This window comes from Halichoeres trimaculatus, unplaced genomic scaffold, assembly GCF_033239565.1.
Source record: "Halichoeres trimaculatus isolate MK-OKI-2021-1 unplaced genomic scaffold, fHalTri1.1 fHalTri1_scaffold_9, whole genome shotgun sequence".
In the NCBI taxonomy this organism is placed as follows: Eukaryota; Metazoa; Chordata; class Actinopteri; order Labriformes; family Labridae; genus Halichoeres; species Halichoeres trimaculatus.
This window is the reverse complement of record NW_027437188.1, coordinates 5844966-5917054: the sequence shown is the minus strand read 5'-3', so window position 1 is coordinate 5917054 and position 72089 is coordinate 5844966. Positions and strand designations below refer to the sequence as shown.

General features: G+C 41.3%; 1 long non-coding RNA gene across 3 annotated transcripts; it reads left to right on the top strand.

Moving 5' to 3' along the window:
- The first annotated feature begins 29212 nt into the window (after positions 1-29212).
- On the top strand, positions 29213-50869 carry LOC141797494 (uncharacterized). Of its 3 annotated transcripts, XR_012599083.1 has the most exons (9): positions 29213-31512; positions 34185-34244; positions 34463-34538; positions 36229-36403; positions 44781-44858; positions 46045-46125; positions 49408-49454; positions 49977-50096; positions 50510-50869. It is a non-coding gene; the product is annotated as an uncharacterized LOC141797494 (long non-coding RNA). The 3 variants fall into 3 exon arrangements; XR_012599084.1 differs by lacking the exon at positions 44781-44858; XR_012599082.1 differs by lacking the exons at positions 36229-36403; positions 44781-44858.
- Positions 50870-72089: the final 21220 nt, after the last annotated feature.

Below are 72089 nucleotides of genomic sequence, written 5' to 3'. Positions count from 1 at the left end.
GCCTCTCCTGGGCTTTTCTCTTCTCCACATTTCCCCCATAGTATTTATTCAGGAAAAAAACATTTTCTCTTTAGATGCCGAGCCTTTGGTGAATAAATGAACACGTTCTGAATCAATGTTGATCCAATCAGCTGTTTTTACTCTCTCTTTCTCTCTGGTCAGTCAGCTCTTCTTTCATTAAGTCGTTGTTTTCTTCTCTGAGAGATAAGAAAAAAGGATTTAGCTCCAAGGACATCATTTCTCTGAGTAACAATGTCCTCAATCTGATGAGGAGCTAAATAACTCATTACACACAGAGCTTTATTCAGCAGGCATCAGTTTTTCTAACAAAAGGATGAAAATGTTGGTTCCTGTGAGGGGAACAAAATGTTTCACTGTCTCCTCATAAAGTCGCGTTGGCATCCATCCATTTTTCAATCTTAGAGCTGACGCTTGGCCACGAGGAATGTTTCAGATTTCTGAGTATTTTTCAGAGTTTTAAATGAATCATGGTTTGATTCTGTTTTTGTAACGAACAAGTGAGGCAGCTGAAATCCCTTTAATATTGTGTTTCTTGTTCCTGGAACATGAGGTCTTTCTCCCAGTGGGAGACACCAGGCAGCTCTGTCACCCACAATAACTCAGACGGCAGCAGAGACACACACACCTCTCTGTTTTTAACATTTTCACTCTGAGAAATGTCACCAACACCTCACTCCTCAGCTCCCATGTTGGCTTTTTCTCTCCATCAACAACATTCTCCCTTCTCCCAGCTCCTAATCTCTAATCCCTCCTTGGGTCCTGTCACATTTTTACCTCCTTTTACCAACAGCATCTTTCCCCATGTGTCCTCCTTTGTTTCAGACGCTTCAGCCTCTTTTTCTGAAGTGACATTCAGTGTGACCCACCACACACAGGAGCAGATATATGAACATGACGCCAATGATCACAAATGACAATTTTAGTTAGCTTCTCTTTTAGTCAGGAACATTTTCACTATTTACTTTTACATTTCCGTCGTGGCTCACTCCCCCTGAAGGCTGGACCCCTGAGGGACTCACATTTCACTTCTGGGAGTTTTTCCTTCTGAGCTTTTCTCCCCTCACTCTCCTTCCTGTGACTTTGACTCATCTTTCTCTCAAAACTACACTCACCGGCCACTTTATATGGCACACCTGTCCAACTGCTCGTTAACTCACATTTCTAATCAGCCAATCACATGGCAGCAACTCAATGCATTTAGGCATGTAGACATGGTCAAGACCAGTGGTGGGCAATTAATTTTTACCAGGGGCCACATGAGGAACCTGAATTGTGTCAGAGGGCCACCAACTTTCTCCCATCGTAAAATGCTCTAAATTAAATATTTTGAATAGCTGGAACTGATAATCAGAAGAATGAAGCACTCTGTAAATGTTTATACTAGGTTATGTAAAATTGTGGTGTATAGGTCAAGTAGAAAAAAAAAAAAAAAAAAAACAATTATTGAATCCTAAAATGAAAGAGAAAATATCTCAAGTTTTCATCTTTGTCAATATCTGTCATACATTAACTCACTTTTACCAATTGAGAGTGCTGGCAGACTGCCAACACTCCTGAATATGGAGGGAAACTCCCATTTTTTAAAACCTCTCTCCCGCTGTTCTCCTGGCTTGTGATTTCTCCTGAAAGTCTCCAAAATTTAAGTATGCTTCTGTGAGCTCTAATATTTCACTAAGTCAAATCAAGTCCTGTACTTGGGCGTTATATCGAAAACTCAGCAACCATCCACCTCTCTCTTAGTTGGTTTGATCCAGAGATGCTACAGGACACCTCAGAGACAGAGACAGAGACAGATAACGGTGCAGCACTTATTGATGAAGAGTTTATCAGAGCCAAAGCTGTTTCCTTTCTTTCTTTTTTGGAGTTGACATGACATGTCGTGAGTTAAACTAACGTAGCTCTGCTCTAACGTAGCATCCCCTTCAATCAGGAAAGTTTAGAGCATCTCTGAACACACAACACGTCCAACCTTGAGGCAGATGGGCTACAGCAGCAGAAGACCACACCGGGTGACCCTCCTGTCAGCTAAGAACAGGAAACTGAGGCTACAATTCACACAGCAACACCAAAACTGGACAATAGAAGATTGGAAAAACGTTGCCTGGTCTGATGTGTGTGTGGGGGATATTTTCTTGTCTCACTTTGGGCCCCTTAGTACCAACTGAGCATGGTTTAAAGTCCACAGCCTACCTGAGTATTGTTGCTGACCATGTCCATTCCTTTATGGGCACAGTGTACCCATCTTCTGATGGCTACTTCCAGCAGGATAACGCTCCATGTCATAAAGCTGGAATCATCTCAGACTGGTTTCTTCAACATGACGATGAGTTCACTGTACTCAAATGTCCTCCACAGTCCCCAGATCTCAATCCAATAGAGCACCTTTGGGATGTGGTGGAACAAGAGATTCTCATCATGGATGTTCAGCTGACAAATCTGCAGCAACTGTGTGATGCTATCATGTCAATATGGACCAAACTCTCTGAGGAATGTTTCTAGTACCTTGTTGAATCTATGCCACCAAGGATTGAGGCACTTCTGAAGGCAAAAGAGGGTCCAACCCAGTACCAGCAAGGTGTACTAAACAAAGTGGTCCGTGAGGGTATATTAATAACAGACAGAAAGGATGGAAGTGTGAGGGAGAACAGAGTCTATTACATTGTCTCTGGTCATGGAAATGATTCAAAGCATCATCAGAGAAGAAGTTTGTCACTGTAAATCTGAGCAGTGGTGAGTGCAGAGAGAGAAGCAGAGAGGGTTTTAATCCACAGTCACCAACATTTAACAGCTGTGATCTTCTTCAAATGAACAATGGGCTGAAAAAAAGCTTTAATTATAGACAAATAGTTAAACTATCATCAAACAATGATGTTATAACAACCTGTTGGTAGAAAATCTCTCCATAGTGGATCAAACATGCTCTCACTGTAACCACTCCTGTGATGTCATCATGTGGGTTCCTCTAATTAACCAGCTGCTGTGTCTCTGCAGGAGCTCGTTAGGTTAACGGCTCACACCTGGTGGTTCAGGGTGAGTCCAGGTCAAAGTCCAGACTGCAGACTGACATTCAGCTGATAACCAAAGCACATGAACAGAAACAGAACATTACAGCAGTCAAAGGTGATATAATGCTGAGTGAACAGGGCTGGCTTTTCAAACAGACGCTCTTTTTATCAGAGAGCAGCCGTGCAAAGAGACAATCTGTTAGGGAGCTCTTTGAGTTTGATCTCCCAGACTGAGCTTCAGTTCCTCTGCATTCAGTGAAGCTCCCTGCTCCTGAAATAATGACTGTTTGCTCCAAAACCAGCACCTGAAGAGGACACCTGAGATCAGTCTCACCAACAGCAATAAATGTCTATTTCCTGCACACTTTGAATCATTTTACAAATTTGTTTTGGGTTACAGACTGTCTACTATAAATTTTTATCAACAAAATCATGAACCCGATGAAAAAAGAGAGGGAAGAAATACTGATGGAATAACGTTTTTTTTTCTTCTTTTTCACTTAAGTCTACAAAAAAGATTGTATTTTTATTTTTTGATTTGGCAGTAAATGTTCGTTTCAAACCACCAGTCTGCTGTTCTGCTGTCTTCAACACAAACTTCTTCCAAATCACACTCACCATCCACCAATAGGAAACCACCACTCACACAGCTTTCAGGAAATCTGTGAGAGGTTGAAGAAAGATTTGTTGTTGGCAGCCCAAGCTGAAAAATGAACCAAAGAAATCACCAGAAAAACTAAAATTTAAGGAGAAAAAAAAATAGTTGTTTACACCAATGTGCAGTCAGTTAAAAGAGCTCCTCAGTTCCTCTTTATCCATAGTGAACTGTGAAATATAAACAGAAACAGAGAAAGGAAACAAAAGGCAGCTCTCTAAAACATCTTTCCTTCAGACTCCACATCTTTGAAGCTTTTAACTAACTCAGCTGTGATGTCCCTCAGTAGCAGACAGCAGACTCATTGAGTAAAGTGGGCTGAATGAACAAGCTGTATTGATTGTATTGCTGTGGGCTCCAGCTTCTGTACAGACAGTATAAAGGGTTTACTTTGTCCTTTTAACCCCAGAGAGGCAGAGAGACAAATGGATACCTGAGGGGACGGTGATAGACTTTGTTTTTGGTTCATAAAAAACTCCATAAGCTGCTGGAAATGAAAACGTTCCACACTCTGCTTCTCTTAAAGCTATTATTGCTGTTGATCATGGTCTTTACCATCAGACACGTCTGCTTCATCCCTGGAGGGAATGAACAGTCAAACACAAACCTCTGAGATCTCAACTTTTCCTCTGTTTCTAAAACAGAATCAGAGAGTGCTGAAGAAAAAGGGTCAAACTGAGCTGAGCTTCTTTAAATAACCTTTAACAACCTCTGAAACCCTTCATTCATTTAGCCAGCCTGATGATACAGACATGTTCTTCCTCTATCTGAATACTTCTCCTGTGGAGGTCTCACTTTCAACTGGCTGCTGATCTCCAGCAGAGCTGACAGCCATGCTGAGCAGAGAAAGAAAACCATCAGAGCTGTCATGTCAAAGGGAAACAGACTCAGATACAGAATATGTTCTCACAGAAGATGTGGAAAGACTAAATGTGAGTCAAAACAGATCTCTCAGGGAAAACTGAACCAGAAAATAAGCAGGTCCATTGTGTTGATGATGATTTCTCTCTCTCTTTGATACTCCCATGTTGATCTGAGTCTTCAGTTATTCTCTGTGGCTTATTGAGAATTTGTGATTAAAAGAAAAAAATGTCTGAAATAGAGAGTGGCTTCAAATCTGATGTCCTATTGATTAAGGTTTATCTGTCAATAAATAAAGCAGTGTTGTTTTTCTAAGAAGAGCTGGTTTATCACACTGGGGAGATTCAGTTCAAGCAGCTTCCTGCTCCAGAAAACCCTGACACATCTCACACTGACACTGAGCAGAGGATCTGTGAATGATGCTGTGGATCATAACCAGACTGTTAATGTGGAGAAGATGGAGGAGGGATTTATAAAGATGAGGGGAAAGATGTCAACAAGAGAAATGAGACAGAAAGAGCAGAGCTAAAGATCCAGCATTGATGGGATGACTCTCATTTTCTCCTCTCCACATGCTCTGCAACAGTTCAGAGCTTCTTCATGGAGTAATATAACAGTCTGTAAAGGATGGTATGAAAAGAGCTCAGCTCACATCCCAGAATTCAGCAGCAGCAGAGAGCCGTTCAGCTCACACTCAGCAGTCGTCTTCACAGACAGAGATAACCCTGCAGAGAGGTGGGATGACCTCCTGCTGTAGATTAACAGCTTCATCCTCCTTTAGTCTGCTGGGATTATCTCTTCAACTGACAGAGGCTAATAATTTAATCTTTAATTTATGAACAAGGGAAAACCCTCTGTCCTCATGTTTTAAAGTGATAGAGGAGCAGGAAAGCTCTGATGGTTAATTCATTTTAGAGGAGGATGATGTTTGGTTTAAAATTTAAGAGAAAGAAGGAGAAGGAACTGGACATGAACGTGATGATGAAGCGTGACAGATTTAAAGACAAGACTGGAAACAAGGAGGAGAGTCACAATGTGAGGGATGTTATCACTCACAGATTAACAGAACATTTCAATCATTGAACTAAAACAGAAAACCCTCCCATCAGAGAAGCAGATCACAGCTTTAGACGGTGTCAACAGGACACAACAGACTGAGAGAGAGTGAGAAACGTCTGCTCAGGAATGAAGCTCACTCTGTGACACAGACATGAGCAGAAAAGCTTTGTAAATCAGCAAAATAAAACAAAAAGAGAGGAGAAATATTCTTCCAGGGTTGTGTTTCTGAATAACCTGCCAAAGGTTGAACTCTCCAGTTTATCTGAGCGGGATCAGGAGCCACTGAGAGATGTTAAACACAGAGAACAAACCAAAGATCCAAACTCAAGGTTCTGACAATGTTGGAGCTTCATTTTCATCTCAATCCCTTCACATGCGTGCAGTGTAATAAATATTTATCTAAAGTCATCAACAGTCCTCGTAAATCCTTGCTCATCATCAAACTGTGAACAACCACCCCTGGTCAACAGCCTGAGAACAAACAGAGCAAACAGAGCTGAACACATCTTCCAGGCCACAGCGTAACATGATCTTCTGTGTGAGAGTCATTCTCTAAAAAAGCTTTTTTAACCCAGCAGCTTTGATTTCATTCAGACTCTGATGATAAAGTTAGAAACTAGTCAAACAGCTTCAGATGAAAAACATTAGAGCAGAAATCAAACCAAACAGCCGTCAGGAGAGACGTGTGAGAAAGATGAGCAGACAGGAAGTAGTTCTGACTCGCCGTGTGTGTCTTTGTGAGTGTAGACTTTAATCTTTCTTTCAGCTTAAAACTCATTTTGTTTCTCAAACATATTTGAAATTGCCATAGAAGCCAAATTTTCCTCATATCATCAAGTCCATCATCAAATTTGAAAACAAAGTAACACTGCCAAGAGATTTTAGTGACAGTAATTAGACTCAGTTTACATTTTAAAGAACAAAAAAGCCTTTGGCATCATTGGTGTCCATGATTTGTGTGTTTTAACTTGTGCAGCTGAAGCAAACCAGAGCCATACACACATTTGTGTACATGAACCATAAACACCAACATACTGTAGATAAAAGACACAACACTGAAGTCACCTCAAGTTCTCCATTAAACCACCAACAGGAGGTCTGTGGTCTAGCAGTGTTTTGGAAACATCTTGTATATGTGTTTCCAGAGGATTGTTATTCTAAAAAAGGTTGGATCTGTCCTTACACGTGTGTTCTCCCAGGGTTTGACCATGAATTAAGATCTAAAGCGGTCTGTAGTGTGTTCAGCCTTAAAGGATCATCTGCAGCTTTCTGGTCTGGACTCATGTGAACATTGATGATGTCACACTCTGGGCTCACAGGTGTGACCCGTTCACCTTAACGAGCTTCTTCACAGACACAGCAGACAGAGATCACTTTATATTCTGTAATATGAGCATTGATCAGAGAGAATCAAAATGTGTTTTTAACAAATGAAACTAAAACACATTTTAAAAAGTTAAAGCTTATATGTCTAAAAGTTAACTATAAATAGTGAAGTGAAGCTCCTTTATGAAAAGATGTAATTTACAGGCAGTAAATCATTGCTGTGATTTCCACACTGTGAAGAACTGCAGATTGATTGTTCTTCATGCATTATGCATCACAATCTGCTGAGAGCTGGACTCCACTGATCTGTAACTGTCTGAATAAACTACACTACAGGTGGACACAGCATGGGACAGACACACGCTCCCTGTGACACTGTGGACAATATGCTCAGAGCTTTTCTCTCATGGAGCTCACACTGCTGGGTGCTGTCTGCATAATGTGAGAGTTCTTCTGCAACCTCACCAAATATCTGATCCAACCTCATTCAACAACTCATTTCTGTGTTTGGCCTTTTTGGAGCACTTCTCATGGGTGACACTGAATAACCTGATTACAATGACAACGTTTTAATCTGCTCACTCATGTTGATAGTTGGTGGTCAGACCACTTGATGGAAAACAAAATAAAGAAAAAGTAAACTATAACAACCTCTGTTGTGCTCACTGAAACACTCTGGAGCTCAGGACCACAGACAGACTTTCCTTTGCTTCTCCAGATAATGAACCACAGCAGGTTATGACAGGGCCTGATGGCTGCTTCATTACCCTGGACTTGGCTTGGCTCTGCTGGGGGACAACTCTGTTTTACAATGTCTGACACAACCTTCTTTTCCCCTCAGATACCAAGACTCTTTAACTTTAATGTAATCGATCTCAAGTCCAGTTAAGTTGGATATTATTCTAAATGCTTCTGATGTATCCAAAGACCATGAAGTCAGACTTTGAGACTAAAATAAAACTGACAATAATTACAATGTTCCAGGGACACACAGGATTTAAACAGTGTGACAGTGGGCTGCACTAAGGAGGGGACACACTCTCAGTCAGCACACACAGAAACACAGGGTGGTTAAATATGAGCTGTGTGTCAGCTGGTATTTTCTATTCTAGAGGGAAATGAAATGTGACAGACATTACTGCAGAAAACACACTCTGAATAGGAAAACAGCTTCTGCTGCAGCATTCAAGGTTACACAGCACTCATTACACCTGGAAGAGAGAAGCAGGGAGCCTGGCAGGTGAGAAGGTCCTGCTATTAAAGAGTGGATTTCTTCATTATTACATCAGGAAAAGAAAAACAAAGGTGTTTTGGTAAAAGGTGACTTTGTAGTTTGCTCATTTTGAGCTCTAACATGTTGACATGGAGCTGTTTCATACTGAACACTGACAGCAGAGTTTTTGTGGTCTGATTGGAAACAGAACAAGGAAACATAACACTGGGGAACAATTTGAAAAAAAATCTGTTGAGGTAGATTTTTATGCTGATTAAAACTAAAATTGTCATGCAGATTCCAAAATTAGTCTTTTTTTTTTTCTTTTCCACAGCTTACCCTTCAGATAAGCTAAATTCCACTGATTAGCTGTAGTAAGACAAGGTATGGGTACTGAATTAGGTACTTTTATAGGTATTAATCAAATCCCATCTGTAGTACTGAGTACTGGTTCACATAAAATCCAACGGTACCATGTTTAGGTACCTTACACATCCTTGTGACTGTGAGAGAGAGGAAGAGTAGACAGTTTTCCATTCATGAACAGCATTGTAAGGTTCTATATAGAAGAATAAATACGTTAAACTGAAAAACTTTGAGATCTTATTTGTGAACACATTAACATTTATTACCATATAAACACACAACAGTACTAAACATTGGAACCATTGAGCACTGACACCAAATACCAGGCACCGGGCATCAGTACTGTATCATTCAAATGTGAAAGGTTCCCATCCCTAAATAGGTCTTTCCAGCTGATTATGACTGGACTCATCTCCAGCTACATGACAACTTGTTTGTGCAGTCACAACTGAGACAGTGCAGTGAGAGGTGTGTGCAGCTTCCAATAGGTCAGTACGAACAATATCCTTTTTTTTAGTTTTTAAAGCTTGTAACTATTCTATCTCAGTGTTTTATTTACATAGCTATATATTTCTTTTGTTCCAGATCATGTCTGCTCCTGTAGCTCCTCCAGTAGACATATCCTTTGTAAAAACACAATAGTGTTACATACAAATTGCAGTCATGCCTGTTTTCTTTCGTATTTCATTGTTTGTAAATGTTTGAAGATTTTTATAAAACAAGCACATATCTGTTAAGTAAAACATTTTTCACATTTTTCAAGAAAATGGGGATGTATAGTTCAAAAACTTGACGTGTTTGAGAAAAACAGATCAGTTTAGGATTCTGCACCCAATCATTAGTTAAAAACGTCTGTCAGACCTAACTCAACAAAACCTGTGTTCCTCAGTGTAATCACATGTTACTGTCACTATTGAGACCAAAGACTCTCAGTCTGCACTACTAAAGTTTTCAGTCACTGACAAAGACATATTAGCATGCTAACAGAAGCACATTTACAGTGAGCATCAATCAGTCCCTGGTTTAAACCTTTGAAAAGCTGTGTGTGTGTGTGTGTGTGTGTGTGTGTGTGTGTGTGTGTGTGTGTGTGTGTGTGTGTGTGTGTGTGTGTGTGTGTGTGTGTGTGTGTGTGTGTGCAGTATAATAAGCTCTTATGATGAGGACCTGTGGGAGCATTAAATGATCACTGCTGGAGAACACTGAGCCCACGCTCATCACTCACTGCATTTCTGGTTTATTCTTACTTAATTTCCCCCTGACATTAAAGAAGTATTTCTGATTCTGATTCTGATAAAAGCCTCATTTTACACCTGGACTGTGTTTATCACCATCAGCGTAGTTATTATTAAAGAAGCTGTAATTTCTCATAAATCCAGTGATGATAACATAAAGAGTCAATGTGAAACAGGTGTTTGGACTCTTCTTCCTCTTTCTTCATGCTATGTAAGTTCATGACTGTGGACGGAGCAGATCAGAGCCTGTGATTAACCACAGGATGAGACGCCTCATGTTCACTTTGTCCAGGGCTGTCAAATAAACTACAGACGGTGTTTTTGCTCTGCTTCAGTTTTTCAGTGAGGAACTCCATTAAATCATTGTTCAGGGAAGACAAATGAGAGCCTTCCATCAGAGTCTGATGAATGTCTCCTTTAATGAAATGTTGAATGAGCTGTTTGTGTTGTTTGAATCTGTTTGCCCTGAAGTCATGTTCCCTTGACTGTGATGTGTGGTTCTGTTTGTTTCCTAAACAAAAACGATTTGTTCCCTCAGAAAGCAGCTCTCCTTAGAGACGAGGAAAGGACACAAGGAGGCTGAAAGCAGGGAGGATGTTTCCTTTGACAGCTCTGCTGACTCTGATTTGACATTCAGTTCTTGAGAGATACCACACACTGTGGGACTCTCCATCTGAAACATGTTCATACATCTCTGTTATTTCAGACTACCTGACTTAAACTGTGCTCAACACATTAAAACACCAACTCTAATAGAAAATCAACCATGTTTTTTCTGTTGCCATGTTTCATTTTGTGTCTCTTTGTAAGACTTGACGACTGGAACACATAAAGCTGTAAATGTAAAGTTGGTTTCTCGTGATGCCTCATAAAACTTTTGAGAATAAAATCTTTCATTCCATGAAATAATATTTGGTCCGAGCAACAATAAAAACACACTTCTAATGAAACACAGAACACACACTGTGAGCACAGTAAAATGTGTAGCTGTGTTTGTGTGACACTGACTCTAAATAAAAGAGACTTCAGATCTGAGCTCTGCTTTGATGAAAATGAGTTCTCCAGAGCTCACAGCCTCCAGAGAAAACCAATGACTGACACACTCCAGAGAGCAACAAGTCAGTCCCCACGGTGTGAAGTCTGCAGAGGCAGCAGACTGTGGCGTGGGTGTGTGTGTGTGTGTGTGAGTGTGTGTGTGTCAGAAATAATCCTATTAGACTTTGAAGCCAATAGTGGAGAAATGCCCGATTTAATTACTTGACATCCAAACACTGCTCTCACCTTCCAACAGTGAATGTTTTGTGTAAAGACTGAAAACCTGCAGCTAACAGTAATCTGGAAATGTCCGCTGTGATTAAAAATGTCAGTTTAATAAACACGTCACCACAGGACTCAAGCTGCAGGCGCTGAAGAGGAAAGTAAAGTTACCAACAGAAAGAAACGCTGGTTTGTAGATTTTAGCTTTTATCTCATGTTTTAGTCTCCAACCATCAGAGACCTTTGATCACATCACAACATCTAAGCTGCTCTCTCTGCACATCCAAGACAGTTACCCATAATTCCTCTCTCAGCTGCTGTCACCATCAAACTGAGGTCAGGACGATCTGACAGACTGAGGCTCCGTATGCAGACCAGAACTCTGATCTGAGAGGAACCAACGTCTGTTTTTAAGAAATATAAAAGATATCAATCAGAGAGGTCTGAATGTGCTGCCACTTTAAGAGGAAATAAAAGTTTAGACGGAGCGTCAGAGAGATTAATGCTCTCCCCATGCTGCATCTCTGTCTGCCACTGTCTACAGCCAAGAACAACTATCCCCACACACAGAGAAATCATTGATCCTATCATTGGCTCTATGATGATGAGCTGATCATTTTACAGCTAATGTTTTCCTGACGTCTTCATGAGGTAAAACTAAACTGTGACATTAAACATCAAATGAATTCTTGGACAGAAGTCAAACAGCAGACGTAAAACCTGACAGACTGGATGCTGCTTCACTGTCTCTGTGTGTTTTAAAGCTGAGTGCAGGTTTATGAATTCCTGCTTTGACCTGGAGGTCAGATATGAAATCTGTGTCTCTGTCAGGGTCTCTATAAAATGTGAATTTTATCAGATGACTGAGGTCATGACATATTGATCAGATAAATGAAGCAGATTGGTCCTGATGTTGTTTGAATACGTGACTGAATTCAGAGTGATTTTCATCTGACAGCTCTCTGAGAGGAGAGGAGAGGAGAGGAGAGGAGAGGAGAGGAGAGGAGAGGAGAGGAGAGGAGAGGAGAGGAGAGGAGAGGAGAGGAGAGGAGAGGAAAGGAGAGGAGAGGAGGAGGAAGAGTTGGAGGGGAGAGAGAAAGAGTCAGGGGAAGAGAATGAGGACGAATAGGAGGAGGAGGAAGAGAATAGGAACAGAGGAAGTGAAGGAGAAGAAGAAGACAGGAAGAAAAGAGGAGGAGGAAGAAGGAAGAAAAGAATGAGTTAGAGCAGGGAGGGATGGAGGAGGTGGAGGAAGTGGAGGAGAAGAAGGAAGAGAAGAATGAGTTAGAGCAGGGAGGGGTGGAGGAGGTGGAGGAAGTGGAGGAGAAGAAGGAAGAGAAGGAGATTAAGCAAAAGATGGAGGAGAAGAAAAAAGATGAGGAAAGGGAAGAGCAAGAGGAGGACAAGGAAGGGGGAGAGTAAGAAGGGGAGGATTAGGAATTGGAGAAGGAGGAGGATCGAGGATGAAGAGGAAGAGTAGAAGAAGAAAAAAAGGAGGATGGAGGAGGAAGCAAAACAGGAGGAGGAGGGGAGGAGGAGGAGAATGTAGGAGGAGGGGAAGGAAGAGAAGGAGAAAGAGGAGGAGGATGGAGGAGGAAGAGGAGAGGGAAGAGAAGGAGAAAGAGCAGTGACAGGGGAAGGATGAGGAAAAGGAGGAGGATGAAGGGGAGGAGGAGTAGGAGGAGGAGGAGAAGGAAGAGAAGGAGAAAGAGGAGGAGGATGGAGAAGGAATAGGAGAGGGAGGAGAAGGACAAGGAAGAGTTAGAGGGGGAGGATGAAGAAATGGAGGAGGAGGAGGAGGAGGAGAAGTAGAATGAGGAGTAGGAAGAGGTAGAGAAGAGGGAGGAAGAGGAGTTAGAGGGGGAGAATGATGGAGGAACAGGAGGAGGAGGAGAGGGAGGTGAAAGAAATGGAGCAGGAGGAGGAAGAAGGTGAAGAGGAGGGGAGGAGTAGAAAGAAGTGGATGAGAAGAAGGAGGAAGGGGGGAAGGAGAAGCAGGGAGGGAGAGAAGAGGGAGGAAGTGGAGGAGGAGTGAAAGGGGGGGATGAGGAAGTCAAGGAGGAGAAAGGAGGGAGAGAGTAGGAAGGGGGAATAGGAGGAGAAGGAGGAAGAAAAAGACTCAAACCATTTCATGCATCTTTATGTTTACTGAGATCAAACGATTTCGAATTTCAAAAATGAACAAAATACAGACAGAGGTGATCATATGTTTGATTATAGCAGCTAGAATTCATAAAGAGAATGTATCAAAGTTTTTTTTAGCATTAATCTGAGAGTAATGAGCTCAGTTTTGTTGTGAGGCCTCTTTTTAATTAACACTTTTACCAAAAACCTGACTGACAGGAGTTTTACACTGATACTACATGACAGCAGCAGGCAGAATGAATTCATCTTCATTCATTTATAACTAAACACACCGACATGAAAAGCTGCAGACCCTTTGCTCCTTCACATCTGCTGACACACTTGCTGTTTCTTTCTAAGTGACCCTCAAAAACTCATCTCTACCAATTCTCTGTCTAAAACAGTTCATTGAGTCTGAAGGTAAACACAGGATGGAAAACTATTTTCTGTGAGAGGAAAGGAGGAGAAAATGATCCAAACTGGCAATGATTTCATGAATAGATGTGAAAAAGGTCACTGGGTGTGATTTTCTCCTTCAGGCCAACAGCCCAGGATCCTGATGACAAAGTTTCCTGTAGAGACTGAAGCTGTGAGCACACTGTGAACTTATTCACAGAGTGTTTCTTTAACTATGGCACAAACTCTTTGATTCATCTGCAGAAATATGTCCTTCAACACATGAATCCTGTAGGTGTGTGTCATAAATATGGAACAGACTCTGTTTCCATCATGTCACAGAGGAACAGAGTCATTATTCAACAACATAACACTGACTGTTGTTGGCTTCAGGTTTTGCTTCCCTTGTAGAAAGCTCAGATTTGATTCTCAGCCAGATTTCAGCTTTGGATAAAAAACTGAGACAAACAGCCAAGTGCAGTCAGGATGGTGAAGAGGCAGTCAGAGAGCTGGCTGTGACTCTGTTTCTTTCTCTTTTCAAAGTCCATCAGCTCACTTCTGCTGCTCCAACCAGCTCTGAAATATAAACCCAGACTCCATGACACTTCTTCTTACAGTCTACAGGATCCTCTGACTGCCCCAGACTGATCCACCTCTCTCCTTAAATCTCTCTTTACCACTTTGTCAACTGAATAAAAGTCTTCAGAAACATCCGACCTTAAAGAAGCTGCTCAGAGCTTTAGATTTCTGTCTGACTCTCTTTGAGCCCACTCCTCTCTTCCTCCTCCTGGTTTCTGTCTCATGAAGCTCTGATAGATGTCTGACCATGACAGTGAAGATCTAAAGCTCTGCAGCAGAAAGCTTTTAACTCCACTAAACAGTCACTCCTCCACTCTTCATGCAGCTCACAGAGCTTCAGAGGTTAAAACTGAAGGACAGACGACTCAATCTCTGCCTGTCTCCAGGTCTTTCTTAAAGTCACACTTACACCCTCTCCACACACTTCCCCTCAGTTTAGACACTTGTGTAGAAGTTACTTTGAAGAGTTACTGCAGCAGTAGATGTGACAGGTCATATGATGAGTAGATTCTGTCATCAAGAAATGAAAAGATCCCCTTTAAACTAACTTTAGACAATCTCCTCTGCTAACTTTGTTTCAAACTCAAAGGCTGAATGTAGAAAGTGATGATTCAGGGCTGTTAAACTGATCATCAGGCATAATGTGCTGGGGAACTCTCCCCCTCCAGACTGCTCTGTATTCACACAGCAGTCTGTTCTGCATGAGCTCCACTGTTAGGAAGAAAGAAATGGACGGCTCCACCAACATTTAGAAGGTGACAGCAGGTCCAGAGCTGAGCTCCTCTCATGAATAATGACCACCTGCTCCAGAGCTGCTGTCTGTGTCACTGGTGGCTTTAAACCACCATCAGCAGGAAACACAGGAGCTAAACACAAACAGAGACGCTTTCAGCAGCAGGAGAATGAGCTCTGGATGTTCTGGTGGTGATTTCCAACCAACTCATGTGATGTGACAGTTAAAAACACTACAGGCAGCAGAAAAATACATCAGCAACATCTGAATAAAGAGAAAATAACTGTGTCTTATGGAAATCAGCTCCTTTTCTCGAGCCAGCAGAGATGATTTCAGAATCCTTTCTGTGTGAATCAGAGCAACATGCAGAGCCTTCAGGCTGCTGGACGCTGACAATGAGTCTGAAACAATGGTGAGATTTAGTTTCTGTGACACATGAAGCTGTTTCATCTCCTCCCTCCTCTCATCCTTCCTTTGTTCATGTGAACTCTGTCTGCCCTCTGAGGAAACAGCAGCTCTGATCAGCTGATCATATGGTTCAACTGTTTCCTGAGGGACTCACTGAAAACTGATGATCAAATATCTGGAGGCTGATGGTTTTAGTGAGGCTCTGTGGTTCAGAGTGAACTGACCAAGGTCTCCATTAGCCAGGTTAAGGAGCGTGATAGAGCTGATTTAATGCTGCTACATGAACTACAACACTATTTCACCTCAAATCTTCCTCCCTTATGTTGAATAAACTGTTATCAATGACATTTGGATATAATGTCATAAATACTTCCAGAGATCCTCATCCATAAAACTCTCACAGCAATGTTAGAGATTCCTCTCTTGTTGTCCTGAGCTGAGACAAAGTGAGCAGCTGTGTTTGGATAATGAGCTCCTGTCAGTCGTCTGCAGAGGTTCCCTCCATAAATCAGTCTGTACTCATGGTATGAAGAACTCTGTGAGAGCACGGCTCTGCTGCCAGGCCTCAACTCCCAGAGCTCTGCTCCTTCTCAGCAACCAACTGTCCCCCAGCTGTCCCCATCATCTGATGATCATCATGAGGAGAGTTCATCTTCAACACAGCAACTAGTTATTGGAATCAGAGAGTGGGGATCAGGTTTTAGAAAATAATTAAAAATGATCATAACATCTCATTAAAAACTTTGTCTGTGACCATCTTTAATCTCCTCTGTCATTCCTCTCACACACACACACAGGATTAAAGCTCTGTGGAGTTTTCTTCTATAAACCAACTTTCAGGGTTTTGAAGTGAACAGGCGAGACGCTGTGGACAAACTGTCCTTTTCTTCTTTCTCCATTCCAGTTTATTCCTAATGTGTCACTCATTTTTGGACAGCTGAAGCTCCTGACAGATGAAGCTGTGTGAGATGACTGACAGCTCGGAGGCTGCAGGAACAGACGGATGAAAGTTCAGCTAAAGACCAACAGCTCACACAAACCGTCAGATAGGAGAGTAAATCTAGTGGGCTGGACTTTAATGTGCTCCACACTGACACTGAACAGTCTGTGTGTTCATGATGTGACAGTAAATCCATTACTGTGAAACATCATCATCATCACTGAGTTACATCATGTTAGCAAACAGCTGCTCTGACCGTCACTGACTTTGCTCTAATGTTCCTCTGATGATTTCAGTGAGACATGAGATAAACTGAGAGGAATGAGTCATTACTGACGATCAGCAGAGGAAACATCAACATCATCAGAATCAGATCTCCATTAGTTCAGATCTGTTTCTGGTTTGAGAAGAGAAGACTGGAGACTTTACAGAGAGCAAAACTAGAACAGTCTAACACATGATGATGATGATGGTGATGATGATGATGATGATGATGATGATGATGATGATGATGATGATGATGGTGATGATGATGATGATGATGGTGATGATGATGATGATGAAGATGATGATGAAGTTGATGATGAAGATGATGATGATGATGATGATGAGGGGCCTCATGTACAAAGAGTATGTATGCACAAAAACATGGCTTACACTCTTTTTCACGCCAAGTTCATGGCTGACATTTACACGTTTCTACAGCTGTCGATCCTTTGGCGAAACTTTGAGGTGATGCTGGGAAACATTTAACACCGGTGAACGATTAACACACCCCAAGTATACTCAATTACATCAAGTGGATATAAAAGCATGAGCAAAGTGGCATAAAAACAAACAAAAAAAATGGTGTTAAAACATTGACTCCTTTATCAGATTTAGAGGACACTGTAAATGGTGGAAGAAGAAGATAGCGCGTGTTCAGAAACAGAGAGAAGTTTCTGGACCATGATGAAAACTGGTTCATCAGAAACTTTAGGTTCCTGAAGGGAATCCAGACTACAAGCTGGCTCTGAGTGAGATGGGTGGCTTCTTGGTGAGTAAATTTATTCATATTGTAACGGAGGTCCCCTCAGTCTGTTACTAATACAGCAGATAGATGGGGATTGAATCAGCTAATGTTACAAGTGTTTTTCATCACACCGACAGATCACAGCATGCAAATGATGAGTCTGGGGGTGTTTCTGCAAATACAATTTATTCAGATTGAGTTAATGTTGTGAGTGTGTGGATGTGTACATGTGGGGTGTAAACCCTCATGGATGATCGGTACTTCGTCTGGTAGCTGGGTGGAGGATTTGGTCACACCACCCATGAGGAGCACAGAATAAGTTTGCTGAGTGTGGGGCAGATTTGTGTGCTTGTTAAAAGGAGTTAATACTTTAGTTTGAATTAAAAACGAACATGAATTTGCAAAGAGTCCCCAGGGAAACATGCAGCCTCTTTAATGTTTTGGGAAGTTTCCATCGAATAGAGTTGTAATTCGGTATGGGAGGTGATTGGTGCCACATGTAAAATTCATCCAACAGGTTTGGGAGACTGTGACTTGTCTAAAAACAGTAGTCACATAGAGGAGGTATCCTTTGGTAGTTTCTATAGGTATTTTTTAGGGTTATGGTTTTAAATAGGTAATATCACAAATTTTCATGCTTCCAGCACCCCGCATGTGGTAGCACCCAATTGGGGTGAGTACATAAGGAAGCGTGTGTGTGTACAAGGAGTCTGTCAGTTGCACGATGCTATGAACATGTTGTTTGTTGTGGTTTACTGTGAATAAATACCCACCGTGTGGGTTTGAATTTATCTCCTGCCCCTATATATGGTCAAGACCGTATTCAGGGTCATTCTCACACATGCCATTGTTCTAATATTAATCCCTGTGATGCACATTGAACATGTGTGCCCACAAATGCTGTCCCATCTTCACAGCATCGTTAGTCAGTGGTTAAAGTTTGTGACCTGCTGTTTTTCACTGTTTACACTAAAGCTCAACATCTTTCTTTTTTAAACATTTTTTTAAGGATAGAGTGGACAAAGTAGGAAACACAGGAGCAGGAAGTGACATGTGGGACAGAGGCCACAGGTTGGATTTGAACCCAGGAGGCTGCACGTGCAAACTACCAAGATCACTATGACCTAGACCACGAGGCCGTCTGAGCTCCAGCTCATGGTCTGTCCAACAAGTCCCTGATCGTCTCCCTGTGCCAAGTACTCATGTTACCCCTGAGCGTAAAGTGTAAAAAGGCTTTATCGGCCTCACCTTTTCCACAGCTCACTTCTTTCATCTCACTTATTCCTTTTTTTTTATTTTCTAAATGTGCATAGGGAAATCTCAGAAGCAGGGCTACGTTACATATAATTTGCATATTTAAATGGTGGCATGGACAAGGAGGAGTTGAGGACTCCAACATGTTCTCTTAATCCCACGCTAGTTGGGATGAACAAAGGAGCTTGGGTTCATGTTTGTGCACAGATTCAAACATCTGGATATTTTTGTGTGAACATTTTGTGGAGTTCAGCGTACGCCAAGTTTCAGCAGGAAATCCACTCAAGTCTTTGTCCATGAGGCCCCAGCTCTCTGAGTTTCCCTCTAAATGGATCCAAGCAGCAGCTGACAGATACTGTCTGGAACAATAAGCTTCCTCTACTGATGAACAAACCACAGCAGAGCTCTAACAGACTGAGAAGAGACAGAAACATGATGAAGACTGGAGCCAGGACGTAACAAATATAATCAGACTAATAAAGCAGAGAGTCAGACTGATGACAAACACAGGAGCTGACACAGCAGCTTTTATTACACACACACACACACAAAGAGGAGACACATCCACTGCATGGATCTGCTGATGGGAGCTGTGGACTCATCTGTTCTAAAACCACACACACTCTGTCACACACAGAAAACACACAAGGCATGTCTGGAGGAAAGACATTAAACTCCTCCTGCAGGTGAAGCTACGACTGAACAACAGAGCAGACGTCACACACCATCACACACACACATAGAAACAAACACATGCTGCTGAGCCTCTGAGTAAACTCTGACTCTAATGTTTGAGTTGTTTTTATATCAATGGATGTTTTTAGTTTTGGTGTTTCCTCTTTCAGTCTGTCAGGGCTGATCCACGCCTCACTGTAAAACTGTCACAAACACAACATGACGCTTCTCTCTCTGATGTTTTCAGCTCTGTCTGTCAACTTTCATGGAGTCAATATTCCTGCAGACTCTTTCAGAGGGAATAACTCAAAGTTCAAAGGTCACATGACCACACATCCTTCAACACAGAGCAAAAAAACACAGAACCAGAGCTCTCTGTTAACTTCACTGTTCAATGTGGGAAGTGTCAGAGCTCAGGAGAAGAAAAAGCCAGAGACATGGACGCAGAGACAGAAATATAATACATATATAAATGATACAGCTGAATCAGGTTAAAAAAACACATAATGTATAAAAACACCCACATTGTTATAATATAACTGAAGAGAGGTTTTATCATTTTCTGCTCACATCAGCTCATTCAGGAACTTCAACCCACACATGGCTCCAACATCCAGCTCTGAAAACAGAGAGTGTTTTGTATCTGCAGCACTCAGCCACTCAAAGCTCTCCAACAACAGCTGAGACAGAATAGTTCAGCATTAGAGACGTTCCTCTCACCTCGCTCTGGACTCAGATTAGAAGAGATTACGCTCAGTTTGTGATCTGAGCAGAAAGTAAAGGTTCAGGTCAGAACCAGACACAGATTCTGTGTCAGACTGGATGTTGTGTCATCTTGCAGAAAATAATCTATTTTGTTCTCGTTCAAATAAAAAAATATATATTATAAATATGATATATGTTTATGTTTCAAAACTATCTTCTCACACAGTTCAATAAAGAGTGTTTTGTTCAGCTGCAAACAGGGTCAACATCAGAGTCCCTGGAGGTCTGCACAGACCACAAGTTGAAAGAAGCTCTGCAGAGAGACGGACATCACAGCTCCCCTCAGAGGAAACAAAGACTCAGACACAGATTCACCTTTCTACTGTCAGTCATGGACAGAGAGCCATGGGAGAATACTTACATCAAAGACACAAAGAGGAGGAAAAAAAGGAAGGCTGAGGACATGAGAGCCAGGAAATAAGGACAGAACAGACTGTAGGGAGAGTTTAGTGAGAAGCTGGAGATGGAAAAGGAGAATTTATGAGTTTAAAGTCTTAAAATCTCACTGAGAAACGATTTCAAGTGAGAGGCAGGGACAGAACAGTTTAATATGAATCTATTTTTTTTTATCCTTGTAACGTTTCCTCTTTCTACAGGAGCTGCATGACATTTTTAAGGAGTAAGAAAAGTTAGAAAAAGTCTCAGCTTTGCTCTGGTCTTGATGTCTGGATCAGTTCAAGTTTTAAAAAACTTCAGAAAGTCATGATAGAGTCTGTGGAAACTCAACATCTGTCTTGTTTGACCTGTTTGACTCTTCAGAGTGACTTCTGTTCCCCTCATGTTCCTCAGAGTCAGACTGAGCAGCTGATTGGTCGCTGAGCTGCTTCTGTCATCACTTCATCACCATCTGTTCACCATTCATTTAAAAACTGTGAAACTTAAAGTCTAAAAGCATCACCACTGCTGACATTTGAAAACACAGATTAAGAAGTGAGTCTGCTCCTCTGAGCTGTTTACTTCTCCCTGTATCCACATATTTCACACTCCCCCTGGTGTAAACCTCACACATACTCCCCCTGGTGTAAACCTCACACATACTCCCCCTGGTGTAAACCACATACATACTCCTAGGGCTGAACGATTTTGGAAAGTATCTAATTGCGATTTTTTAGACCAATTTTGCGATTGCGATTTAGCATACCATTTTTTTGGGGGGGGACACTTATCTTCGGCGTTATTCACCATACAGAGGCACTAAGTAATTCCATAGCATGACAAACATGATAAAGGATACTGTCAACATAAAAACATTTCTTTCCTGTAATTTTTGATTGAAAAAGAAAAGGGAACACTGTGAAATTTGGCAATCAGTTGTCAGTAATTTATATATATATATATATATATATATATATATATATATATATATATATATATAATAAAATGAACAAAGGATATTAAGGAATAAAATTAGGGCCACTGAAAAAAAAATAAGAACTATAAATATTTTTAGAAAATTCAGAGTTCTGACTTGGAATTCTTACTTTTTTCTCATAAAAATAGTTGTTTTTTGTTTTTTTTTGTTTTTTTTTTCCAAGGGGAAAAAAAACTTTTTGTTTTTTTTTATTTTATTTATTTTTATTTTTTATTTTTTTGCAGTGGCCCTAATCCTCTTCCACAGAATTCTGACTTCAATCTTAGAATTCTTTCTTTTTTCTTCGAAAAATTAGTAAGAAACAGTAAAAAAAAGCCCTTTTTTTATTTTTATTTTTTTTGATTGCAGCCTTGGCGATTTCAAAATTGCATTTCATCATATTGCAATGTCGGTTTCAATTCCATTAATTGTTCAGCCCTATACACTCCCCCTGGTGTAAACCTCACACACACTCACAGCCACAAATAAATCCAACAGATCAGATTAAAGTAAGGACGCAGACATCAAATTAACTTCAAGTAAACTCAGAGACAAATCTGAGAGCAGAGCATTTTTAGAAAGCGATCATGCTCCACTCACAGATTTCATCAGAGGTGTCAGCAACAAGTGTGTGAGTGGAGTTCACAGACACATGTTTGTTCACTTCTCTCCTCTTGTTGTGACAGAAGACTCTCCTGAAGCTGTCAGCTGGACCATCAGCCTCTGCGGCTGCTCTCTTCTCTGTGTCACACACTGTCTCTGAACACAGACTGCTGTCAGATCACTTCAGGAACTTTACATACCTTCACACCTCTGTGAGTCAGCAGCAGACGGGCGGAAGCAGCAGAAACATCCACGGCTGCTGTCATTTCACTCATCTCCACTGTTTCCTAGTGAGAAACGTCAGGAAATGACATGAAAAGAAGGAAACCATCCCTTGCCTTGAAATCCAAAGAGGAAAGCGACGGCGGGGATCCACACGGTGTGTATCCAGAAGTAAAGCATGGTGTCCTTTAATCCGCTGGAAAAGCTCCGCGCTCTTCCCAAACCAAGCTCCGTCTCAAGAGGTGAATTTCCAGAAGAGAAAGCGCTGAAAGTGAAGCCGAGCGGAGGAAGAAATCCCAGACTGACCGCTGCTGATCAACACAAGAGCTGGAGACTCAGTCACTGCTTCACCTGCTGCTGCTGCTCACCAACTACAGCGACCCCTACAGGAGCTCTCAGCAACACAGGAGCCCACGGCGAACACGCGTGTTCACTGTTTCCACTACAGCTGCAGCTCGGCTCAGGTTGTCTGTGTATGGAGGTTTGTTTACATCCCTCAGCTGTTTTCTGGTGCTGCTCATTGTTATTTTAGGCACAGAGGAGCTGATATTACTTCAGTCATAACTCGCCTGCAGCAAACACAGCAAAGGTTGGACACAATCCAATCAAACAGTCCAGTAAAATATATTCTGCTCTCAGTAAAAAGTCAGACTTGATGTTTTTCTCAGATGTTTTCCTTGTTAATGTCTGAGTCAAGCTGCAGGGTCTGCTGAATGAACAGGAAATGACTCCTCCATACATTCTGGATGCTGTCAGACATTATTCATGATCAGACTGTTTTCTGTGGAGGTGTGTGCCCTGTACAGAGAACATTCAGAGGTTTGGACATTTCAACGCTTCAGTCAACTCAGGTCACATGACTCTGACTCTGAGCCAAATCAGTGAACACTCCAACCATAAACCATCTCACAGCCAGCTGTGTGAGTTACACACTCAGTGTTAGAGCCTCAGAGTTTATGGAAATACCAAATGACATGTGGGAGAAATGAAGAGAGGTCTGTGCAACAACATTTCTTTACAACAAACGGCTGAATATGAAAAGCTTCCTGAAGATGTTTATTCAGAATGAGGGGAGTATTTCTCATCAGTGATTGTCATTAACAGCTTTGCAGTGTTTACTTTGTTCCCAATGAAGACATTAACATGGAATGATGTAAGAAAACAAGACGTTTCTTTGTATGACTTCATTGAGTCTTCAAAGCCAAACAATTTCTCCAGATATCATGGTTTACTAATCAGAGACACTAATCATTGAGGTTAAACTCTTTATGACACTCATTTAAAAGAGGAATTAACAGTTTGAATATTTCTCTTTGCACACAGTTCATTCATGTCCTTTAACACGGCACACTGAGGTCAGAGACCCTGAGCTCAGAGTAACCCTCAGTGTTTCTGTCCTCTAACCAAACTTTAGACTTCAGGGTGAAAGACCTGAGCTTCTGTCCCTGAAAACTTCCAGAGGAAAAAAACACGTCATCAGTGTGTGGAGAGACATGAGTTATTCCTGACACTCTGCTGTCGTCCCAGGTCCAGAGAGTTGATCCATCTCTGCTTCAGCACCATGGACAGAGACAGAGCAGCAGCAGTTTAGTTCACTGTGGATCTCTATGGAGCAGACTGCTGCTCTCACATCACTGACAACATCATTTAACATTTGAAAATGTGCTGCAAAGACCACAATACCACCGTACAGGACTGACCAGAACTGACTCTGTTCCTGTTCAGAAAATAAACGTCTACAGATACAGACAGAAAAACTTCCACTCGTCAGAGTCGAGGGATTAATAAAACATCCAGCTGCTGTGAGGGGGAACTGATCATGGTTACATGTACAACAAAGGATCTTTCACTAAACTAGTCAGACTAATAACAAAGGCAGAAACTATCTCAGAGTCTCAATCACTGATAGTCTAAGAGATGAGAGCAGACAAGGTTCAGATGACAGACCATATCAGGTCGAATCGCTCCGACTGAAGCTCCAGTCGGACTTTTTGGAACTTTACTGCCAAATTATCACTCCTGAGTGGTGAACACCAGACGCTCCAATCATTCCCTTAACCTGTTACCCTGAGAGGAGGGAGAAAACACTCACACACTGAGGGCACAAACACAGGCTCTCACACACTCAACAGCCAATGGCTGGTCAGGTAAGAAACAGTCGCTGTTAATCAATATATCAGTATGAGAGAAAAAAAAGAAATTAACAAATGTAGTTCAGATCTGAAGATCTTTCACCTCCAGCTGACAGGTTAGTGTCCCTGTGTGTGTTTCCAGCAAACATCACCCTGTTTGATCATTATCCAGGTAGTTTACTTCAGCAAATCAGGGTGGAGCTGTGAGTGGGAGTGGGAGACAGAGGGAGAAAGTGGTTATTTTAGTTGATTTTCTCAGTTTGAGCCTCACTGAAGAATAACTGACAGGATGATTTGAGAGCTGAGTGTAATTCACATCCTCTCTGACAGGAGAGTGGAGAGACACAAACAATCAAACCTGCAGCTTCAGAAGAGCTGTTTACATAAACTGTACTCAGAGGAAAGGCTGCTTTAGTTCATTCTCCTTTTTACTTTTTACTACACAGACATTTGAAACTTTATTCTCGATCTGCAGAAACTTAGGAGGAAGAAGAGCTCCTGGAAGAGTTCAGCTCTGTGTTCAACATGATTTAACTCCACCAGCAGAGAACAACAAGGTCAGGAGTCCCTCTGGAGGTCACCACCCTCCACATGAGAGACTCATGAAACTATTACAGAGCTGAAGATGATGCTCACTGGAGACATCAATACTGAAGCTGAGACAGACAGAGAGGCAGGTGGACAGTCTTTTCCATCAAATCCTTCTTTACAGGAGGAGGATTGTTGTTTCCATCTCTGAGCTCTGGATGAAGTGAGGAACCAAACAGCTGGAGCTCAGCAGATCAGCCTGCAGGGAGCTGAGATGACACCAGCTGAAGATCAACAGCTTCACCTCCTAAAGTCTCAGATTATAAAGCTGCTTTGAATAAGAATCACATGATCTGTCTGAGCAAGAAGAGAAAAAAATCAACACAGCAAACAACCAGAACTCCAGAATCTTCTGAAGGAAGCTGATAATCTGGAGGAAACAAACACTGAACAAAGACAGAAGTACAAATGGTGTTATGATAAATGTAAACATGAGCAGCTATGATCGACCTTTTTAAGCTTTAATCTTTACAAACTTCTCCATTCTTGTTGGCCGTCCTGTTCCTCTCTGTGTTTATTGGTGCAGAGCTCTTTGTTTACCACAAACAGCTGTTGATCAGCTGAGAAGGAAACACTGAGCAGCTCCAAACTACAGCAACAGGAACTTTCTGCTAATGTTAGCTTCAGGATAAAAACACACTCCTGAAACTGGAAACAAACCTTTACTGTCGTCTCCCATCAGTGATTTAGTTTAGGAAGACAAACGTCTGATTCATGTTAACTTGTGTTCATGCTGCGTTCACACAGTGTGTTCATCTGGACCAACACGTCTCAGTGTGTGTGTGTGTGTGTGTGTGTGTGTGTGTGTGTGTGTGTGTGTGTGTGTGTGTGTGTGTGTGTGTGTGTGTGTGATGGTGTAATAAAGCTGTTAACTTAAAGTGAGATGCAGATAAGAAAGATTAGAAGTAATCTCCAGTTTTTGCTGCAGGGACAGGATTTAGCTTCTCTCTGATCTGGAAGCTTCTTCACTTGTTTCATAAACAGTCTGTGGAAACACATCATGGATCCATGCTGAACTTTCTGTGTTTGCATTTTTACTCTCTTTGTTTTAGCCCCAAGTTTTATTCTTTGAATCCAACACTGAGACAGAAATGATAACGTTATGATGAAAACTCAGATTATGTTTCTCTACAGCAGTATATTTCTATTTAAATGTAAATGATCTGAGGTGAAGATTTGTCACAGAAACGCCCTGAAACACTTTGGAAACTTTGGAGTCAGAGACTGTACAGGCGTCCTGTTCTAGTCCTCGTCTACAAATATAATTTGATTCATTTTTCATGATGTTTCTCCATGAAGTTATTTTCCTTCTTACTATGAATCACACAAGGCTTGTTCAAGTGGTGTTTTGTCCAGTATGACACCACACAAGATTAAAAAAAGAAAAGAAAAACAAAACAAAACAAAAAAAACCTGACTGAGGTGTGTGTTTCTCTGTGGTGTCTCTTTAAGCTCTGACACTGAGCGAACACACACATGAACTGAACTCTGGAGCTGTTGAAGCTAAATGAACAAGACATGGTTAGTGTGATTAATCTGTGAATTTACTGCTGAACACATCACACAGTCTGTGTCTTTACACATCACACTCTCTGCTCAGAGAGGTCAGACAAAGCTTTAAAGGACTGTAATCTTCACAGTTCTGTCAATGTTCCATATTATTAATCATCATGTTGAGACTCAAAGACCTTTATACTTGATTAAAGATAAAGAATCAGGAAACAGGACTTCCAGATCCAGTTCAGAGCATCAGTTCCCTCATGAAATGATGATTGATTGGAGCCTGAAGCAGCTCATTTAAACTTCAACATCTCATTTTGGGACATTTTACCTCATTTCACTTGATTTATATTTCATATGAGAGATGAGTCACACACGAGCCTTGAGATCTAACTTTGAAATTAAATTAGAAAGAAACTTGTACCACTTCAATATGTGTCCTGTGAAAAGTTCCCACTGGAGCTTTTAGTGAATGTGAGAGGACTCATTATGGACTGAAGTGATTCAGAAACACTTAGCTGAGTTTTCTGCCACAGCCAGGAGACAAACACTCATCAGAAGGCCTCTTTACCTCACTCTGACAAAGAAATGCTCAGAAAATGTGAATCTACATCTGACTAAAGCTGATTAATGGGTTTACAAAGTGAATCTGGACTAAAAGAGAAAAATGTCTTTCTTTAGTCACAAAGATAACATGGTCTCTCTCTGCAGCAGATAACTGGACTGAGCAGCCTTCATATCTCCATCAACAGCTGCTTGTGTGTCTGAAACCTGCTCAGCTGTGCTTATCACACACATACACACACTCCTCACACACTACTGTAGAGAAGAGGAGGGATACTGCCTCCTTTAATATAACCAGGGCTCCATCAGCAGTGTGAGAAACAAAGAGTCCTTATGGGAGCTTTAAAGATCCCCCTGCTTTCATTCACGCTCATGATCCAGAGAATATTAAAGGTGTGAGACAGACTGACAAAACATGAGCTGTTTCCAATCAATCCCTCTGATGAGGAAAGAGGAAACAGAGACAGACTGACTGGATGAGCTGGAAGTTCATCTCTGAGGTCAGATGTCGTCCTTCAGGTGATTCTTTTTATGCTGCTCACTCAAGGATCTGACCAGTGTCATCACTACCATCTTACTGGGATGAACAAAACCTCTGTGCTCTACCTCTCAAAAAAGACATGTGTCCAACTTGAAGAAATCTCTGACACCTTTGACTTCCAGATAAAAAGGACTACTAGATTTTTTTTTTCTTGCAGTTGTTGAGATTATAAGAAGAAAGAAAGAAATTAGTGGGATTGACCAGAGTCTATTGATACTTTTCTGATGCATGAAGCACAATAAGAGCAACTTTACTTTCTTGTTATTCACGGCTCTAATTCACAAAAGATGAAGGAAGCAAATGTTTTATTTTACTTTGACAGATGGAAGAGAAAAAAGTTTTGAAAGTTTGACAGACTTCTCCAGGGAGAATTTTTTTTATTTATTTATGCCGTCGTTTAGCTGAGGGAAATCTTTGGGGAGTTTTTTTTATTTATTTTTTATTTTTTTTAGGAAAATCTGATTTGAATTCAAGGCTGAATTTGACCTTTAGAAAAAAACCTCACAGAAATATGAGGCTGTTGTATCATTCATCGCTCAGTTGAGTTTACCACAGTACTCCTTCTGAGTTTGTCATTTTAAATTGAACAATAAAATATTATGTGGGATTAATCAACACTTACACATGTCAGTTCAAAGTCATGAGCTGAGTGAAACAGTATTTTTTAACTGATTAAAGGGCTTCAAATAAAGTTTTCACAAATCAAGTTTGGAGCCAACATCACTGGAGAAGCTACAGATATGATGTCCATCTTCTGTTAACAACCACAAGCTTTATTACCACTGAAATAAGCTTCATCTTAATCACAGTTAAACCAAAATGAGCTGGATTCATTCCCACAGGCTCTGACAGATGTGACAGGTGGTTTATGCTCAGCTGGGCTTCACAAAGATCAGACAGGATGACAAATGTCAGGAGACCCTGACTGAACCAGAAGAGTCCAGTTTGAAGTTTAACATCACGGCCCCCGTCTTTGGAACAGTCTACCTGAGGACCTGAGAGCAGCACCTACTGTTCATATTTTTAAAAGCAAACTCAAGACCTACCTCTTTAATCTGGCTTTTAGCTGAACTTTGTTTCATTTATTTATTTATTTTTATTTATTTTAATCTGCATCTTATGGAGGTTACTCCATTTTAGTTTTCAGAGTCACTATTTAATGTTTTACCACTTTTTATTTATTTATTTATTGAGTCAGTTTAGTTTTAGCTCCAGTGTTTCCTCATTTTCAATTCAAGATAGCGTTTCCCCAGTCCTCTGTGGATTTCTAAAGAGTCCTGACTCTCAGTCCTGTGTGCGTGTTTGTGTGTGTGTGTGTGTGTGTGTGTGTGTGTGTGTGTGTGTGTTGGTGCGACCGGATTATCGGGTCATTTTATCGGTTTACGTACCGACATTACCAGGACACCACCGGATTATGGGGACACCTCAAGTGTCCCGATAAGTCGAGCAGCGTAGACGCATTACAGACGATGCCAGTAAGCGCCTCGTGCTTTTTCTCGACATGTCCTGACAAGTACGGAAATCTAACTTTTTTGTGTCTCACACACAAAGTCATACACACGGAAAAATTTTGGCGCCATTTGGTTTTCATACACAAAAACCGGATATTCACACACAAATTTAGCACAGTTCATTGGTTTAGCGCTTTCGTGATGTTCTGCTCAGTGATTTGCTGCTCTCGACGTCAGTCTGGGAGGCTCCTGCACCGTGATTGGCTTCGCAGTCTGCTGCTGCAGAGACTCACAGAGAGCAAAGATGGCCGCGATTTAAATGGACTAAGGTAAGGGAAATGTTTTGTTTGTCTTCTATAAGCTTGAATTTAGTAAATTTACTGCTGATTTCATGTTTTGGACATTTACTGTGCTTATTCAGTCTGTTGTATGGAGTTGACCTGCTGTGCTAACATAGTAGCTAACGGTCTGTTCGTGCTCTCCTGCAGCCTCATGTGGAGACGTGTTCCCAAGTTAAACTTTTCAAAACTATCAGCGAGTGAAAAAGGCTTTAAACTTAGTCTTTGAGACAGGACACATAACAGAGGTAGGCTATGGATAAAAATGAGTAAGTCTCTCTAGCTTCATTCGGTACTACCTTGCTCAAACAACAACAAAAAAACCTTCTGAACTAGCGCCCCTTTTTCGATTCATAAATCATTAAATATTCATCCCACCTACGCATAGAGGCCATGGTTAAGGTCTCAATAAGCTAAGCTTTCCGAGGATATGTGTTGTTTGTTTGTGGGCCAAGGCCTCTTGAAGATATAAGTGTTTAAAGTTGTGTCGGGTTTTGCTACTGGTCAGATCAGCTATTCGTGCGCCGCTCACTCTCCCCATTTATTCTGCACCTCACTCGGCCAAAAAACCGACTCTTAACCAGCGCCCCGTTTTTGATTCATAATTCATTAATTATTGATCCCACCAACATGTGGAGGCCATGGTTAAGGTCTCAATAAGCTAAGCTTTCCGAGGATATGTGTTGTTTGTTTGTGGACCAAGGCCTCTTGAAGATAGAAGTGTTAAAAGTTGTGTCGGGTTTTGCTCCTCATCAGATCAGCTGTTAGTGCGCCGCTCTCTCTCCTCATGCATTCTGCACCTCGCTCGACCTGAAAAATCCCCTCTGTACTAGCACACAGTTTTGGGTTCATATTTCATTAATAATTAATCCCAGCAATGTGTGGAGGCCATGGTTAAGGTGTCAACAAATTAATCTTTCTGGATATAAACATTTTTAGTTGGTGAGCCAAAGCCTCATGAAGATAGAAGTGTTTAAAGTATGTTGGTTTGCTTCACATCAGCTGAGATGGAGCAGGTGAGACATGTTCATCATTGATGATGATGATTTGGAAATAGAAATGTGTTAATGATGGGATTTAGACTAAGACTAAGGGAAATAATGGTTTTTATTTTATTTCTTGATCTTTGCCTCTGTAATCCCTGTGTTTTCTTCTCTTAACTTTTAGTTTTCAGTGTTGTGATTGTTTCTTAGTGTTTCTGGTTCCCTCTGTGTCTGCACACTTCTCAGTGTCAAGTTTTTATTGTTCCCTGTTTTATTTTGTAGTCTTTGCCCCTGTGTGCCTCTAGTTTTTGCTTCCTGAGTTTGTCCTTGTGATGACCCTGATCATCCTCACCTGTGTGTTCTTTCACAGGTGTGTCTGATTGTCCCTGTGACTTCAGTCTCTGTGTTTCTCTCCCTCTTGTTGTCTGTGCATTGTAAAACGTTTGCCTCCTGTGTCACCAACCTCCCAGTGATTTTTCATTTTCAGTTGGATTTTGTTTAAGTTTTATTTTTGCCCATTTTGGTAAATGAAATACTTTTTGTTTAATCTGCAACGTGGTCCTTTTTCCTTTTGAGTTTTCTTTTGTGCGACAGAGGTAGCTGACCCTTAAGTAACTTAACTAAATAAGTTTGTTTGAGGCAAAGCTTAACTAAGAAAAGTGTCTCCATGAAACATCGGGTCCCCTAAAGGTCACATCAGATCAGTCTGCTGAGATGAGGGAGGGGGCTGAATGAAAAAACATGTAGTTTTGTGGTGGTCAAAAACTCAGGGAATAACTGACGTGTAAATGTCAATGAGGGAAGACAGGTTTTGTTTGCCTTTAAATGTTATTAGCTTTAAATACCAATAAAGTTGTAGAGAAAGGTTTATACAAGTTTTGGCCTTTGCATATGTCTCTGTTATGCATATAAAGTAAAAATCACAGGATAGAGAGCTGCTTTTCTTGGGATGAAAGGTGTCAGGTTAGTCCACCATATTTAGTCCTGACAATGCAATTTTAGAACACTGCCTACCCTCCTGGTTTTGTGAGACTGATCTAACTTTGCTTCCATAATATTCAGTAGCTTTTATGAGTAGGGTGCGTATTACCGTTGGTGCTTATATCTACCAAACTACCACTACATATTTATATGTTTTAAATATTACTGAAGGATTTATACATTCTAAACATTTACAAGCCATCATCCATTTACTAAAGTATGTCTGAAATTGAATGCTATTGTCTTGGCATAACAGCAAAGATGACTGAGAGGAGGAGCAGCAGCAGAGGATACTCCTGAACAAGATGCACTGGAACATATCATTGAGGGAAGAGATTAAGCTCTCCAAGAAGGAACATTTGTCGACAACTTTAAAGGTAAGTTTTTCACTCATTATATTGAAGTTTGTCTTTCTTTGTGTCATAGAATTGCTATTGTAGCCTGGTGTAAAAGTTAGGAATTAATAAAAGTTAGTTCTTAATAGAGTAAGATCAACTTTGGCCCTAAGATATGACATCAGTCAAAATGCGACTCTTTTCACCAAAATGTATTCTGATTCATCAGAGCAAAATATTAGATTCCATCAAAACTGATAAATTCTGTGATGATTTCATGAAGAATCCACAGGCTCTGAGGCTCAGTGGAATTTGAGGTCACTCTTAAAATTCTTAAATACATATGAGAGGGTTTGTTTCAAAGTTCCAAAGTTTCCTTCTTTCCTCCACTTGCGTCTTGTGTCTTAGGACAGGGTCACACTGGCCCTCCAAAACGTGCTGTGCTTAAGCACGATTGCCCCCCTGCAGCGCCGATCCCCAGCTGGAGAGTACGGCCGGCGGTCACACTACCCCATTATGAACCAGACTTTAGCGGGTATCAGACACGCGCACTGCCCGCCTTCGTCATCGTGAAGCATTTGTTTACATGAAGCGCGATCTCATCAGAGTCAGCACAATGAGACAGAGAGAGCACTGCTACAACTTTAGAGACTTTTGGACTAATATTAAGACGTATAATCACCGCGTTCGCGGTGATTATACGTAATGGATCGCACGTGCTGTCCGCGTGCTTGTGCTCGTGCATGAAGTAAACCGTGCCGAAGCCCACCTCTTCGAAGCATGCCGAAGCACGGAAGGGAATCGTGCTTGAGCACGGCACAGTTGCAGTCACACTTGCTATTCCAAACGTGCTTTACGGCTGAAGCGTGCTTAGGCACGGCACGATTGGCCAGTGTGACCACGTCCTTAGTCCCTCCCACCAGAGATGCACGAGAGAGACGCAAGGAAATGAAGAGAGGGGAGAGGAATCAAGGCGATTTGTTTTAAGAGCATTGAGACATCCTTTCCTCTGGATGTGTTTCACTGATGACAGCAGCAGCTGATCACCTCTAGATCATCTGTCAGTCAGCTCTAACAGCTGTTTGTGTGTCTGCACATGTGCACTGTAATAACTAATAAGACAAACAGTAACAGAGCTTTGTTTGTTCCTGTGATCTGTTTAACACGTTCCCATGGAGAAAATCTGCTCTCTGTTTATTCTGTGTGCTGTTTAGAACCACACGGATCACTTTACCTGTAAAATGCATCATTTTTAGAGTAATTATTCAGTCTTTATCTAGATCATCATTGTTAACTCTGACCCTTATTAATATAAGCTAGTTTATTGTGTCAGTGTTTGGTATTAAACTCCCGTTACATTGATTTCATGATGGTTGTGTTCAGTGTTTTGTGCTTTAAACTCACAACAAACACTTTTTTTAATCCCAGCTCTATGACCTGTTACCGATCAATCCTCAGTGCCTGTTTTCAGCTCGTCTTTTCTCTCATTAAACTCTGTTGTGTTTGTGAAGTTTCATGTAGAGAAGTCTGAGCCGCTGCAGCGTCCGATCAGAGAGTGATATTCCAAATGGGGGCATGTCTGTCAGTGAAGAGACTTCAGAAAAGCCAGCTCTCCTGTTTCCTCGATCATAGCTCCTCCGGTCAGTCTTCTTCTGCCTCCCTCCTCTCTCCTCCGAGCACAATTATCACTTTGGGACAGCATTAATATGGCGATTGGGAAGTACTCTTTGTGGCACAGAGGAGAGAGGAGACTGTAGTTTATTGCTTTGAGACACACTCACAGTGAAATTTTTTGGCTATGCTGCAAAGGTGGCTGGTTTTATTTGGCCTACTTTTTCATTGTTTTCTCTGCTGCAGCCACTGCCTCCTGTCAGTGTCAGTGAATAATTACTCTAAAAATGATGCATTTTACAGGTAAAGTGATCCGTGTGGTTCTAAACAGCACACAGAATAAACAGAGAGCAGATTTTCTCCATGGGAACGTGTTAAACAGATCACAGGAACAAACAAAGCTCTGTTACTGTTTGTCTTATTAGTTATTACAGTGCACATGTGCAGACACACAAACAGCTGTTAGAGCTGACTGACAGATGATCTAGAGGTGATCAGCTGCTGCTGTCATCAGTGAAATACATCCAGAGGAAAGGATGTCTCAATGCTCTTAAAACAAATCGCCACGATTCCTCTCCCCTCTCTTCATTTCCTTGCGTCTCTCTCATGCATCTCTGGTGGGAGGGACTAAGACACAAGTAAACCACGCAAGTGGAGGAAAGAAGGAAACTTTGGAGTTTTGAAACAAACCCTCTCATATGTATTTAAGAATTTTAAGAGTGACCTCAAATTCTACTGAGCCTCAGAGCCTGTGGATTCTTCATGAAATCATCAGTATAAAAAGAATTGCATATCGCCTAATGAGATTGGGCGGCTGTGGCTCAGTTGGTATTAAGGCATGTTGTAACTGTAAGACTGCAAGTTCAATTTTAGCTTCAACAGTCAAGAGTCTGTCCTGGTTAGGCAAGATACCTTACCCCAAACTGCTCTTGGCAGCTGTTCTGCCAGGTATCAATGTGAGTGAATGGAATAATCTTTGTGATGTGTAGAAATTTGTCAGCCTGTAAATTATTTTCTACCTCACTGAATCCTACTTTTTTTCCTCAATCTCAACTAAGTGATAGCATTTTGAGAGACAGTGCATTTTCCCTTTGCTATTTCAGGCACCTTGTGAAGAGCAAAGTGACCTGAAGGTCAATGAAAGTGAGCCAGCACCAAAATAGGCAAGTACTAACTGGGCTTAATATGTCAAAAATGTTATTGGCCCTTTGGGTATGTATTCTAGGCTCACTACTCCTGTCTTTCTTCTTCCCTGCTGAAATATTAGCTAACATTTCTGCTATCAACATGGCCAGTGTCATTAAATATTGTTTGTTGAATCAACGAGAATTGTTTTTGCTTCAAAAAATTTCAAATTTGGTTTTGTCATTGGCTCACACAGGAAGCCTTGGTGGGAGTGATGCTGAGATGACAGGGGTCAGTCCTGATCCTGGGCCATTGAAGGTGGTCTATACATGGTAAGTTGCCTGTATTTTTTGAATGTCATGCTTTTACATCCAATCATAATTCAGTTCTGTTTGGTCATGACAGTATTCAGGAGTCTTCACAGTGTTGAATGTTTTTAACTACCTGATACAGCTCAGGACTGTCAGAAAGCAGTGGCCTGTGAGGACAAGAACAAACTTATAGACTGTTTCCATATTTGCATACTATACCAACTGTGCATACTGATTTGGCCCAAATGCAGTAGGTAGTATGTAGGGATGGGTACCGAATTAGGTACTTTTATAGGTACCGACCAGATTTCTGTCAAAAGTACAGGGTACCGATTCATGTAAAATCAAAAGGTGCCATGTTTGGGTACCTAAATGCATCCTTGTGACTGTGAATGAGTAGAATAATAATAATAATAATAATAATAATAAACTTTATTTATATAGAACAAGTGTTTCTTAGTGCTTAGTGTTACTTAGTGCTTTACATAATAAAAATGGGCATTAAAAGAATTAAGAGAGGAAATGACAGAGAGAATAAAGAGAGAAATGTGAGGCGCAACAGAGAAGACAATAAAAAAGAATAAATAATACATTAAATAAGGAAATAGCATCTTTAAAATAAAAGCAATAAAAGGGTAAAACAATTAAGACAACAAGGGTTAAAGGATATAAGAAGCTGCCCGTAACACTGTCGTATTGAAGCAGCAGTTCAACAATTAAAACGCGCTCAGCTAAAATCTCCAGTAAAAGCACATCTGTAAAAATAAGTTTTTAAAAGAGACTTAAACGAGGACAAAGAGTCTGCCATTCTGATCTCCTCGGGCAGGCTATTCCATAGGATGGGCGCTTTGACAGAGATGGCCCGGTCACCTCTAGTCCTCAGCCTCGACCTCGGCACGGCGAGCAGGGTCTTGGCTGAGGATCTCAAGGTACGACCGAACACATATGGCCTGAGGAGACCAGAAATATAGTTAGGAGCTAGACCGGAGCGTGCTTTAAAAGTCAGCAATAAAATCTTGAAATCAATTCTAAAATGAATGGGGAGCCAATGGAGAGAAGCTAAAACAGGAGTTATGTGCTCTCTCTTTTTTGTTCCTGTGAGGAGTCGTGCTGCTGCATTTTGGACAAGCTGCAACCTCTGCACTCTGTGCTGGTTTAAGCATGTGTACAGAGAGTTGCAGTAGTCCAAACGAGAGGAAATAAAAGCATGAATGACAACCTCAAGATTTTTTCTAGATAAAAATGGCCTTAGTTTTGAAAGCTGCATAAAACAAGACTGTACAACTAGGTTGACATGCTGGTTCAGACTGAGGTTCTCATCAAAGATGACACCCAGGTTTTTACAGCTGGTAGTAACATTATTGGAAAGTGACCCTAGATGTTTCTTAATTCCTCTAGAATCAGGGCCAACAATCAGAACCCCCGTCTTATTGAGATTTCATTGAAGGAAATTCTGTGACATCCAGCATGTTATGTCAGAAGAGTTGGCAATTTTCCATGCTGGACGTGAACAGAGCATTGCAAGGATATATAGTGAAGAAGAAATATTTTAAATAAAAAAAAGTTTTATTAAACAAATTGATATTTCTTACCACACAAACACAGAAAGTACATAAAATTGGTACTTTGAGTACCAGTACCGATTGCCAGGTACCATATTGTTTCAAATGTGAAAGAATTGAAAAGAATAGGACTTTATTTGTCATTGCAGTGCAAAGCAGAGTCCTGCACGGGTCCAATTTTCAAGATCCGCCCCACCCCGACGTACAAACCTGCACCCGAACCGCAAACCTGCTCATTAGCCTGATTAGTACCGCAACCTGATCCGACCCGTTGAAACCCGACCCACAGCCCGACCCGCAGCCCGACCTGCAACTGTATTTGAGGTAATCATTTTGGGTCATATTGTCTGAAAATTGAACGGCATATCGCCATAGTTCAGATGCCAGTGAGTAAACAACGCACCTGAATGAAGCAACTCTTCCAATAAAAGCCTGACTTCAGCTCCATCATCAACCCTCTGTGATCTTCTCACATACAACTGTAAAATCACTCGGTTTTTACGCTCAATGCTTTTAAACTTTTAATCTCTTAAAAGGACCTTTACATGTGCAATAGTAGACTTACTTTTTGTCCAGACTTAAGCAACACTCAGCAGGTACGAGCAGTGATCATGTCACAACTAGGGGTGTAATGATCCATCGATATACATCGATACATCGATTGGTTAAGCAATGATCCAATCACATCGATGGAAAGTCTAAACATCCATCATCATTGTGGTCGTTAATGTACGCCTTTATTTTGAAATCCCGACTGGACACGCGTGTCCGTCTCCGTCCAACGGCGAGTCGTTCTGAAGTTTCCTCTCAGGCCTCACGCACTCAGCGTATGAGACACACATTTGAACCTTTTCACTTTCACACGTCACGCCTGATATTTCTCCTGCTGTGAAATGGACTGTTTAGCACCCACCAAGTCACACCGCTGTAGGCGAACGTGTAGCAAGACGCTGTTAGCATCACAGAGCTAAAAGAGAGCCAGACATATCCGCCAATCATAAAATAGCTTTCCTGTATCCGGGTAAGATACGGTCGACCTGACTGCAGAGGATGCAGGCTGCACACAAGACAGGAGTGCATCATCACACAACTGCAGTGAGTTATCTTATAATTTGATTTTGTAGCGCACTGAATTATGAAATTTCATACAGTTAAAAACTCAAACGGCGAGAGCTTAGTGTCATTCCTCCTCCACATCGACTATTACACAGTGAAACAAAGTCTGATCACACTGACATACAAACTGTGGTTATCAGGCATCACAGTAAAAAAAAAAACTATCAATGTTAAGTTCGTTAAGTTGATAGTTCTAATGTTGAATAATAGAAATGTTTGGGTTTAATTAAAAACAAAGCTTCACATTTTTGGTTTGATAGAAAATGGTCAAATGTTGGAGGTCAATAATAAAGTTTATGTGATCAGTAATTTTTAATTATAGTGTTGCATCATTACTTGATATAATAATCAAACATTACAGTATAACAGTAAGACCCATAAGGTAATTGTGGGGGCCAAAAAGCACCTTACCTGAATTTAACCAGTTTTAATTTTAAAACATAATTAGATCATACAGATGGCTATAATCCTCGACAAACTTTCATACCTAAAGGTCAGCACATCGTTCCACATTTCAGAAATAAAACTATCAAAATTGTTTTGTATTTCTTTCTTGCCTCAGGTGAAATGTTGCTGATTATGTTCAGTGAGGACATAATATCGTCTTAAATCGATCGAAGGCCCCTGAATAGTATCATATCATATCGTGACAGACTTTGTGATATCGGCAAATATCATATCGTTGTCCTAAGAATCGATATTGTATCGTATCGTCATGAAACTGGTGATTTACACCCCTAGTCACAACCATGGATGTATTACAAGAACTGGATAGTGTGGCTATATGGTCACAGCCTTACAACCAGCTTACAACTTACGTTTTTATTTTATTGTATTTATTATTATTTTATATTCATTTTGATGTGTCAAACTAAAACCCGCGACTCGACCTGCATGTTATATTTTCCACCCAGATCCAAACCCGGGAAAAAAAAAACGACTAATCGCAGGACTCTGGTGCAAAGTACAACGAAACTGTAAAGGTACCTTTCCCTAGTAGTATGGAGTATACAGACAACTAAGATTTACAGGACGCCAAAAATACCCAGATGATATTCGGAGTTACCAAAAAATCCACAGTATGCACCAGACCAGTCTACTCCTGTACGGTTTGTCACAATGCAAAGCGCTGACTGGACACAGCGTTGTTGACATTTCCATCAAGGAATCTGCAAGCAGTCTACTATAACAACTCAAATCACTCTGCTGATAAAGTTTACGTAATTACACTGATTGGTATTTAAGCAAAACACAAAATGGTTTTAAATTAAAAGGACATTCTTCTTAAGTATTTAAGGTTGAAGACTTTAATTTAAATTCTAAGATACTAAAAAACTAAATCTTATAAACAATAATTTCAACACTTTAAAATCAGTGAAAACTCTAAGACTCCAAACATTTTTTTTTAATTTGGAAGAAATTTGTGATAAACATTTGTCACTGGAGTTTTAAAATTTTTTTTAAAAAAACAACCAGCATCTGGCAGACGTACTACTCATGTCTGCGATATGCAGCTCTGTGTCAGCGTTTATCTGACTAACCTGCATTATAAGGACACCTCTTTTAGGCTCCCCTCCCCCACATATCTTCACAAAGTAAGTTTTATGTAGTTCCAGCAGCAAGCTGAGTTGTGTATCAGTTGTTCACCTGACTAACCTGCATTATAAGGACACCTCTTATAGGCTCCCCTCCCCCACACACCTTCACAAAGTAAGTTTTATGTAGATTTGGCAGCAAGCCTAGTTGTGTGTCTCAGTTGTTCACCTGACTAACCTGCATTATAAGGACACCTCGTTTTTAGGCTCCCCTCCCCCACATATTTTGACAAAGCAAGTTTAATGTGGATCCAGGTTGCAAGCTGAGTTGTGTGTCAGGTGTTTATCTGACTAACCTGCATTATAAGGACACCTCGTTTTTAGGCTCCCCTCCCCCACATATTTTGACATAGTAAGTTTCATGTAGTTTCAGCAGCAAGCTGAGTTGTGTATCAGTTGTTCACCTGACTAACCTGCATTATAAGGACACGTCGTTTTTAGGCTCCCCTCCCCCACATATTTTGACAAAGTAAGTTTTATGTAGTTTCAGCAGCAAGCTGAGTTGTGTATCAGTTGTTCACCTGACTAACCTGCATTATAAGGACACCTCTTTTTAGGCCCCCTTTCCCCGACACACCTTCACAAAGTAAGTTTTATGTAGATTTGGCTGCAAGCCTAGTTGTGTGTCTCAGTTGTTCACCTGACTAAAGTGCATAAAAAGGACACCTCTTCTTAGGCCTCCTTCCACATACCCAAACATCTTCACATATACCTTTTTTCTACTTTACTGGTGCTGGTGCTAGTTCTAGGCCAGTGTCTTACTCAGCACTAACTCTTTGTGATCTTAGAGACAAAGAACTGTCCACAGGTGCTCAAAAATTGGTGCTTAAGAAACACCAACTTTAACCTGGGCCAGAGCCAATCACTGTGGAACAATGACCAAAGATCAGTGTAAAAAAAAACAGTCATTGTAAAAAAAAGTCTGAAGGAAGGCTGCCGGTTGAGTTGTTTTGTTTCCTTATCCATTATTTGAGATGAAGGCAAAGTTAAAGCACTGATTTGTCTCCGCTTTTACAGATCAGGTCTATATCTTATTATTTTATTTAACAAACTAAAAGGCCAAATGCTATTTATCATTCTTGAAAAGGCATGCTGCTCAATGAGTTGTCTGTTGGATCTTGGTGTTTACTTGTGTAAAGCTTGAACTGGAGGAGAAATTGAATTAAATGCATTGTCTCTTATAGATCAGGTCTATACCTCATCATTTTATTTAACAGACTTAACAGTCTGATGTTATTTATCTAATTTACATGATGGGGTTCACTTTTGCCATGTGTATGTGTGTTTACATTATTCCCCTGCTCTGAATTGCACAGGGCAGAGATACGCTCCATTAACTGACATTAACACATGCGTGTAGCACACTGTCAGAAACAAGTATTGTAAAACAAATCTCTGCCTAGTTGCAAGCTCCGAGCTCCAACTCTATTGCCGTCTCTTGCCCTATACACCGGCAGCCAACACCAACTACCTCGCCCCAGAGCAGTTAAGTAGGCAGTGACTAACTGAAGTTTATAAATGACATCATGGCATGGCCCTGACTTGGCTCTTTGCCCTTTGGAAAACCAAACCTATTCTTAGGAGAATGTGATTTGAATCAACTAAGCAGAACCACTAGCACCAGCAACGTGCACTGGTGAAAAAAGGGTAAAAGTAAGTTTCATGTTGATTAGGTAGCAAGCTGTGTTGTGTGTCAGGTGTTTATCTGACTAACCTGCATTATAAGGACACCTCTCATAGGCTCCCCTCCCCCACACGTCTTCACAAAGTAAGTTTTATATAGATCCAGCATCAGGCTGAGATGTGTATCAGTTGTTCACCTGACTAACCTGCATTATTAGGACACCTCTTTGAGGCTCCCCTCCCCCACACGTCTTCACAAAGTAAGTTTTATGTAGATTTGGCAGCAAGCCTAGTTGTGTGTCTCAGTTGTTCACCTGACTAACCTGCATTATAAGGACACCTCGTTTTTAGGCTCCCCTCCCCCACATATTTTGACAAAGCAAGTTTAATGTGGATCCAGGTTGCAAGCTGAGTTGTGTGTCAGGTGTTTATCTGACTAACCTGCATTATAAGGACACCTCGTTTTTAGGCTCCCCTCCCCCACATATTTTGACAAAGTAAGTTTTATGTAGTTTCAGCAGCAAGCTGAGTTGTGTATCAGTTGTTCACCTGACTAACCTGCATTATAAGGACACCTCGTTTTTAGGCTCCCCTCCCCCACATATTTTGACAAAGTAAGTTTTATGTAGTTTCAGCAGCAAGCTGAGTTGTGTATCAGTTGTTCACCTGACTAACCTGCATTATAAGGACACCTCTTTTTAGGCCCCCTGTCCCCGACACACCTTCACAAAGTAAGTTTTATGTAGATTTGGCTGCAAGCCTAGTTGTGTGTCTCAGTTGTTCACCTGACTAAAGTGCATAAAAAGGACACCTCTTCTTAGGCCTCCTTCCACACACCCAAACATCTTCACATATACCTTTTTTTCTACTTTACTGGTGCTGGTGCTAGTTCTAGGCCAGTGTCTTACTCAGCACTAACTCTTTGTGATCTTAGAGACAAAGAACTGTCCACAGGTGCTCAAAAATTGGTGCTTAAGAAACACCAACTTTAACCTGGGCCAGAGCCAATCACTGTGGAACAATGACCAAAGATCAGTGTAAAAAAAAACAGTCATTGTAAAAAAAAGTCTGAAGGAAGGCTGCCGGTTGAGTTGTTTTGTTTCCTTATCCATTATTTGAGATGAAGGCAAAGTTAAAGCACTGATTTGTCTCCGCTTTTACAGATCAGGTCTATATCTTATTATTTTATTTAACAAACTAAAAGGCCAAATGCTATTTATCATTCTTGAAAAGGCATGCTGCTCAATGAGTTGTCTGTTGGATCTTGGTGTTTACTTGTGTAAAGCTTGAACTGGAGGAGAAATTGAATTAAATGCATTGTCTCTTATAGATCAGGTCTATACCTCATCATTTTATTTAACAGACTTAACAGTCTGATGTTATTTATCTAATTTACATGATGGGGTTCACTTTTGCCATGTGTATGTGTGTTTACATTATTCCCCTGCTCTGAATTGCACAGGGCAGAGATACGCTCCATTAACTGACATTAACACATGCGTGTAGCACACTGTCAGAAACAAGTATTGTAAAACAAATCTCTGCCTAGTTGCAAGCTCCGAGCTCCAACTCTATTGCCGTCTCTTGCCCTATACACCGGCAGCCAACACCAACTACCTCGCCCCAGAGCAGTTAAGTAGGCAGTGACTAACTGAAGTTTATAAATGACATCATGGCATGGCCCTGACTTGGCTCTTTGCCCTTTGGAAAACCAAACCTATTCTTAGGAGAATGTGATTTGAATCAACTAAGCAGAACCACTAGCACCAGCAACGTGCACTGGTGAAAAAAGGGTAAAAGTAAGTTTCATGTTGATTAGGTAGCAAGCTGTGTTGTGTGTCAGGTGTTTATCTGACTAACCTGCATTATAAGGACACCTCTCATAGGCTCCCCTCCCCCACACGTCTTCACAAAGTAAGTTTTATATAGATCCAGCATCAGGCTGAGATGTGTATCAGTTGTTCACCTGACTAACCTGCATTATTAGGACACCTCTTTGAGGCTCCCCTCCCCCACACGTCTTCACAAAGTAAGTTTTATGTAGATTTGGCAGCAAGCCTAGTTGTGTGTCTCAGTTGTTCACCTGACTAACCTGCATTATAAGGACACCTCGTTTTTAGGCTCCCCTCCCCCACATATTTTGACAAAGCAAGTTTAATGTGGATCCAGGTTGCAAGCTGAGTTGTGTGTCAGGTGTTTATCTGACTAACCTGCATTATAAGGACACCCCGTTTTTAGGCTCCCCTCCCCCACATATTTTGACAAAGTAAGTTTTATGTAGTTTCAGCAGCAAGCTGAGTTGTGTATCAGTTGTTCACCTGACTAACCTGCATTATAAGGACACCTCTCATAGGCTCCCCTCCCCCACACGTGTTCACAAAGTAAGTTTTATATAGATCCAGCATCAGGCTGAGATGTGTATCAGTTGTTCACCTGACTAACCTGCATTATAAGGACACCTCTCATAGGCTCCCCTCCCCCACACGTCTTCACAAAGTAAGTTTTATATAGATCCAGCATCAGGCTGAGATGTGTATCAGTTGTTCACCTAACTAACCTGCATTATTAGGACACCTCTTTTAGGCTCCCCTCCCCCACACGTCTTCACAAAGTAAGTTTTATGTAGATTTGGCAGCAAGCCTAGTTGTGTGTCTCAGTTGTTCACCTGACTAACCTGCATTATAAGGACACCTCTTCTTAGGCCTCCTTCCACATACCCAAACATCCTCACATATACCTTTTTTCTACTTTACTGGTGCTGGTGCTAGTTCTAGGCCAGTGTCTTACTCAGCACTAACTCTTTGTGATCTTAGAGACAAAGAACTGTCCACAGGTGCTCAAAAATTGGTGCTTAGGAAACACCACCTCTTATAGGCTTCCCTCCCCCACACGTCTTCACAAAGTAAGTTTTATATAGATCCAGCAGCAAGCTAAGATGTGTATCAGTTGTTCACCTGACTAACCTGCATTATAAGGACACCTCTTATAGGCTCCCCTCCCCCACACGTCTTCACAAAGTAAGTTTTATGTTGATTAGGCATCAAGCAGGTGTTTAGCATGAGGTTTCCACCCCCATGCTTCACAGTAGGAATGGTGTTTTTGGGCCGTACTTATCAATCTTCTTCCCCTTAACACCACTGGTTGAGTTTTTACCAAAAAGTTCTATTTTGGTTTTATCCGACCACATGATAGTCTCCCAATCCTCTTCTGGATCATCCATGTGCTCTCTGGCAAACTTCAGATGGGCCTGGACATTTACTGGCTTACACAGGGGGGCATGCCTGGCTCTGCAGGATTTGAGTCCCTCTGAGCATAGTGTGGAACTGATTGTAGCCTTTGTTACTTTGGTCCCAGCTCCCTGCAGGTCATTCATGAGGTCCCTCTGTGTAGTTCTGGGACTTTTTCTTATCGTTCTTATGATCATTTTGACCCTACGGGATGAGATCTTGTGTGGGGCCTCAGATGGAGGGAGATTATCGATGGTCTTATGTGTCTTCCATTATCTTCCAGTTGCTCACACAGTTGATTTATCAACACCATTGCTTGCCAATTGTAGATTCACTCTACCCAGCCTGGTGCAGGTCTACAGTGTCCTTCCCGTTGTCCTTGGACAGCTCTTTGGTCTTGGCCATAGTTGAGTTTAGAGTCTGACTGTTTGAGGCTGTGGACAGGTGTCTTTTATACAGATAACCAGTTAAAACAGGTGCCATTAATACAGGTAACAAGTGGAGGACATAAGAGCTTCTTAAAGAAGAAGTCAGGTCTGTGAGAGGCAGAAATCTTGCTTGTTTTTGTGGGAGACCAAATATTTTTTTTCCACCATAATTTGGGTCCTCGTCCACAGGAAGAGGGCACCTTGTAGCTTGTTTACAAATAAGTATCAGTGTATCTCTGATGAAAATTACAGACCTCTCTCATCTCATCGAGTCACCCCAAGTAGGAGAACTTGGAAAATTAGTAGCTGACTGAATACTTTTTTGCCCCCCTGTAGAAACAAACACTCATTGCAACTACCAAAGTAAGGCACTGATTACGTATCTTCTTGCTGAAGATGCTAATGGCCTTTATGTATTTTCAGCAGAAAATCAATAAATTACGACTGATGAGCCCACCAATGCCTCTGGTAATGTGTAATAAAGCCATAGATAGCTATTGCAGGCAATAATGCTTGTGTCCTTATGGAGGAGGAAGCAGATATAGGCTTTTCCCCGGCACTGGATTCACTCCTACCTCATAAGGACCCCCTTGAAAATGAGACGGTCCATCTCAAGGGGCTATCCTTCTAAATAAATAAATTCAAATTCAAATTCAAATTCAAATTCATAGGCCGCACTTGGTTCATCCAACTTGAATCCTTCTCTTCACAGTTTTCCCTGGTTACCTCAGGTGTGCCCCAGGGCTGTGTCCTGGGCCCCTACTCTCCATCATCTGCCTCCTTTCTCTTGGTAATATCTTCTGCAAATTCGGTATCCACTTCCACTGTTTTTGCAGATAACACCAAGCTTATCCAAAGCTAGCAGTTTATCTATCACCATAGACAGCTCCACAGTCTCCCCCTCTCCTCAAGTGAAAAGTCTGGGTGTCATCCTCGACAGCTCACTTTCTTTTCACTCTCATATAAATAGCGTAACCTGGTCTGCATATTTTCATCTACATAGCATTAATCGTCTCTGTCCCTCTCTGACTCTTCACTCTGCTGCTGTCCTGGTCCACAGCCTTGTCACCTCCCGTATTGACTATTGCAACTCACTTCTTTTTGGTGTCCCTAATAAATCCCTCCATGAGCTTCATCTGGTCCAAAATTCCACTGCCCGGATCATCACCAGAACACCCTCCTTTCACCACATCACCCCTGTCCTCCAGTAGCTTCACTGGCTCCCGGTTAAATTCAGAATCACCTTAAAATCCTTCTGAATACTTTTAAGGCCATCCACAACCTGACCCCACCATACCTGTCTGGACTTATCTGCATCGCCGCCCCTTCACGCTCCCTCAGGTCTTCCTCCTCTCTCCACCTCTCTGTGCCCTCCGCCCATCTCAGCTTTGGAACTTACTCCCACCGCACATCAAATTATAGACTCCCTTTCTCTATTTAAAATACATACAACTAAACTTAAAACCCATCTGTTTCAAACTGCGTTCTCTACTCCCACTGAGCCATTTTAACTCCATGTCACTCCTGCTTGTCTGTTGGTTTTATTTATCTTTATGTCATTGTCTTTTTAAGTATGTTTTTAATTAGATGTTCAGTGTCCTTGGGTGTTTTGAAAGGCACTTTTAAAATATAAAAATTCATTATTATTATTATTTACTTATGTTTTTCTTTAAGTCTGATAATGGGAATTTGCCATACATCATGCTGTACTCAGAATTTGTTCAATGGTGTTATTTAAAATTGCATGTACTTTTTATATGAATCCAGTGTTAAAGTGCACCCAGTGGCTGTGGGATTACCTGTTACTTTGGGGTTAGGATGGAATCAATCATAAACATAAATAATTGGCTGGTAATTAACCAATTAATTTTCATGATTTTTAAAAAGACATTTCAAAAGTCTGTTTCTTTGTTTTTTTTCTTCAGTTAAGATTTAATTCAAGAACAATTTTAACAACAACCTTTCTATGTCTAAAGAGCAAGCAGCAAGACAGCCGAAAAGCAACCGGAAGGGACACTCCAAAATCTGTCTCTCAAGTGTGTCTGCTGCTTCAAGAGGTATGTGGATGTATGACTTATCACTTAACTTCATTAAGTGTATTTGTTTTTGTTTCTAGACCAGCTAATGAAAGTGAATAATACTTTTCAAAGACATTTTCCTCCTTTTAAATTCCAACAGGAATGCAATTGAGTGACTAAAAATGAAATAGAATTCCTTTCCCCCAGGTTCATACTTTTGATTATGACAAAAATAAATAAATAAAAATAAATAAGTCAATTAAATATAAAAAATTAGCATTATTACTACAACAAAAAAAGGAAGCTTGTCTCAAAGGTAAATAGTGGCATACAATTTTGAATCTTCAATTTCTCCTTTCAAGGATAAGATAAGTAAGAAAAGGAAAGTAATTATGAGAACAAAAACAAAAAGTGTTTCATTTCAACTAACCTGACCTTAGAGACACCGTCTGAGACTTGCATATCTATGGGGAAATCCAACCTGTATGATGACCATGTATTCAGTCTAATAGTTAACAGTTTGGCCCCCTCTTAATCCGATTAATTATGCAGTTTTTATTCCATTCCATCACCAGGTGTAGTGGGGAGGTTTTTGATGAATTTTTTGTTAACTTGTAGGTTGTCGAATGTACGTCTGGAGCCGTCCACTGTTATCAGTCTTGCTAGATAGTACAGGCTGTATGGGACTCCAGAGGACCATAGCTTGACCTTTACCTGATTGAAGGATGCTCACAGCTGGCCGACCTTGGGACTCATGTCGGGGAAGATGTAAACAGGGGATCTTTGTATTGGAGACACCCTTTATTCTTGGACAGGTTTTTTTGCGTGAGTCTTCGACTGCTGTCCTTCTTCATGGTAGAATATGTTTTGTCTTGTCTTATCGCCCGGGGTCAAAAAACAATCCTATACATGTATAATGGCTGGTCTAGAAAGTTACGTGTTATTTGGTAGGACAGAGCTGCCTCTACCTGCTGCTCACTCTATTTGACCGGAAGTGAAAGTCGTTTGTATTTAGGGAAAAGAAAAAGAATGGTATTGAATGAGGATGAGGTGACGAGTTCCAAAGGTATGTTTGTAACAATTTGTTTAAATACCACTCAGTCCTCCTCTGCACTGACTCCGGACATGTTTGCCTCTTTTTTCAGTGGAAAGGTGGCCAGCATCAGCAACCAGTTCTCTGAGCCTGACCAGCTTTGTCAGATCCAACCTGCTATCTATGCCTCACTCTGCTCTTTTGCTCATCTGAGTGAGGAGGAGGTCTTCAGACTTCTCCTTAACTCCAAACCCACAACCTGTCCTCTAGATCCTTTACCTACCAGCATCCTGCAGACCATTTTACCCATAACCAAACCTGCAGCCACACACATTAATTCCTCCTTGGAATCTGGGGTCTTCCCTGCAGCTTTTAAACAAGCTCAGGTCACCCCACTGCTCAAGAAACCAAATTTCAACCCAGCCCAGGCTAAAAATTACAAGCCAGTCTCACTTCAGCCCTTCCTGTCAAAAATACTCCAGCAAACAGTCTATAACCAAGTCTCTGAACATCTGCTGAAAAACAACCTGATTGACTCCTATAAATCTGGCCTCAGCTGTGACCACTCCACTGAGACTGCACTCCAGTCAGTCACAGAATCATTGCGACTGGCTTGAGCTGCTGGCCAGTCCTCTGTCCTACTACTGCTTGACTTGTCTGCTGCTTTTGACACAGTTAACGATCAAATCCTCTTCTCCACACTCTCTGAACTTGGCATCCCAGGATCTGTGCTGTTTTGGTTCAAGTCCTACCTCACAGACAGATACTTCAGAGTGTCATGGAGAGGAGAATTGTCTAACTCACATGGCTTACCAACAGGGGTATCCCAGAGGTCAGTGCTTGGTCCCCTACTCTTTTCCTTATACACCACCTCACTTGGTGCAATGATTCACTCTCATGGCTTCTCTTACCACTGTATAGCCACTCAGCTTTTCCTGTCTAGTCCACCTGATGAAATAACTGTCTCAGCTCAAATATCAGTATGTCTCGCTGATATCTCCACATAGATGAAGGAGCACCACCCTTAGCTAAATCTGTCCAAAACTGAGCTCATTGTCCTCCCAGCATGTCCCTCGGTTCAACCACAGATCAGTGTCCTGCTTTATTCCAATCAACTTGTGTCCACAAACTCTGCCAGAAATCAGGGTGTCATGATTGATGACCAGCTGACCTTTAAGGTTCATGTCGCCTCGATTGCTCAATCTTGTCAATATGCCCTCTGTAATATTAGGAGGATCAGACTCTACCTTACACAACAGGCCACACAGCTTCTGGTACAGGCCCGTGTGATTTCACACATGGACTCTTGCAGCTCCCTTCTAGCAGGCCTCCCTGCGTGTACATTTAAACCTCTGCACGTCTGGTCTTTAACCAGCCCAAAACAGCACGTCACCCTGCTGATAATCCTTCTTCACTGGCTTCCAGTAGCAGCTTCAATAAAATTCAAAGCTCTTCTTCTGGCTTACAAAACATTGACAAGAACGGCTCCTGCCTACCTGGAGTCCCTCATCCAGGTCTACACTCCTTCTCGCCCACTACAATCTGCTTGTGAAAGACACCTGGTGCTCTCTGGCCAGACTCCCTTTCTACTCTGAGATGTGTGAAGACTCATCTGTTTAGGGAACACTTAAGCACCTCCCATTCTTTGTCCTCAGGGGTAGAATAAGTCAGACGGTCTCGGACCCAGCTCTTAGTGAATTTACAGCACTGATCATTGAATGTTGTTGAAGGTTGTATGATATTGCTGCAGTGATTAATTGTGGTTCTTTCACTTAGTTGCAGCACCAGCAGCTAAATAACTTTTAGCACTTTATCACACTAAGGCAGGGATGTCAAACTCGTGCCATGGAGGGCCAAGAGGCTGCAGGTTTTCCTTCCAACCAAACACTACACCAGCTGATTCCACTAATTACCTCACCTTCAAGCAGAAAGCAGGGACTAATCAGTGAAATCAGCTGGTGGAGTTTGTGGTTGGAAAGAAAACCTGCAGCCTCTTGGCCCTCCATGGCACGAGTTTGACATCCCTGCACTAAGGCTTTCCCTTCTGTCCAAATTCTTTCTTATGTTGTACATTGCTTTGGGCAAAAGCATCTGCTAAATGAAACTGTAGGAGTGTATCTAGTCTACCTAAATAAGAGGTGTCTCTTCACATCTACAAATACTTTCAGATTCAAGTTCAAGTTGCAGCTTTATTTCAGTAAAGTGGTTTGTTTTTAGAATGAATGTCCCCAAAAGTGGTTTGAAGTTTGTACTGGCTATTCTAACAGTAGCATTTCTTGCTTCTCCAGGACAAAAGAAAAGTTTGCAACCAAGACCGATGCCGTCAGCTCCAAAGGTTGGAATTCATCCATTCATTCCATTAATTCTCAGATGATTAAACTTAATTTAGTTAACACAGTTAAATAAGAAAATGTTTATAGAAAACTTCAAGTGTAGTTCAGTTTAGTACATATCATGTCACAGACACATTTCTGCCCTAACAGTCCTTGGTAGCCAAATAAATATGATGTTTGTTTTTTCATGTGGCTTTTTCAAGAATTGCTATGGTTACTATTGAAAGCACATTACTTTGATAAGCAGAAAACTTTTTTTGCGCATCTGAGGGAAAGCAATGTTGCAGTCAGTAATGCAGTCATGTGGTACACCAAGACCAGAAATGCACAGCTGTTAAGGTTATTCCAAGTGTCATCACAATAATCTATTTTCACTTTGATTTTAATTAAACAATCACAGTGCTTGACTTTTGTAGATAACATAATGAATCTATATTTTAGTAGCTGAAATGTTATTTTAAAAAAATACATTGAACGACTATTTTCTTCAATCTTAACATATTGCATGTTCTTCTGATTGACAGAGATGAAATCCAGAAAAATGTGTGAAAAGACCATGAAGCAAGAACAAAATCAGTGCTGTGATGAAACACTTCATGACACACATTGAAAAGAGAAAGCTAGCAAGATGGAGCGCCAACAATGTAAGATTACTGAACACCCAGTTTTAGAAAACAGAAGTCTTTAATATTTGGGATTTTGTAAATAACCGGGGCCTTCAGTTAAGAGCACAAGGTTTTAAGTTTGTATGTTTTAACAGTTGTACTTTACTACATTGTTGTACAGTTGTACGATTCTTACTGTGGACATTCCCTGCTGTTGTATACAGTTTAATACTCAGTAAAACCAGCAGTTGTCACGTCTCATTTAAGGTGTATTTATTGTCATTCCAGGACAAAGATTAAAAAAGGGAAGGAAATTAGTACTGAGGGTCACATAAAAGCAGCAGAAAAAGTAATAGCAATAAAAAAAGAATTATGTAAATCTTAAATTGCCGACATAAAAATATGAAATTTAAAATAAATAAACCTTGTTGGATGTGTGTGATGTTTTGCAGGGTTGAGCGTTCTGAAAACCTCTGTGAGTAGCTGTTAGAAGGCTGGCTGTTTTGGTCCTGATGCTGCACTGCCTTTTTCCTAAGGGGAGGGCAGTCAACTGTCTATAGGCAAGGTGAGAGGGGTTCTTTAGAATACTGGCAGCTCTTCTCCTACAAATGATATATATGGGAGGGACTAAGGACGCGGTCACACTGGCCAATCGTGCCGTGCCTAAGCACGCTTCAGCCGTAAAGCACGTTTGAATAGGCCAGTGTGACCGCAACTGTGCCGTGCTCAAGCACGATTCCCTTCTGTGTTTCAGCACGCTTCGAAGGGGTGGGCTCCGGCACGGTTTACTTCATGCACGAGCACAAGCACACGGACAGCACGTGCGATCCATTACGTATAATCACCAAGAGCGCATCTCACCACAATCATTTTAAACAAAGCGGTGGTGAGGGCTGTGTCGGGCGAAAACGACTCACCATAAGTCCAAAAGTCTCTAAAGTTGTAGCAGTGCTCTCTTTTTCTCATTGTGCTGACTCTAATGAGATCACACTTCATGTAAACAGATGCTTCACGATGACGAAGGCGGGCTGTTAGCGTCTGTGATACTCGCTAAAGTCTGGTTCATATTGGGGTAGTGTGACCGCTGGCCGTACTGGCTGGGGAACAGCGCTGCATGGGGGCAATCGTGCTTAGGCACGTTTTGGATGGCCAGTGTGACCGCGCTCATAGATGTTTGTGGCCAATGGGAGGCACCTAATGGGGATCTTATGCTGATTTTACTTTTACTTTTGGGGAGCATTTCTCTCTGCACCAGAGCACTTTCTGTGCCTTACAGTGAAGTAAAATGATGAATGATGTCCTCTGGGCATTTGTTGAAAATTCAGATGACTGAGGTACCAATGCCAGCCTGCATTCTTCTTGTACCCATGTTGATCGGTCACTTAAAAATATTTTGTCTGCAGTGTCACTCAAACTACTGGCCTAACATGACTGCAGGCAATGTGCTAAATGGAGACAGATTCATCCAGATGAACTCCTGATTTACCCTTCAAAGATGTACTTGTGGCGCTAATGCTGTGGTACTTTTTGAGTAAAAGATTTGCTACATAAGACTACCATCTAAATGTTCAGTTGAACAAGTAGGATCCTCACAAACAAGGGTTTTGTCCTGATGTGTGCATGGTTAGTGGCCTGTTAAACCAGTATGGTCCTCACAAGCAAAGGATTGTCCTGATTGTGTGTGTGTATGGTAAGTGGCCTGTTATACCAGTGTAGTCCTCACAATCAAGGGTTTTGTCCTGATTGTGTGTGTATATTTGTGTGTATGGTTTGTGCCCTGTTATACCAGTGAGGTCCTCACAAACAAGGGTTTTGTCCTGATTGTGTGTGTATATTTGTGTGTATGGTTAGTGCCCTGTTATACCAGTGTAGTCCTCACAAACAAGGGTTTTGTCCTGATTGTGTGTGTATATTTGTGTGTATGGTTAGTGCCCTGTTATACCAGTGTAGTCCTCACAAACAAGGGTTTTGTCCTGATTGTGTGTGTATATTTGTGTGTATGGTTAGTGCCCTGTTATACCAGTGAAGTCCTTACAAACCATGCCTCTGTCCTTTTTGTGTGTACATGTGCGTGTGTGGGTAGTGTCCAGTCAAACCAGGGTAGTTCTTACAAACCAGGGTTTTGTCCAGATTGTGTATGTGTGTGGTATACGTCCCAATAAACCGGGGTGTCCCTATGAGTCACCACTGTGCTAGGAAACGCCTCCTCCCGCCCCGTCCTCGTAGTCCTGTGAAATGTCAGGTGATCATAGCTTGAGATTCTTTCGCAATATTTAACTCATAAATAGACAGGAATTTTTCTCAATTTTTTTGGATCAGTGTTTTCTTTGTTGCACCTCTCTAGGACAAAGGGAAAGGTGGGTCCCCGTAAACCACCACTGGGCCGGTTTGAGAAAAGTGCCCCGATAAACCACCGTAACCTGTATAGGTGTGTGTGTGTGTGTGTGTGTGTGTGTGTGTGTGTGTGTGGGTGTGGGTGTGTGTGTGTGTGTATTTTGGTAGGGGGGGGGGCTTGAGCATAATTTTGCGTGTGAGTGGTTGTGTGTTAAATATGGGGTGGGATCTTTATCTGTATCCTGCTTGATTATTTTAATGTACAGCACTTTGTGATGCATCTTATGTATGAAAAGTGCTTTATAAATAAAGGTTGATTTGATTTGATTTGATCAGCTGCTTTGCTGTTTCATCCCAACCAGCTCTACAAACTGCAGGAAATGGAAGGAGATGGACGTCACATTCAGGGTTTCACAGATCTGTTTATGGCTCAAAAAGAAATCTTTCCCTCAGAGAAACTTCACTGAAACCAGCTCAGAGCATGAAGCCAGGCTGATTCATGTGCAGGACGTATTGGAGGACAAATGGATCCCAGCAAAGCAGCACTTCCTGTCCTGTCCTTCCTGTCAGCAGCTTGATTTCCAAATGGAGCCGAAGGATTTAGATCTTAATAAGATGTCACAGTAACAGACAGGAAGGGAAGAGGCTGAAAATCAGTCAATTCACCAACAGGTGAGACAGCTGACAGCCTCAAGGTAAAAGACGTTTCCTTCAGATGGTTTTACTGCATTTCTAAAGTTAAAGGAAAAGGTCAGAGATGGACTTCAGCCACATGTTGTTTCTTCATCAACAACCAATGTTACAGCTCTACAAAAAGCCCATATTTTATCAGGGGTGTCATGTTTTATTTTTTAACTAATGAAAACCACAATTCACCTCTGGACGACACATCAAGGCCTTCTCCACATGTAGCTGGGGACTTTCAAAAACAAATATGTTCTGTTTCCTGGCGTCTACATGAAACTATAAAACAAGAGTTTACAGAAATCATCATATTTTAGTGTCATTAAACTGCTGTTTGGATGACAGGAATAATTGTGTAAAACTATATGCAGTTTCCCAGATACCCAGACTGTCACTGTAGAACAGCACAGGTGTTACTAATTACACAAACAAAGACTCTGAGCTGTCAGCCAATCAGAATCCATCACAGCCCCTGAGACTGAAGCAGCTCGTTAAGTTCATTAATTACACCTGTGCTCCTGCTGCTCCATGTCTAAATGTTGGTTTGGAGAAAGATGAACTCTCTCTTGAATAACTGTGTCATAAATAATTTGTAGAAGTAAGGAGGGGATAAATTAGCTGGAAAGTTCTACAAATAAAGACTGTGATTATAATTTGACAAACCATAAAACACTGGTGTGTATCAAGCTTCTAAAATGTAAAAGTGTCCATGGGGATCATTAATAACCCACTCTCTGCTGGAGGTGAACACACTCCCACATTTCAGAGTGAAATCTTTCCACTGAGGGCAGCTTTTAATCACAGAGGAGCAGCAGAAACAGAGCAGGTGAGATCAGACGGGGAGTGGAGGACATGTTGGGTGTCTAAATCTCAGTGGAGTGGAACATTGTGTGGAGCTCTCTGTCAGTCCTGACACACAGCTTCCTGCAGAGAGGAGAGGATGTCTGCAGCTGCTCTCTTTCTTTATTTCCTGTTTGAAGACAGTGTTTGTGTAGAGCACAGCTCATTGGAGCAGCTTTATTAAAGACTGGACCTCTGAGTCATTAAGATCAAGGGTTCAGACTCAGAAACATATTTACACTGAGGGGTTAGATAAATGGTGCAAAGGTAAAAAAAAATCTGATCTGTTAGATTTAATGAGATACATTAATGACACATCATGATTCAGAGTTTTTCTGCTACAATACAGAAAAAAAATCAGCATTGAATTCAAAACAGCTGTGTATAATAATGAAAAACTTGCACCTCTCAGTGTGTTTTCTCTGTCTGATCATAACGACAGGCTCTTTAAGACAACTTCATTTACACCAACACTGACACTAACAGAGTGAACAATATATGCATGAGCAGGTGAGCAGGTGGACATTAGTGTGACTAAATATCTGCTGAATGACAGTCAAAGACATTTGTCAGACAGCAACATGTGCAGAATAGATCACTAACAGCTGTGGACAGGTGTGTGTGTCCTGTCTGTTCTGATCTGTGCTGCAGCTTTTAAGCTGTGTGTGTCGTTCACAACATATGGAGCAGAGTGTGAGAAACATCCCTAATGACAAAGTTTGAAGTAATTTAAACAAAAGCCGAGCAGATGAAGGGATTATGGGTAGATGGGAGAAAGCTGTGAGTGCTGCAGAGTTTGGTCACACACACCAGACAACATTCAGATTTGTGTGACCTCCACAGAAAAAAATGAGTAAAGATAAAGTTTCAAGTAAGAAGATCGTAAGATCGTACAGACAGTAAAAATGTCTGTACTTGCTGAAACACGTGAGCCTGCAAACAGACACACACTGGTTCACACACTCTGAGGCCTAAAGAGTGATTTTCTGATGTAAATGAGTTTCTTCTGGAGCCTCTGTCACAGCTCAGAGAAGCTGCTCTGTAAAGGGCAGTTGTTGCTTCAGCAGCTCGATGACACGCTGAGAGAGGAGGCTGTGTTTGCTGTCTCTGAACACGCAGTGAATCTAAACAACAAACACTGCAACCACAGAGAAATTCACAGACCAAAACAAACCTGGGTTCATACAGAAGTTGGTGGAAGGTCTGAGTCATTTGATCAAATGACAGAAAGGTTTATTTCTAACGTGTTTTTGTCTCTTATCATGTTCAGACTGTGGAGAAGACACTGCTGGAGTCTCTGCCTCAACTGAACAGGAAGAAGACTCAGCTTCTCCTCTGTTTGTCTGTGACCTCTCTGTGAGTGTAAATATTTATTATTTACTGCCCAAAAGTTTAAATTAAGGTGATCTAAAGGTGACTGTTTGACTAATAACCTTTGGGATGTGTTGGGGACTCATTGACCATATGGCTGTCACTGAAAGAGCAGCTTTAACATCAGCAGGGATACAGTATAGACACAGCTGGTCCTGAGCTGAAAACCTGACCCAGGCTGGAAAACAAAGGATCAACGTATGAATGAGGAGAAACTACAGTTTAACACATTTATATTCACTTGGTCTTAAATTGTGTAAAATTTATGTTGTGCAGAAATATAAAAACACTAAGGAAGACATTTGTCAAAGAAACTTTGGGTCACAAAAAAAAAAAAAAAAAAAAAAAAAAAAAAACCTTTGTGTGATGTAATAAATGTAAATAGAGGATGACAAAGATGAAAACTGACTCTTCCAGATCAGCTGTCATCAAATCAATACTTTTGGCAAAGACAAATAAATGTTTCTGCATAGTCATCACTTACTCAATTAGTGCCTGACATGAGAAAACAAAGACTGAATCTCTCATCTTTTAACTGCTCTGACTAGTTTTTATCCTCCTGGCAAACAAACTGAGATTAATATCATTTGTGAACCATTGATCACATTTCTGCTCACACTCACCCACTGATTGTTTTCTCCTCTCAGAGACTCTGGATCACAGTGGGTGCTGTGGAAACATTAACCCTTCTCCATTAAATGATTGCACGAGCAGCATCGTCTGATTTTCCACAGCAGTGAAAGCAAAGCTAAAAACCAGCAACTGTGAAATAATGGATCTGGATTTGATGCTCTGCTCATAATAGAGGTCAGAGCCTCTGTTCCTGACTGCCTGGTAAAGCCATGGAGAGCAGATCTCTGATCACATCATTTGGTTTCACACTCACAGAGGACAGAAGAGCTCTCACTCAGTCATTCTCACTGATCACATCAACACTTGAAGCGTACGCTGCTCCTGTATGGGTTACAATCATTATGTGAGCTGTGTTAGGGGCTGAAACTGAAAAGCAGTTCCTCCTCTCTCAGCCTTAGAAAAAATCTGATGATAACTTGTTAGAGAGTTAAAGATGGAGTATTTTTCTGATGCTTCCCTGTAAAAACATTGGAGACAGAATAAAGAGCAGGTGGTGGAAGAAATGAAGAAAGATCAAGAAAAGCATCGGGCCAAAAAATGAAACTCACCAGACAAAAATCTGAATTCATTCATGAAGATGGTGAATGAAGCTTCCTCTCACTGCCTTTGAAAGAAAAGCGAGGAGCTTAATTCACCATCTGTGAACATAATCAGGGTAAATAATGAACTCATGATGCATCATATGATCAGAGATCATGTGGAAAAATCATCTGAAAGACTCGAAGACAGAAAATGTTTCAGTGAGGAGGAATGTGAATAAAACTGTGGTAGTGACAGAAAAACAGCGTCACAGAACATACACTCAACAAAAATATAAACGCAACACTTTTGTTTTTGCTCCCATGTTTCATGAGATGGACTTAAAGATCTAAAATTCATTCCAGATACACAATATTACCGTTTCTCTCAAACATTGATCACAAATATGTCTATATGTGTGATAGTGAGCACTACTGCTTTGCTGAGATAATCCATCCCACTTCACAGGTGTGCCACATCAAGATGCTCATCAGACACCATGATTAGTGCACAGGTGTGCCTTAGATTGTCCACAATAAAAGGCCACTCTGAAATGTGCAATTTTTTTTTTTTTTTTTTTTTTTTGCTTTATTGGGGGTCTGGGGACTCAGAACCAGTCAGTATCTGATGTGACCACCATCTGCCTCATGAAGTGCAACACATCTTCTTTGCATAGAGTTTATCAGATTGTCACTTGTGGCCTTTGGAATGTTGCTCCACTCCTCTTCAATGGCTGTGCAAAGCTGCTGGATATTAGTGGGAACTGGTACACGCTGTCGTATACGCCGGTCAAGCACATCCCAAACATGCTCAATGGGTGACATGTCCGGTGAGTTTGCTGGCCATGCAAGAACTGGGACATTTTCAGCTTCCAAGAATTGTGTACAGATCCTTGCAACATGGGGCAGTGCATTATCTTGCTGAAACATGAGGCGATGTTCATGGATGTATGGCACAACAATGGGCCTCAGGATCTCATCACTGTATCTCTGTGCATTCAAAATGCCATCAATAAAATGCACCTGTGTTCTTCATCCATAACAGATGCCTGCCCATACCATAACCCCACCACCACCATGGGCCACTCCATCCACAACACTGACATCAGCAAAGCACTCACCCACACGACGCCACACACGCTGTCTGCCATCTGCCCTGAACAATGTAAGAGAATGCCTCTCCAACGTGCCAGACGCCATCGAATGTGAGCATTTGCCCACTCAAGTCTGTTACGGTGACGATCTGGAGTCAGTTTTAGACCCCGATGAGGACGACGAGCATGCAGTTGAGCTTCCCTGAGACGGTTTCTGACAGTTTGTGCAGAAATTCTTTGGTTATGCAAACCAATTGTTTCAGCAGCTGTCTGAGTGGCTGGTCTCAGATGATCTTGGAGGTGAACCTGCTGGATGTGGAGGTCCTGGGCTGGTGTGGTTACACCTGGTCTGTGGTTGTGAGGCCGGTTGGATGTACTGCCATATTCTCTGAAACGCCTTTGGAGATGGCTTATGGTGGAGAAATGAACATTCAATGCACGAGCAACAGATCTGGTTGACATTCCTCCTGTAAGTATGCCAATTGCACGTTCCCTCAATGCTTGAGACATCTGTGGCATTTTGCTGTGAGACAAAAACTGCACATTTCAGAGTGGTCTTTTATTGTGGGCAGTATAAGGTACACCTGTGCACTAATCATGATGTCAGATCAGCATCTTGATGTGGCACACCTGTAAGGTGTGATAGATCAGCTCAGCAAAGCAGAAGTGCTCACTATCAAACATTTAGACAGATTTGTGAAAACATTTGACATAAATCGTAATATTGTTTGTTTGGAATGAATTTTAGATCTTTGAGTCCATCTCATGAAAACTGGGAGCAAAAACAAAAGTGTTGCGTTTATATTTTTGTTGAGTGTAGATGGAGGTCGGCCTGTGTGTGCTCTCTGTTTGGAAACTGAGGTGGAGAAGAGACAGAGACAGCTGAGGTCCAAACACTGACAGGACACAAGAGAGCAGCTCCAGCCCTCTGGCTCTGACAGACCACAGGAAGAGCTTCAGGTAGAGGAGAAAACAGAGAGATAGACGAGGAAAGGACAGAAATAAACTCTCCACTCCCAGAGTCCAGCTTTAAAATGAGGACTGCAGGGGACTGGTTTCTGTCTGAACATGTCTGCTCTGCTTTAGAGAAACCACACATGTCCAGACCTCAGACACAGACTCTGTAGACTCCCCTGATAGAAATAAAAGCCAGTCTATTTTCTGTTATCAGCTGATTTGATGTTCATTTCCTTCATTATGAACAGTCATTGGCTCACCATCTGCTGGACCACACTGCTGAACAGTTCAGCAGGTGTGTTGTGATCTAACAGGGTCAGACAGGTGTGAAGACATGCAGGAGAATAAGTCCTCTGTTCTGACCAGGTGAGCTGGAGGAAAGTCAACAAGTCCACGATCTGGAAACACACGACAGTAAGAAGCTGTTGGTGGAAAACAGAGAAATACACAAACACACCTGCAGCCATGAAGCTGTGTGTTCTGACATCCATAATAAAGTATTGGGTCAAACTTAAATGTGCTTTAAATTAGTTAAAAAATAAATATATTCAAAGATTGAACATCTCCTACCGCTCCAGAAAAACAGTGTATGTAACGATACAAAGAGCTATGATGGAAACAAATGTTGTAATTCCTGTGTTTGTGTTCCTCCTCTTTAAAGTCAGGAGCTGAAGGTTTGATGTATTTACAGGAGCAGTCAGGTGATTCAGCTCTGAAATAAAGACAAAGATCAGCTGATCAACAATCACTGAATCCTCCAACAAGCCAGAAACCTTTCAGAGCAGAACAAAAGCACAAAAAGAACAAAAACCTTCAGACAATGTGTCTCCAAACAACTTAACAACAGTCTCGCTCTTTAAACTGGGACATTGATGGAGGCTCCTGTCAAAGTCTGTCAGTTTATAATTAGAGAGAAATGTGTCTGATTATCTGTGGAGGAGAGAAGAAGAGAAAAAGCTTCCACCTCACACGCTCTTCAAGATAATTACACATCATTAACAAACGACTCAGAGGCTCCAAACACGTGATGACGCCAAAATGAGAGGAAGGAGAGATAAAATGCACCACTGTGTTTCCTCTCTGAGGCAGCTCAGCTTATTTACTGATTTTTAATTGGTCAACAACAACAACAACAACCAGCTCATAGAAGATGTGAGGAGAAAAAATGAAGCTCCAAAACATCCTGAGGGACAAATGAACCCAGTGATGAGCAGGTTTTCTGTGTGAAAGAGGATTTAGTCTCTGTTCCTCCTGCTGCTCTGTGTCTGAGTGAATTTCTGCTCTCCTATCAGAGGAAACCAACAACAGGAGGAGATTCAAAGAGATTCAGCTGCTCTCTGTTCCCTGAGCTCTGTTTATGAACAAATGTGGAGGGGATCCATTTCTCTAAATGTCAGTGAATCAACAAAAACACACAAAGCATTCAACAGTTCTCGTCCTCTCCCTCTGTGTCTTTCTTGCTGTGACTCTTTGAAGCTCTTGGAGCATCAAACCCACTCCTGAAGCCTCTCCTGACTCTGTAACCAGACAATAACACAGTGAGTATGACCCTCGTCAGAAAAACCAGACACTCTGTCTTTATCTGAACCACATCATGTGTTTCAGTGTTTTTGTCATCTGTGTACAGAAACTCTGATCTGTAAAAGTCCCTGAATTCTCCATCTGCAGCACAAACATTTAGAGGAACAGAGACATGAGAGCATGAAAACACAGACGACCTCAAATCTGCTCTTTGGAAATGCTCCTCAGCTCTTACAGCAGCCTGCTCTGTGTGTTTTACACATAATGGGATGTTTCTGAAAGTAGGAGCCAAAATACGAGTCCCATCCAGAGATCCAATGACTCAGCTGTTTTTAAAGGGAGCTCCATTTTTCAGATGATGAGCTGACACACTCTTTTTGGAAGCCTTCATCTTTATACAGCAGACGTCTGAGACATGTCTTTATGTCACTTCATCCAAAAACAAACTGAACAAAGTCAGAAAAGTCATTTAGGGAATCAGGAGACCAGTGGACTTCAGTCTATCAGAGCTTTTTTTTTTTTTTTTTCAGCAGAGGACGACATTTCATCAAGATCTACAATCACTTTAATGAACTACAGCACACAAGGTCATGAAAATATGAAAGAAAAGATATTTTCATTAAAAGAAATATTCACTGGTGACATTCCTCCTGTAATGGAGGAATCTTTTTGCACCATCACACGACTTAATGAGCAGCCAAACAGGAAGCATGCCAAGGTGAGAGCAGAGAGAAAGCTGTTAAACTTGGTGGACTGTAGCTGACAGAGCTTTTCTTCCTCGTCTTCTTCTTCTTTTCAGTCCTCGCTGAGGCTACAACCATCACACCCTGCTGCAGAGGGGGAAAAGTGAGCGTTTGTAAAAACTCTCCTCAAGACAAAGTTTGATCTGGACATTTTTTTCATCAAAGCAGAAACCAGAGTGATGATCAACTTTCTGAACAGATCATCAGTTCATGACGCCCAGCACCAAACCTCCAACCAAGCCTGAGCTCCTGAAGTGTTAAATGATGCTGCTCAGTCCAAACATGTGGACTTCCCTGTCCTCAGTCAGTGACAGTAGACCTGATGAGATCAGAGGCAGGCTGAAGGACATGTCTGTGTCTCTGCTCTTCATCTGAAGTCAACAACAGCTTCCTCCAGCCCAGTGGAGAGGATCATTGAGACTGAGCAGCTTCCTGCTCCACAAAACCCTGACACATCTCACACTGACACACATCCTCTGTGATTTCTGTTCACCTGAACTGTCTGAGAGACACTTTGTGTCCTGATCAGACTGTTGATGAAGAGAAGAGGAGGATTCAGACTGATCAGCAGAGGGAGATCAACAACAACATGAGAGGAAGAGGAAAGAGCCAAAGATACTGACAGAAAAACACTGGAGAAGGCATTGAGCTGCATGGACTGGGATGGTTTGGGACTTTTTCTTACTGATAACAGTTGTCAGGATCATTCATCATAAATGTGAACAGCACAGCTGCTCATCCCCCATCGTCCTCATGTTCTGACAGTTCAGCCAAATCTAACAGCAGCTTTGATTTCCTCCAAATCTCCCTGATTCAGATGAAAATCCTCCACAAACAGAACAAAATGACACCAGCTGCAGCTCAGATCCAATCAAAGAGCATCAGGATGGATCAACTGGAGGAGAATGAGCAGGAACAAAGCACCCAAGAAGAAATCTGCATGTTTTTGTCTGTGAGCTTATTGAAAAACACTTTCTCTTCTCAGCTCAGTGACGTCCTCACCGCTGTCGTTCGTGAAAAAACATGAAAAGGTTCAAGAGAGTGTTCATCACAATAACTTTAACTGTCAGTAAAAAGCATCAGCAGCTGTTTTTGTTCTATTCAGTGTGAACTTCCTTCAATGATTTACTGCTCAGAGAGTTCTCACTGTGGGGAAATGGACTGAGGCAAATCAATCCACAGTTTGACCCTAACAGGGCAGGAAAAGGATTTCTGTCAGGGAGAAACACACACGCTGAGTTTCTGCTTTTATCAGAAGATATTACAGTCACCAACATCTGAATGTTTCTTTAACCCAACCTCCATGAAGAGAGAAGATAAGTTTTCCTGGAAACACAGCAGCTGATGTATTTCACTAAAACTAATCTCTCACCTCAAATTTATGATAAAGGATAGAAAACAGACCTTTGGGTATCAGATGAAGTTATTGTTGATGTTATTGATTTCCTGACAGATGTGACCAAAGACAGGGCTTCCCAAACTATACTGTACCAAGGCCTCCAAACAGCATTTACTTCTGGCTGGGGAAACCTTTGGATGGGGAGAAGGTTTTTCAGGACTCTATCAGCTATGGTGGGATACTCCTTTCTTACATGTAGTCAGACAGGGGAAGAGCCTCAAAGCTGAGCTCAGTTTTTTAGAGAGCTTAACAGGCTCAAACCAGCAGGTCGACAAGGATCATGACATCATCATGTTGAAGTTGCAGCTGTCATATGCAGTGTGGTCAGGTTCACTGGAAACTTGGAAATCCCATGATTATGGCACTGTACGTGTTACATGTTGGAGACAAGTTTTTATGAAAAAAAGAAAAAAAAGTTTCAATTTTTTCCCTTCCCTCCAATTTTCTGAGGCCCCCACTTTGAAAACCACTGACCCAAACCATATTGAAACATCCTGAAGAGTTTCAGTTCCAGCTCTGTCATTTTTACTCACAGGGTGAAATAAAGACCGTTTACAGATTTCTCTGAGGGTATCTGAGATTTTGACGTCTTCCTGCAGACCTCTGAGCAGTTTCTTTGTCTCATAACCAAAACTGTCACTGAGTGAAACAGGACTGAAGACGATGTGATGATGAATCATGTTGAGCTAAGACAGGTCAGCTGTGTTAGCGCTGTTAGCGATGTTAGCAGAGACACATTAAAAATAAAGAGTTGGTCAGAGCTGTGGAGCTGTGAGGCTGAACAGGTCACATTAAGCTGTGTTTGATGTTCATTCATTATGATCATTTAGCTGCTGTTTGACCAGAACTGAAGCCACAGTGAGGGAGTTTGATGTTGAGTGTGTCGATGTACTGAAAACATATGAGTGTGTTCATGTGTGTGTGCATCCAATGAGAAGAAGTGGATTTGTCAGGATTAAACAGGTGATGTGCTGATAGTTCAACAGTGTCAGATTACTGTTTGGATTTCTGTTTCATGGTAAACTGCTCACACACACACACACACACAGACACACACACACACATGTAGGAAAGGAAAACATGAGACTGAGCTGTTTGCTCTGGATTAAAAATCATGGTGTGGTTTGGATTATTTTCCTCCTCAGTCATCAGAGAGCTGCATGTGTTGTCCCTGCATCAAATCCCTCATCAGAGCAGAGTTCATGCAGACTGAAGTCAGCAGTCAGTGGCCTTGAACAAAGAAAAGCTCAACCTGAGGATGAGTTTGTCAATTCAGGGATTACTGCAGCCAAAGCTGAACACAGTCATGTGTGAGAGTGGAAACACACAGCCTGAGATCAATGGAGAGAAACATCTTATTATTCAGGGACAGACGTCTGTTCCTCCACAGCCTGAAATAAAGCCTCATGCTAAATGAGTGACTGAATGAAACACTGAACGCTGATGTTGCTCCTGTTGGGATCAGAGGAAGCTGCTGCTGTTTGATTTAGTTTTCACAATGGAGACAACAGGATTTTACTGTTTGATTTTTACTCTCTCTGTAATTACAGGATGGAAAATTAAGAGGCATTCAGAGTTGATCCTTCAGACCAAGTAATAATCCTTCATCAACACCAGTGAGAAGCCATGATGGGATTTAGGAGACAAAGCAAACCTTAAAAAGTCTCAGCCTCTCTGAGCCCTCAGCGCTTTAATCACATAAGCTCATTCTCATAATGATTCTCATTTCAAAGAGACAATAATGAGAACTAATTATTTTTCATCAGCTCAGAAGAAGAAGTTAGTATTCTGCAAAGAAGCTTTTAGAGGGTTCATTTCATCAGAGGAGAAGAACTGATGAGTCCAGAACATGAATCAGTCTTCAACAGACTGAAACAGAGACAGAGAGAAACCAAATCAAGGCCCTTTTTGGGAACAGTCCATTTCCACTCTCACTCTATAGTGAAGTGAACTCAATATTTCATCAGGTGGTGGGTTCAGATTCATCAGTGAGCTTTGAGACAGACTCACCTTGATCCTGTGGAAACAGAAAGTTTGTGTCACTATCATTACGTCCAATCCAATCCAGTTTTATTTGTATAGCACCTTTGAAAACAAAGTTACAAGGTGCTTCGCAATAAAAGACAATACAGCTAAGGTCACATCAATAAAACAATAAAATAACTCATTAAACAACAATAAAACAATATAAAGAAGTAAAAGTTCAATAAAAAGCAACATCATAAAAGTGAGTTTAGAGAAGAGATTTAAAAGGTGATACTGAGTTTGCCTGAGATCCTCCAGCAGGAGTTCCAGATCTTGGGGGCCCAAACAGCAAAGGCTCTGTCTCACTCTGTCACCAGTCTGGCAGCCAGGCTCATAGGGAGTGAGGAGGTCACGGATTTAAGCAGGAGCCTGGCTGTTGAGGGCTTTAAAAACAAGCAGTAACATCTTAAAATCAATTCTAAAACTCACAGGTAGCCAGTGGAGGGCAGCAAGGACTGGTGTAATATGGTCATTTCTAAAGTACGGGGTTAAAAGCCTGGTAGCAGCATTTTGAATCATTTGTAGTCTTTGAATATTACACCTGCTGATGCCAGAGTAAAGAGCAAATAGTCCAGTTGAGAAGCGATAAAAGCATGAATGACTACTTCCAAGTGTTCACAGGACAGAAATGTTTTTGTCTTATTGATCAGTCTCAGTTGTGCAAAACACAATTGAACTTCTGTGTTCATCTGAGCATCAAAGGACAGCTGACTGTCAAAGATCACCCCCAGGCTGTGGACCACCCTGCAGATATGACTTGATAGAGCACCAAAGGGAAGACGTGAGGGAATATGTGGTGCTAGTGCCTGAGCCAAAGGGGGTAATTACAAGAACTTCCGATTTGGAGTCATTTAGTTGTAGAAATTTCCTGGACACACAGTTCTTACTGTCAGCCAGACAGGAAATGATATTGGACACATCTATTGATCCAGGCTTTAAAGGGACACACAGCTGGGTGTCATCAGGATAACAGTAAAAATTAATACAAAGTCTGTGTATTTTTTGACTAAGGTGAAGCATATAAACTGCAAAAAGGAGGGGACCCAAAACTGACCCTTTAGGAACACCACAGGAGGAGGAGGAATCACCCAGCATAACGGAGAAAGATCTGTCTGACATGTGAGATGTGAGTCAGTCAAACGCCACTCCACTGATACCAACACTGTTTTCAGACGGCTGATTAAAACACTGTGGTCAACTGTGTCAAAAGCTGAGTACAGACCAGCATCAGCTGCCAGCAGCAAGTCATTAGAAACTTTGACCAGAGCTGCCTCAGTGTTGTGTAGGGCCCGAAAGCTGTACTGAAACTTTTCAAAAATCATAATATCATTCATAAAAGAACCAAGATGTACATGTCAAGGTGTTAATTATCCTCTGAGATAATGTCTTGTTTTAAAATGAAAATGAAGATATCGTTTTTTTTTATGTTGCAGAAACAGTCATAACATATCACAAACATTCATTGAATATTATCAAGCCTTACAGTCTGGACTCTGACCTGGACTCACTCTGAACCAGCAGGTGAGGCTCGTTAACTTAACGAGCTCCTGCAGAGACACAGCAGCTGGTTAATCAACGACCAAACGATGACATCACAGGAGCCAACATGACCCTGAAGTGAGCACAGTTAAAAACACATGAAGGAGCAATGATGGCTGATGCTGTCCACTACAAACAGGTCACTGCCACACTCTGTCAGTCACTAACAGCTTTTTTTTCTGTCCACTAGGATCACTTCCTCATTATTCTCAGCCATCTTTAAACCACTCATTCAGCAGAAATCTAACAGCTAAATATCAGGACAGCTGACGTCATGGTGCATCACTAAATGGCTCAGAGCAGACAGGTTTACCTCTTTTCCTCTGTGTCCAGCTATCAGTCACAATTTCACACAATCTCTGTGTGACACCTTGGAGATCACTTTCTTCCATTTCCACAGAGTGAAGTCAGTGGAGTGTGTTAAAGTCCTCAGCTCTGCCAGGCTGAACGCTCAGAGAGAGGACACACTCTGAAGAGTTTCAGCCGCTCTGAGCCTGAAAACCATCAGGACTCACTGACTGAGGTTTCAGGAGAGCAAATGTGTAAATTCAACAACACACACATCAGCAACACAACTCCATTAAAATAATGAAATCAGCCAACACGTTGTTGAATCAGTTTGAGAAACAAACTGCAGAAAGTCTCAGCTCCTCTTTAACACACTGTCTAATTATCCACATGAATGTGTTCAGCTGGAGCTTCTCTCAGCTCTGAGCAATGAATTCAGTGTTGTGTAACACAGCATCCATTTCCCCTCAACACCACTCTGCCCACAGATCTGCAGGAGGAAAACACTCTGATCGCTCCACATGTAACTGCTGCAAGCATCCAACCCAAAGATGGAGGATCTGAGGGCTCAGCTCCAACACACTGACTCCTTCTTTAAACAGCAACAGCAAAAAGATCTTTCCACTCAGGACCATTCAAATAAAAGGTGGACAGGTTGACAGGAAGATGAACCAAGCAGTCAGTTCATACAGTCCAAATCAAAGGCTCAGACAGACTGACCAGGTTCTTACAGACATGTTTCACTTCCTTTCTGTCAAGGCCTTTGATTCATAGATTTCTAATGGATTGTCAGGATAACATTTCTAATGCTAGAAAGAGAATCTGAAATACTCTGCCTGCTCCAGCTTTAAGAACACAACGATGTAGTTTGTGACTTTTTATTCCAAAGGACATGGACTGGTTTCCTTTGGAGATTAGATTTAGAGGATGAATTGTTTCCTCTGAAGCTGTCTGATCAGTATTCCAGACTGCAGACTGACTGAACGCTGTTTCTGAAGTGAACTGATTGAGTTCGGCCTGACTGAGCCAAACCTACGACTGCATTACAAATGTGTCTTTAAAGAGGAACCCTGTGTTACTTCTGCTCTGAAAGTCAGGACCCAGCTGAGAAACAACACAGAGATTCTGCTTTTAGTGAGGGGAGACTCTCATTTCCAACAGCAGGTAACTCAGCTGTTGGTCGTCCTGTTCCTCATCCATTCATCCAGCTCCAGCTGCAACTCTTCACATCCTTTCCAGTTTCACCCTCCGTGCTCAGCTGTGTTTCTCTAAACATGCAGTGAAATAAAACAGACCTTGGTATTGTTTTTCCCACAGTTTAAATCTGGTAGAAGTTTTATCCAGAGGACAAAGGGACACCCTGCTACAGTGTTTTCTTTTGTCAAGGAGATTTAGTCTTCAAAACCTCAGACTTTTCCAGCAGAGGAAGGAAAAGGGACATTATTTCAGCATCAGCAAAGTAATACAGCAAGTATTTAGAAAAACATGATTATTTAAGAGGATCAAAACAAGATTTCACCGGCAACAGATTTTACTTAAACTCAGCTGAATATCAGACTTTCAAGGGAGACACATATAATCCTCTTTGCTAAATCAGACTCACATGGTTCTGATCGTATCCAAATTGTCCATGATTTGATGAACTTTCTGAAAAGACTAACAGTCCATTATCGATGCAGCCAGTTTCACTTTTGAACAACCAATAAGAAACAGCTTCACATCATATATTTTTATGTTAAAATGATGGAAAAGAAGTCCAGCCTCACATTTTGTACAAACTGATAAAACAAAAAGACATCCAGAGGCACAAAGCTGAACTACTTATCAAGGCCACACAACACTGAGAGCAGGTGAAGATAAACTGACTTTAGGGTGGGACACAAAGGAGACATGTTAAAGAAATGTTGATGGATAAAGGAGAAGACAGAATGAGCTGAGTCCAGGTTAAAGAGAGCAGCTCAGACACTTACTGACTGATAAAAGTCACAGTGAAGTTGTCAGATGTGATGAGAGCGTTCAGGATCCTCCTCACAGGATGTTCCTAAAGGACCTGATTTCTGAGCTGAGTACAGGTCTGTGAACCTCTGACATGTCATCAAAGAGCTCTCTGATAAATGAACAACAGGATCAGGGAAATGAACTGAATGAGTCTGAATCTGTTGGCTCAAATCCCCCAGTCCTCCTCAGTGGACAGAACATTTGACACAGACACACAGCGTGGTTAATCCTGAGCTCTGCATCCGTTTGTTCTCTGGAGGAAAATCAAATGTGATGTGGAGATATTACTGCAGAAAAACACTCTGAATGAGAGGATCTGAAAACACGAGGTTAGAAAACACCAGAACACACAGAGGGATCCATGACAGATTTCATCTTTGTTTGATACAAACCACAACTGTGCTGTCTGGAAGCTTCAAGAGAACACATTAATTTAACACTTCACTGAAGATGGACTGAAACGCTGTTTTGGGTTTCTGCAGCATTGAAGAAAAACCTGGATGATGTGAATAAATGAGATGATGAAACAACCTGACATCTGTTTAAAATGTAACAAAAAAGTAAATAAATAAATGTATGTCTTTCTTTTTTTTATCATTCCTTGTATTTTCTCACTCTGCATGGACGTACATTTGGAAACATAGTTGTTACATAAAGAGTTTCACTCATGTCTCTTTGAACTTCAGTGAAGAAAATCCTCTTCTTCTCCGTGAAGTGTTTTTTTCAGTCCAGCTTCAGATCAAACCCAGAACACACTTTCACACCACAGTTAAATCTGTAGCTCTCATGTTTGTGTGAAAGTGTCTGCTCTAAATTAAAGGGACGTCAGATCTGAGCTCTGCTTTGATGAAAATGAGCTCTGTAGAGAGTCGAGCAACAACTGACACATTTGTGAGAACTCTGTGGCTCCGTGAAACAAGCGAGTCCCAGTGGTGTCAGATCTCCAGGGGCAGCAGCTGCTTTATTCTGTGTGTGTGAGAGGCAGAGAGCGTTATGTAAGGAGGCGCTCCAAGAAGTCATCCTGTTTGACTTTGAAGCCCACAGTAAAGAGCTGCTCTGTGCTCTCACCAACAAAAGTCTTTCAGAATAATTCATCTTCATCTATCAACACAAAGCCTTTCTGCTAATGAGTGAACACAGAGAACACAGTTTGGATCAAAGACTCACAATAGTTCACGCTGTTTCTCTGATTCTCACTTTAGACTCAGGAGTCTGACAGCTGAGCTACAGAATCATCAACATTTATCTTTTCAAACATCTGGATCAGTGATTCAGCATCCAGACATGAGCTCAGATAAAAACACCCTGTGGAAACATTCAACTTATTTCTGTGTTTGATAAAAGAAAACACAACGGACTGAGATGGTCAAAGTCTGTAATCATCTTTTTCAAAGTCAAAGAGAAAACTGTTGCAGGAGTTGAAGTCTTAGATGTTCAAACTGTCCCTGCAGAGTTAATTATGAATCAGTTCAACATCAAGGCTTAAAATATTTTATTTATAACAACAGTTGATCAAGGACTCTTTCCTAAAGGGAGAAATACTCTTTGCTAATCTTCTCTGTATCCCTGTGTCTTTAAAACATGCTGATAGTAAATCCTGTTAGCTTTACTGAACACAAACCATGCACCGAGCTACAGCTGTTAGCCATTAGCATGCTGGACGACAACAGACAAGAAAACAAGGCCTTCGGCTTCATTTACACTAAAAGAAATCATAAAGTTAAAGCAATATGACGACAAAAGAAAACTTGATTAAAGCTTGAATCTCTTTTTGAATCAGCTCTTGCTTCAGACACAGACTTTCATGTGGTGAGTAGAAGCATTAAACACACTAACTGTGGAAAAACAAAGATCTGATCCTGGATCAGTTTTGGCAGACTCACTGAGTTCAGGAGTCTGGATCACTCTGAGTGAGTTTAACTTTAGTTTTCACTGCTCCAACCAGTGAATCATAGAAATGTCCTCTTCACACAGACCCAGACTGAGAGTCCAACCATTAAAGCCTCCATTAAAAAGGACAGACTGATGAAAAATCTGAAACAATCATCATCATCACGTCATCGTCATCATCATCATCCCACTGTGACACATCTGCATCTCAAATTAGAGAAAATTAAATCTGACTTATATTTGAAATGAAAGCAAGAAAGACTAAATCAAAGTATGACATCATCTCCAGACTTGACTGACACTGAAATGACTTTTTAAAGTTGTAAAGTTACACACAGTGACCTTATTTCATGATCCACTGAGAACAAACCCTATGAACACATGATTCACCTCCCACCCTCACTCACACTAACCAACACAAAGCTGCCTGACATCTGAACACAGCACCTGTTTGTCAGCAGAGGATGAATTATGGAGACTGAAAGCCTGCAGCTGGAAGTCATCTAGAAATGTCTGCTATAATTAAAAACCTCAGTTCACCAAACACTGCACCACAGGACTCAAGCTGCGTTCACTGATGAGGAAACTACAGACATGAATCATGAACCATTAATCCCATCACAGCGTCTGAGCTGCTGGAACAACAGACTGGATGCTGCCTCCTCAGCTCAGGTGTGTTTGGGGCTGTGTGCATGGTTTTTATTCCTTCAGTCACTTCCAGATCAGCTGGAGTTCAGGTATGAAATATGTATTTGTGAGGGTCTCACAGGGTCAAAGGTCTCAATCCAGCTGGATTATTCCAAGAAAACTCAGATTCCTGGTTACTGAAAACAAAATAAACTGGTGGAGCAGAACTTCCTGTGATGTAGATTTAATAATTCATGGACAGCTCAAAAAAAATGTTGCTGATGAAGATGCTGATTGTTTAAGGGGAAACTAAAACAGACTCAGAACATTTTTAACCACTGTAGCAAAAGCTCTGTGCTTGCAGTGAGACATAACTGATCAATATTTTACCACCACTCTTTCATTTATTAAGAAATTGATGGGGTTGGAGCTGCACCATCCTTTGTAACTGTATAAATGATAAATGAGATATTACACAGTGGAGTCAGCCTTAGTTTTACATCTGTGATGTCTAAACCCTCTGAGTTCAGTATTTTGAATAGTAAAATCATCTGGATAATTTCAGGCTGAAACTCAAAATACATCATTTTTTGGAAGCAAACTGCTTTTCCTTTTTTTATTCCTGAGCAGCAAAGACACTGATGAAAAATAAAAACCACTTCAGAGAGAAAGTCTCTGACTCTACATTTAGTCTGACGGCAGGTTTGATGAAACAACAGTTAAACCTCTTCTTTACTCTTTCATCATGTTTTCATGGACTGAGTTGCTGCGACCTGATTGGCTGATTAGATATCTGTCTTAACGAGCAGCTGCATCTAATTAAGAGAAAACTGGATGAGTTTCAGAGACAGACTGAGCTGCACCAGATGAAAATAAAATCCAACATTTCTGTAAAACTTGAAAGTCATTGTGTGTTTATCACATGATTTGCTGTTTATCCTCAGCAGTTAAATCTCTTCTCTACATCCATAAAACACAGACGAGCTGTGGGGTGTTGTGTTAGGTCTAGAGCTACATTAATGTTAAAAAATCTATTACTGATAGAGAAGTTTATTTCTCTTTAGTTTTAGTTTTCCTCTGTGTCTGTTCTTCCTCCTCCTGCAGTTTATAAAATTGGTTTACAATCCTCTAAAACTGAACAATATAAATCCTCTGTGTGTGTGTTTGTCGTTGAGAGGCAGTGGGTATAAGTCATAAATGACCTTTTTCACCTCCTCTCTAAATGTCAGACTTGTAGACTCTAATGGATCCATCATATCCCTCATATTACAGCACAAACTGTAACAGTGTGAACACTGTCATCTCCATGCAGACCTCTATCTCAGAGCACTCCACTGCTGTGTCTAATATGATCCATCGCTGCATCATCCATTTAATATTCTCTATAAAGTCTGTCCTCCACTATGTGACGCTGTTTTAATGCTCAGGGATAAATACTGAGGAGTGGGCTTAAAGTATCCCATAATGCAGTTCAAAGAGCTGTGTGAAACCACTCATCAGAAACCAGCACTGTGCTCTAATCTGTGGAACAATAACAGGATAACAGCAGTTTATTGATCATCACAGAGGAA